The sequence below is a fragment of the Vigna umbellata genome, chromosome 2 (assembly GCF_029865625.1).
Source record: "Vigna umbellata cultivar VRB3 chromosome 2, Vumbellata_1.0, whole genome shotgun sequence".
Lineage (NCBI taxonomy): Eukaryota > Viridiplantae > Streptophyta > Magnoliopsida > Fabales > Fabaceae > Vigna > Vigna umbellata.
In genome coordinates this window covers 22,160,591-22,217,346 of record NC_142166.1, presented here as the reverse complement: position 1 = coordinate 22,217,346, position 56,756 = coordinate 22,160,591, and the positions used below count along the sequence as shown (strand labels likewise).

Here is a 56,756-nt window from a genome sequence, read left to right as displayed (position 1 = left end):
TAAATAGAAAACAAGTAGATATAGAAAACGTAGAAGATGTAAATACAAAAAAAAAGGAACAAGAAAAAGGGAAAAAAAAGGAAGGAAGGAGGAGAGAAAAAAGGAAACATGAGAAATCCTATTGTAACAAATTTACCTTATCCTTATGCATCTATGAAGGATTAAGAAAGGCAACTTACTAAATTTTTGGACATGATCAAAGGGTTGTAAACCAATATACCTTTCATAGAGGCAATGAAGCATATGCCTACCTATGCCAAATAAACGAAAGATCTGCTTACAAAGAATAGGGGAATCTTGGAAGAAGAGATTGTTGAACGTGAAGTTGGCTTCAACACCATTATTCAGAAGTCCCTACCTCAAAAGTCTAGTTATTTAGGTAGTTTTACACTATTCGTAGCTATTGGAAACTTGATAGTAGGTAAGGCACTACTTGATCTGAAAGGTATTATCAATTTGATGCCTTTGTATGTGTTAAGAAGAATATGAGATATTGAGGTTCAACCCATCAGAATGACACTCCAATTACATGATAGATTTCTCAAATATCCATATGGAATTGTAGAAGACCTGCTAGTAAAGGTAGACAACTTCTTCTTCCCAATAGACTTAATGATTATAGATATGGAAGGAGATGCTAATGTGTCTCTCATCCTACGAAGACATTTCCTGAAGACAACCAAAGTCATCATAGATAATGAAAACGGCAAATTAAAAGTGTGAGTAAGAGATGATGAGGTCAATTTTAATGTGTTTGAAGCTATGAAGCATCTTAATGACGAGAAGGTTTCATGATGGATGTACTAGATGAGGTATGTTGGGAGATCAAACCAAAGGTTGCAATGACTGGCCCCCTAGAGAAGGCTATGACAAACCAATTTAAAGGGTATACTACCAAAGAGGAGGGGGCTATTAAAAAATGTTTAGAAGATATGGACCAAGCTAGAGAAATTTCCTTGTTGAAGCTCCAAAACTGGTGCAAAATTTTAGAAACAAAGCAGTTGAAGCAATTCCTATCACACCTCAAACATGTTTTTCTTGAAGAAGGTAGTGGTAAACATGTGATCCTTAGCACTTCACTCACAATTGATTAAGAATCAAGGTTAGTGGAGGTTTTAATAGCCAACAAGAATGCAATAGAATGATCCATGTCAGATTTATAAGGTATTAATCCATCTTACTACATGCATAAAATCCTGATGAAGGATAAGTACAAACTTGTAACTCAACCTCAAAGGCATTTTAACCCCACTATGAAAAAAAAATTGAAAAAGGAAGCGACAAAGCTTCTTGAAACTAGTATGATATATCTCATATCAGGCAGTGCTTAAGTTAGCCTTGTACAAGTGATGCCTAAAACGGGACGGGTGATTGTGATTCAAAATGAAAACTATGAGCACATTCCTTATAAGAGAGTGACAAGGTGAAAGATATGCATAAACTACAAAAGATTGAACCAAGCCACCATAAAAGATAAATTCTCAATTCCTTTTATGGATTAAATGCTTGAAATAGTTGTTGGACAAGCAAACTATTTCTCTTAAATGGATACTTATGCTAAATCAAATAGCAATTGATCCAAGGGGCCAAGAGAAAACAAGTTTCACTTGTCCATTTGGGATCTTTGCTTACAAAAAGATCTCATTAGGCCTTTGCATTGCTTTAATAACTTTCTAGAGGTGTATGTTCTCCATCTATTCAAATTTGATTGAAAAGCGCATAGAGGTATTCATTGATGATTAGTCTGGTTTTGGTATATCATTTGACACTTGCCTTGAGAACCTCAGCATAATGCTTAAAAGATGTGTATAAATTTGATTTTAAATTGAGGAAATTTTCAATTCATGATCAAAGAAGGGATTGTCCTTGGTCAAAAAATTTTAGAAAAAGGAATAGAGATTGATCTAGCGGTGAAGCTTAGAGTAAAACTTCTACCTCCTACTAATGTCAAAATAATAAGTTTATTGGGCCATGTTGGATTTTATAGGAGGTTCATTAAAGACTTTTCTAAAATCATCAAACCTCTAAGCAACGTACTAATCAAGGATGCCAAAATTGTTTTTTAGTATAACTTTGTAAAAGTTTTACTACACTAAAACAATAGTTGAGCTAAGTGTCAATGGTCACGGCACCATATTAGAGCCCTATTTTAAAATGATGTGTGATTCAGGTGACTATGTTGTAGGAGTTGTTTTAGGATAAAGGAAAAACAAACAAATCCATGTCATCCATTATGCCAGCAAAGTGCGGAATGAAGCACAAATTAATTATGCCATAATAGAGAATGAGCTTCTAGCCATATTTTATGGATTGGAGAAATTTTAAGCCTACCTCATATTGCATTCACTCATCATAATGGAATGAAACAATTGCTAACCAATGTTTCTTCCAAACAGGTTGATCAAGTGGATATTGTTTTTGCAAGAGTTTGAATTGATGATTAAGGATAAGAAAGGCAACGAAAATTGTTTAGCTGATCAATTATCCACACTCACCAATTCAAAGGTCACGAGGAAGAAGAGATTATGAAGAGCTTTCCAGATGAGAAACTACTCTCAATAAAAGATAGGTCCTAGTTCACTAGTATGGCCAATTTCAAGGCAACTAGAGAAATTCCATAGTAGTATAATTGCACCAAAAAAAAATTGTTCAAAAATGCCAAACAATTTGTTTGGGATGATCCTTATCTTTTTAAGATAGGTGCTGATGGATTGGTGATAAGATGTTTATTTGGTGATAAAATATAGCATGTGCCATGAAACTGTCATAATTCACCATACAATAGATAAAATCTTGCAATTTGAATTTTATTGGCCCACTATTTTCAAGGATGCTCATAAACATTACAAGAACTGTGATAAATGCAAAAGAACTAGAGGAATCACAAGAAAGGGTGAGAAAGGATGAGAAAATACCTCTCTTGAAAATCACAAGAGATGCCACACCACCATTGAACAACCATAAGGGATGAAAAAACCTTCCTTGAAACCACAAGGAATGAAATCACACCTCTCTTGAAAATCACAAAAGATTAAAACACCTCCCTTGAACAACTACTAAAAACATCTTCGTTAAAAAACAAAAACACAAGAAATGAGAAACACCTCTCTTGAAAACCACAAGAGATGAAAACACACTTCCCTTGAATAACCATAAGGGATACACCTTCAATAAAAAACCATAAGGAGTGAAAAACATTTCTCTTAAGATGAAGAACACTTCCCTTAACAAACCTGAAGGGATGAACCAAGCTTCAAAACCCTAATAGTAATACTAGCAACTTATCACTCAATAGCTCTCTTGATGAAACTTAAAAGTCATTCTTTCCAAGCTGGTTAACCAAAGCTTGTCCTACAGCTAATTTTCGATATCTAACTTCTGTGTTATATAAAAACATAAAGTTATATTCAATTTATAGAAGGAAAATGTGTTTTGGCCCAATTCAAAATTAAGTCAACATAATCGATTATCACTTACAATAATTGATTATTCGTGACAATTTTAGGATAAAAAACAATATTTATGAGTGATATCGATTATTGGCAGGAATTATTAATTATTCTATTGTGATAATGTTTTTTACGATAATATCAAGAGTTAGGTATTAATGAGGTAGGTACGTTGTTGATGTCTTTCACTCATTATTTAAACTCTCTCTTATACTTATTTAATACAAAAGTCTTATTTCTAATACTCACACAATTTTCTATAAGACTTCATGATACTTTTAGCATTCTTCAAAATTTAATCTTTTTTCTTCATATTTTAACTACAATGGATTTTCTTTATTAATCAATCATAATTAAGTAATATTTTATAATTTATAATTTATTTTTGAATTATTCAATAATTTTCTAAATTATTTAAAAAAACGTATTTAAGTGGTCGAATATTTTTTTAAATTGAGTCATTGAATTTGTCTTTGTTTTTTTTTTCTTAAGTTTCCATAGTTTTTTTTTTCAACGTTAGTTACTAAAATGTACAGAATGAAAACATAAATAAAAATTAAAGGGCCAATTTATAAAAAAGTTTAAAAGCCTAATTAAAGAATTATGAGGACAGCAAATTAATACATTCTTTATATTTTGAATCTTAATAGAAATTAAAAGGTTTAATATTTCGGTATGTCCTTTTTTTTTTCTAGAATCTCAAATAGGTCTCATTCTTATTCGGTGTCTCAATTGGATATCCTTATTTTTGCAAAATTGAAACAAAAAGAGGTTTGCCGTCAAATTGGACAAACATTGTCTAAGAGGCCCTTAAGTAACATGCTGATAGTATTTTCACTGGAACATTTTCGCGAAACTTTGCTTGCCTGCGCGACAATGTCCTGCAACTAAGGTTGAGCTTCTTTCCTCAAATTATAGGGTATGAGGTATGAAGAGATAAAACATTGATACTTTATCATAGAAGAAATAACAATAAAAATAAAGACCCAATTGAGACAACAAATAATTAGAGAACCTATTTGAGAAATAAAAAAAAAAAGGACGTACCGAAACATTAAATTTAATTAAAAAGCTTTTACACCTACACATTACGAAACCTTTTGGTAAACATTTGGTAAACTAGTTCTCATTTATTTCAAAGAGAAATGTATCCTTAGAAGTGGGGATCTATTTTTCTACCAAAATATAATTTTTAAAATTAATTTATAATTTTTATGTATGAAGAGAATATGACGATTTCATGATATAAACAATTAAGTTAATACATTTTTTCTGGCTTTTGCACCAAAGTAGGCAAATATGTCTTCTTTATTACCAAAATAGGCAAAATTTGACCGAAAGTGAAGTCGTGGGGGGCCAAAACGACTTCAAAAGAAGAAGTCGTGCCCCCCTGCACGACTTCAAACTGTTCATAGGTACAGTGTTGAAGTCGTGCACCCCAAAAACGACTTCTGGGTCCTGTAATCGATTACATTGATTTGGTAATCGATTACAGAGTGTTGAAATGGTGACCAGGCAGAAAACGTACTGGTAATCGATTACGACATTTCGGTAATCGATTACCAGCTTGATTGTGTAGCAAGAAGCACTCTGCGCTCTGAGCGAGCAGTGGACGCTCGTCAAGCGAGCAGAAGAGGACGCTCGTCCAGCAAAGACGCGCAGTGGACGCTCGTCTTGCAAGCAGAAGTGGACGCTCGTCCAGTGAAGACGCACGAGAGGACGCTCGTCCAGCAAGAAGAGAACGCTCGTCCTGTGGACGCAAGAGAGGACGCTCGTCCAGCTAAAAGAGGGGCGCCGGGCGCCAGTTTTTGCGAGAAGCTCATGCCCGGGCGTCGTGTAGGGTGGTCACGATTTCAACACTCTGTAATCGATTACCGTTACGTTGTAATCGATTACCGTCGTCAGAAGTCGTTTTTGGGGTGCACGACTTTAACACTGTTTATATCAACAGTGTGAAGTCGTGCAGGGGGGACACGACTTCTTCAATTGAAGTCGTTTGGGCCCCCCACGACTTCCCCATTTTCGTAATATGGTTTGAATTTGTCCATTTTGGTAATATTAGAGGCATATTTGCCTACTTTGGTGCAAAAGCCCATTTTCTCTAATTATTGTATTTCCTGTATTTAAATTTAAATATATGAAGTTAATTTATCATGTTAGTTCTATTGCAACATGACTTCTTTTAAATATAAATATTTTATCTTTTCATATTTGAAGATTGATATTTAGTTTAAAAGTCGTGTAATGGATCTAATTTAATCCAAACATGCAATAGACATAATGAGGGTAACCCTTTAACTTAGTTGTTGAACCTAAAAATCTTTAAACACTATTATTTTATGGTAATTGTAGTTTTGGATCTACTAATAAGTGTTAGATCTAGCTCCTATATAATTACATACTATAATTAACCCCAATATTATTCTTTAATTGAGGTACAAACTCATGTACATGATAAGTTGTTAGTCCTAATAAGTTATGATTAATTATTTATATATATTACAACACAAAATTGGGGTTGGAGTCAACACACCTTCCCTCAAAAGTCAACAAACTACCGTATATCTATTTAGTCCCAAAAGTAAATCGATTCAGTTCAAAACTTGGTTTAATTCCAATCTTTCTCGTTTCTCAGCCTCACACCACAACCTTCTCTCTATTTCTCACCACACCAGATTATTTCTCCCCTCCGCATGAACCCGCCGGAGATTCCTGCCGGCGGAACCCCGCCGTCCAAGAAAGAGGTTCAGCTCCAGGGGCCTCGCCCGCCGCCTCTCAAAGTCAGGAAAGAATCGCACAAGATCAAGAAGCCGCCACCGCACCCCGCCGTCCACCACCACTCCCACGCGCCGCCGGAGCAGAATCAGCCCCAACGGGAACCAGTGATAATCTACTCGGTCTCCCCAAGGGTCATCCATGTCAAACCCGGCGACTTCATGGACGTCGTGCAGCGCCTTACAGGAGCCGCCTCCGGCGAGGACCCACCGGTCAGAGCGGGGGACGTGTCGCCGGCGGCGAGGCTGGCATCGATTGAGAAAACGAGTCCATCGGAGAGGGAGAAGGTTTTGCACAGCGGAAATGATGACTTGATGTGGATGTTAGATGAGGGAGTAGAGGTGCGTCAGTTTCCAGGGATATTGTCGCCGGAGCCGGGTACCTTGCCACCGATTCCGGCTGTGTTTTCCCCGGCGAGAGAGGCGCTAACGGCGTCGTATTGGAACGAGTTTTCCCCATCTTATTGGTCGCCGGCGAGCAGCTTTTTAGCGAGTCCGTCGGGGTTTCTTCCCATGGCCGTGGCGTCGCCGCAACCGTCGCCGAACCTGTTCAGCCTTTTCGACTAAAAATAGGTTTTGTTTTTTCACTTGGTTTTGGTGATTATTGAGAATTTTGACAGTAGTGGTGGTTCTTCTTCTACCTAGCGCCACTGTTTTTGTACAACTTGTAGAAAAAGAAGACTAAGACTTTTCCATTTGCCAGCTTGGTTTTCTACTTCCACACAATTAATAATTATTATCATCATTATTTTTAACACTCAGCTGCTTTCTTCGTTAACCTCTTTCTAATTTTGTAATTTAACATTTGAACCCAACAGGTGCTATTTCACAATTTCTAGTAATATATATATTTTGACTGTTGTCATAGTTATTGTTTTTCATTCAAGAAAATATATAATTCGTGTTTGTTTTATTGAAATATATGAATGCTACAAAATGTCAGAAAAACTATCTAAGTGTTCTTTTCATTCTGATTCATCATTGCCTTGGAACAGACTTGGATCTATGTTGAATAGCTTACAGTGAAAAAGATAGTTGATAAAAGTAAAATTAATTTAGAGATGTTGTACAAAAGGTGAATTTAATTTTTTTAATACATTTTTTACGAGAAAATGTATTAATTGATTTGTAATGTTAGTATGATTGGAGTAAGGTTTATTTAGGAAAATTAAGAAAATTGGTCTTTGAATATGTACTTGTTTGAGCATTTTCAGATTATACACTATTGAATTATGATTATACAATTGTTGGAAGCATGCCAAATAAGTAAATAGAAGGATTTATTGGCCACGTAATGCAGACAAAACATAACTAATAAAATAGATATAAATAAGAAGAATCTTGAATCAAATATAGCTCAAGCACCATGGTTCCATTTTTTTCTTCACCACCTTTCACTCTACGCATGGCTTTGAAGTCTTCTTGCTATCATTTATCTTCTTTTAATTAATAAGGATATCTTTAGCCAAGAACTAAAATTTTATTCCTTGAATTGCTGAAATTTATTTAGGATATCAACTGTTTGAATAAATGGTTTTTCTACACTAAATTAATTAGTGATTCAACTTTTGATTATGTAATTAGAAAATAAAATTATCAGGTAATTATTTCATGTAACATATTTCATTATTGCACCTTTCTTCAAGTTATTGTGACATATTTTGAAGCATTGGCCATATCACTTTCAAATTGCAAGAGTCAAAATCAAAGGATTTAGTATCAAAATTGGGAAATAATATAGGAGACCAAAAGACAACACAAAAAAAAATAGAGATAAAGAGAAAAATCCCACAACATTTTGGAAATTTGAAACATATTTATGAGATTTTATAATATCGTATATATGTGACTATGTGTATCAAAGTTTATGAAATGAATAGATTTCTGTCCAAATTTTGACAAAGATTCTAATTCAATTTTTTTTCTTCTTGAGATTATTCCATCTATTTCAAATGCCGTATAACATATAAGGAGATGATATCATGATAAAAGTAAAAGTGAATGTGAAAATCAAACTCTGGTCAATTGAATGAATATGATAACATGATACAGTATATCTATATTTATTGAAGGGATTATATGCATACTATCTAGAAAACTGATATAAAAAAAATCATGACATTTGACAAATATAGTTGCTAATAAACAAGTTGCAATAATTTATGTGCAACTTGTGATTTTGTGTACTTAAATAGTAGAATTAAAGACGAACACAACAAATTATAGAGTGAATAGATAGTTGGATCTTTCCTACATGCTAAGATTTAATTCCTAATTATGTGTAACAAAAATATTTTTTTAAAATAGATAAAAAAATATTTGTGTGATCTTTAATTATATTTCGAAAGAGATTAATACAATGAAAACTATTGAATTTAAAAATGAAACTAAAACTAACGTGTACTAGTATACATGTAAAAATAAATTATATCAATAAAGGCAAATTATCATATGATGTTTTTATACCAAAATAATAAGTAAAAAATTATTATTATACATAATTATCAAATAAAATATAATTTTAATTGAAATAACAAAAACTATTATTCAAATGAACCCCCTAAAGAATGTTGAAGCCTAAATTTTGAAACCCGAACATGTTCAAATTATTTTAAATTAAACCAAGTTAATCCGCTGAAACATGTTTTAAAAACATTTACTATCCAATGCTCAATCTTGTAGCACATTTGTGCAAATAATCTTTGTCATCACATTTAATAATATTTTTTTTATTAAATGTGCTTAAATTTTAAAATATTATGTACGAAAAATTTATGTTTTGTTTGCATCTAAGTTGATGTAGAAAGAAACACGACCGAAATCCATGAGTTAGTATTAATTTATTGGTTTAATACCTATTTTGATTCTTCAATTTGTTAAATTTGTTCAAAATGATTCTATATTTTTTTCAAATATTCACAGTTGTTCTATATTTTTGTAAAAACGGTTCAAGTTGGTCCTTTTTGCTTACGGCGTTAAAAACACTAATAGTGTAATTGCCTCCTAACCAAAACTGAATGACTTGTCCAGTTACTGATTGTGTGGCATGCCGAGGTCAATTGACTAGGCAACGTATAAGGAAAGGGTTAAGGTTCGTGCAAAGCGCCACCATATGGCCACCAAGTCGCCATTAGCGTCACCACAGGTTCATCTTCTCGAGCAATCAAACCTCCATAGCCACCATGCCATCAACTTCCATGCGCAAACATCGCACCATCTTCGTTCCGAATTGCAGAACCACCATTGACCTTCACTACGTACCTTCAACAGCCATGGCGACTCGCACAGAATCAGAATCGCATCAAACCCTAAATCATGCATCGCCTCCACCGCAACCATGATCCTTCAATCGCGACGATGCCTGTAGAAAAATTCTAAACTAGAATCGCGATTCACCCCTTCGATCTCTAATCGTGAGTTCCTTCTCTCTCGTTTCAAAAACCTACATCAGAAATCAGAAAACCCAGAAACCAAATCGCCTAATTCGAACCTCCATGGCCAACATCCGAAAACCCTAATCTAAATAGCGTCGCAACAGCAAGTTCATCTCCTCTATCACCTTCGCACACTGCAAGCAATTCTCCCCCATCTTTGTCTTCTCCATGAACTCAAAGAACTCAGATCGCGTTCTCACGAACCACCATGGCCAATAAACATCTCCTTCTTCGAAACATCATCTTCTTCATCGCAGAAGAAACACGAACATCATCTCCATCAATCTCCAAACCTCCAAACAGAGAAGGAAACAAACATAGAAATCTTCTCTAATCACACCACTGCGTGCTCCTTCGTGCAATGGAAAAACCAACAGCCCCCGTAGATGAGGGCCGAAAACCTTGATTCGAGAAGGAGATAGTGTTTCTCGTGAATCCTAGTTTGTGTGGGAAGGGGACTACCACGTGGTAGTCCCTCATTGGTTGAGTTTGTCACACAATTACTAAATGGACAAGTCATTTAGTTTGGGCTAGGGGACAATTACACCATTAGCATTTTTAACCCCTTAAGCAAAAAGGACCAACTTGAACCGTTTTTACAAAATATGGGACAACTGAGAACATTTGAAAATAGATGGGACCATTTTTAACAAACCTAACAAACCGAGGGACCAAAATAGGTATTAAGTATGGTGTGCAGATTGCATATTAATTAAAGATAAAAATTTATTGTTCGTATAATGTCTAATAGTTTCATATTATTTAGGAGTCGAGGTCAAAATTTCTTCTTTAATCTTCTGAGATACCTTTTAAGAAAAAAATTGTGACGAAGCATAGGCTCTAATGCAATATCTTGGATGAGGGGTGATTAACCCTAACTACTCGAAGGACTTGGAATTGGAATATTTGCACCTACCTTGGGATCGATAACGAGGTTTTAGGACAAACCATTAATTCCTTAAACCTTCCATTGAGGATCAACAGTCATTTTCCTTAGACCTGGACTAAGGGGTTTATGTTTCTATCACACCCAATAGTCTCACATAGCTTAGGAGTTGATGTCTAAAGTAGTTTAAATACTTTTTTCTCCCTCTGAGACACCTTTTAAGGACAAAACTATGATGAAGCACAAACTCTAAAGCAAACAATAACTTGAATGAGGGGTGATTGACCTTAATGATGTGACGCGGCTGACTTGGGATCGAAACATTAGCGCTCACTGTGGGGGTCAATAATGAGGTTCTAAGACGCACACTTAAGCTCTCCATTGAGGATGAACAATCATTCATACTCTTTCCTCCTTTTGAGACATCTTTTAAAGACAAAACCATAACGAAGTTCTAGGTTTCAAAACAGACAATACCTCGGATTCAAACAATCATTCATAATATTTCCACTCTTTGAGACATCTTTTAAGGACAAAACTATAACGGGCTCTAGGCTCTAAAGCGGACAATATCTCAAATATGATTATTGACCCTAAGGGTGTCAATCAATGAACTTGGAATGAGAATATTGACGTCCACTACGATGCCGATAAAGAGGTTCTAAGATGAACTATTGGTCCCTTAAACCCTCCATTGGGGATGAAGAGTCCTTAGACTTCAATTAAGAACTTATGTTCTTACCATACCTAATAATCCCACATCGCTTAGGAGTCAAGATCAAATATAGTTTAAATATACATTTCGTTTTTTACCTTTCAAAACACTTTTTTAGAAGAAAACTGTGACAGAGTACACATTCAAAAATAAAATAAAGAATGATTCACCTTAATATACTTAGAATTAAAATACTTACAAATTGTAAAATTGAGTTAAATTTACACTTTACATCTCAATATATAAAAATGGTGAGAAAATAATTGAGTTATTATATTTACATTCATTTTTTGGAGCTGAGACATAATTTGAGCTAAAATTACTTTGACAAAGTCTAATTCCACAATTGTTGTTGACTTAAAGGCAATTAATTTGTCATTATATATAAAAACAGTTTCTCTTCCTGTGGTTATTATGCATGGATATACATGTTGGTTCTGTTCAATTTTCGCTTATAAGCACGTTTAAAACGAAGAGATTATTGATTATGGGTTGGGTCATAATCGATATTTCCATATATATTTTTTATTTGAAGAGAATTTGTCATGGTGTATACACATATTATTTATACGAATTCATTAAAAGATGGACAAAATGTTATACAGATTTATTTTCACTTCTATTCAATTGTGTTTTCGGCATTATAATATTAAAATGGTATTTCAATATGTTAAAATGGAAAATATAAACTTAATATTTTACCACTAACAGATGCCAATTAGAAAATGTAGACTTAATACTTTACTGTAAGAAGTTAAAGTTAAAATTAGGAATTATGTTTTTGAATTAATACTTTTTCATTTTATATTTAAATTTATTTCAACTTTAATTAATATTTTAAAAAAATACTTTACATAAGTTGTTTGATAAAATTGTGAATACTGATAGATTTAGGGTTTATAAACATATATATCCGACTCATAATGGAACAAATAGTTTAACCCAATTGGGTGTCAATTGTTTAAATGATACTTAATATTTAATTATATCGCATTCTAAACACACTAATAATTTGGTATTTTTAAAACATATTATTTATATTATTTTTTTGAATTATATTACATTAATTAAATTAATCATTAATTTTCATTTTTCTTCTATTTTTTTTTCTTAATTCACAAAATGTCGTTCTTCACTTTATTTCTTTTTCTTTTATTCATTTTTAACTCTTTTATTATTCATTCCCTAATCCGAATATAGACTTAGACATATAATTAGATCACAACTTTAATTAATTATTTAATCATCTATTACTATTATAAAAAAATCGTTGTATTTACTTTTTCTAAATTATAATGTTACGAGGTTGTATTTCTTGTTTTATTGTTTTCATTTTAATTAAAAAAATCTTTCTAGATTCTGGTGATGCAAGGAATTTATGTTTCTGATACCTATTTATTTATAATTAAAATTGATTCAAAGCCTAATTTTGGAAAAAGGTTAAGTGTTGTTGTCCTGTCACAATTTTACTTTCAGGTTAACCTGAGAAACTTCCATTTATATCTTAGCATATATTGTTTATTTTTTGTTGCTATATATTCCTTCGTTTAAATATATTTTAATAAATAATATTTTTAAAATAAGTAATTATGGTTTCAAATTTCAAATTGTTTTTAAAATAAATATTCATATTTTAAATTTAATTAAATATTTGTGGACAAATCCATAAATTCTTTCATCAAATATAAAATTATTTTGAAATATAATTTTTTTTAATTCGCAGCTTATTTTCTGAGAGGTTTTTGGTAAAATGAATTAGAAAGAAATTTATCTACGGATTTAAAATTTACAGCAAATTACTTGCAAATTTGGAATTCGTAGTAAACTTGCATGCGAATTGAAATTAGCAACAGCAAAAAAAATCAGATTTTTTTCACGAAAATTTTTACGAATTTTCAACTCATATAGAAGTGATTATTCGTGAGAAAATTATGTGTAAATTAAAATAAATAAAAAATTATAAGATTTCTTCCAAATGTTTATACAAATATTAAAACAAATCCACAAAACGTGAAATTTCTACTTGAGAAAGAAATTATAGTCGTGAGTTATTTACAATTTTAAGAGGTAGCAGTTCAAAAGGAATTGCAAGGGATTCTAAATGAACTTTAGACTGTATAAAACGGAGTTTTGTATAATTTAAATGATTCTTCGTATAAGCGTTAGAGCCAAACAAAAGGAGCTTATCCTCCGAAATGGAATTTTACACGTGAAAGATCTTCTTCATTTTAATGTATCGCTTATATCTCATACTTGCTTTTCAATTCAAATTCCTTCAAGGCTGCTTTAAAATAATTTCATTATTCATCGCAGAACTTTATTCCCTTACAATTAAGTAAAAAAATAAATTGGTAAGCAATCATCACTGTTTTAAAATTAAATAAACTAGTAATTAAACTAGTGGATATGTTGTTAATTTATGGCTTATTACTGCGAACTTTATCCGAACTAATGATTATCAAATGTATATTATTTTGAAAGGTATATAAGGTATTATATACTAAAATACAAAATTGATAAGACACTTATAAATTGTTTGTTTGAGAGGATTTAATTATTTTTAAATATATTTATGTTATTTTTAATTATTTTTGTTCTAATACTCTAACCTCACCTATAAGTTAGGTTAAGAATGGTTTAACATTTTTTCGATAAAAGTGTGACATAATATCTTACGAATAAATTAGGTTTTAGTTTCCTTTCGACCCTTCAAACCGCAACCTATTTGAACCGTTCACACAACTTTAATTTCGGTTTACATACTTAAAAAGTTATTTTCATTTGTTCAAATAAAAGTGTTAACATGTTTGACTTCAAAATCGTATCTAACAAATATTAAATCATCTAGAATGCAAAAAATTATCATAGGTATATTAAATAAATTCTTATAATAAGATCAATTATGTATATTAAAACCATTTTTTTTATATATTTCATGGTGACTTTGAATGATGGAACACGGATTGAAACACGTGTTAAGATGGAAAATTGAAATCCACGTGAGAGCCACTAATAGAAAGAAGCTGAACTGGCGTTTGCCTCACATGTCTAGAATAATATTAAAAGCAAATAACAATAAGCTTTTCAAAAATCCACATCCAGTGACACAGATACAGTAAGCTTTGGTAGGGCTGATTTTAAGAGAAATTTGTTTTTCCAAAAGTCATATCCAAGAAAGGTTTTATATAAAATCATTTTATTAATTATAAAATAATCCAGACACCTGTTTAAAATAATTTTATAACGCTGTGTGGATTGTCAAAATTTGAATCCAGATGAGTTGATAATAAAACTTTAACTGAAATTTAATATTTTTACTGAGATAAACATCTTGATAAAAACTTACGAGTAAAATAAAAAGAAGAAATAAAATAAACTTAAATATAAACTGATGAGTTTATACAAACTATTTTTCCTTGGTATTTTTGTTTTTTTAATAAGTGATTATGAAAAAATTGTCCATATTCTTTATGCTATTTTCAAAGTCAAATCACAGACCTAATGTGATTTAATGGAAAACGTCTAATAGGGAAACGTATAAGACACATTAATTGGTGTATAAGAGGTATTTAAAACCACGTAAAAACAACTTCAGTACCATTAACACTAGGTAATGCATCTAACCAGATTTAAGCACCTAAAACAATTATCTTAAATTAATAGAGACAAACTCCTATTTTAAGTGTTAGTGTATTTGATTTAATATTTAAAAGTCTCGTGTCCAAATTTAGAAAACATAAGTTATATCAAATACTTTCAATTTATATATAAATCATGAATTCACATCCTATGAGAAAACAAACATATACTAAATCAATTCCCGAAAACACAAAAGATCAACAATTATTCCTGAACATCCTATTTCACATGTAGCGGAGAGAGTTAACCACATGCCAAAACATTTGACAAATTAGTAATCCAACCAACAAACATATACACTTTAACCCACACTTTACCACAAATGAGAAACAATTGATCTATTATCTCGTGCTGATGGGAACAAAGACCACAAAGTAAATCCTAGAAAACTTTGGCTATCATGGGTGGCGTTTTACAAAAAATTTTATATGTAGTTGATGAAAGCTTTTTACAAATAAAGCTGAAAGTTACTTGAAAACATCCTACAAACAAAGTTTTTTACAAATTCCTAGAAAACTAGACAAGTGATTGAATTAAATGCGTTTTATATCATACACCCCTATATACAGACATGTGAAAATATGCTCAATCTGACCTGGTACGAGATTTCATAGAGTTGACTCGGCAGATTAAGAAGCCACAAAATGTTTCTGTTCAGGGGATTGATTGGGCCGAATATGCCCACTGACAGACTTTGGTTTGAAAACACCCCACAAATAATACTTGTCACAAATTCCTGGAAAATTAGATAAGTGATTGAATTAAATACCTAACAGCAGATTTTCTAAATTTATAATAAAAGCCTAAGGTTTAGAACATACTCCGATCACTTGGAGGTAATAAATGTGAAGAAAAAATGAGGAGCTCTATGTTGTTAATGACCGCCTTGAGAGCAAATTCTTGTTCAATTACTTGATTCATCACACCATCAAAAATCGACTCATCCCTAATTGATGTTAGAGAATATACAAAACAAGGTTTACATAGAAAATTACAAGACCAGTCAGTATGAAGAATATATTCCATTGATAAAGCATACCTTTCATAATGTGGAAAGAAATAGAGACCGATACTATCACCGTTAGGAGGAGACGTATCAAAACGTTTGGGCCAAATACCACACCTCGATGACATCTCCACATCAAGCAGTGTAGGAAGCTGTGTCACTGCCAAATGCACTTTTGAGCAAGCTGCGCTTGACGCATAAGCAACAAGACCAAAATTATTTGCGTTCTTCAATATAAATTGTCCCCTATACATGAAAAAATGTATGTAAAGATAAGGTGCATAAATAACCCTCTAAGGGAATTATAACAAATTACTTGAACTTCACTTCAATGATTAACAGCACAAAAGCAGCCTCAAGACAGAAAAATAAAGCAAAAATCTCACGTCCAAACTGGATCACTAAGTGGGTGAGCACGGCTAGGCTTGTCAAATTCTGGATAACTATGGTGTTGAGTCGTTAAGGCTTCAGAGTAAACATATTGCTCATGTTCCGATGCTTTCTTGTCAGTTGAAATATTTATAGGACCTTTAGGTGATTCAGGTTCCTCATAATAGATGCCATTGTCTTCAAGGACCGGTTGTTTCTTCTCACTGTCATTTTTCCTAGTGCATTTATGAAAACCGTCAGATGATCTGACAGATTTTGGTTTTCTAACTGCAAAACTCTCCTTTTGCATTTTTATCCTTCTATATTTAGCTTCAGCAACATGAATTACACGCGTGCTTCTTCTTAATTCTTCAGATCCACATCTTTTGGGATTACGTGGTGCACAGTCCTCACATTTCCAGATAATTGTTCCATCATCTTCTGTATAGAACTCATCTAAACAATATCTGCAAATATATAAACTATTGTTCCATCATCTGTAGAACTTATTTAAACAATATCTGCAAACATATAAACTATTTGTTAAGCACATTTACATATATCAAGCTAGAAAAAGAAGTACACAACACCTTAGGTTCCGGTTTTACACTTTCACTTCTCCACTTGAAACACATGTATGAATTGTGGATATACTAGTATTTGGACCCGGGCAATATTATTTTTAAGACAATTGAATTTTGTTTTCCATAACAATTAGAAGTAAATCAAGAAGTTTAAAATAAATATTACACTTTAAATAATGATAATAATAAATATGATTTAAAATAAGAGACATTAACATAAGAATATTCACGTTCAATGCAACCATCTCTAACATCGACAATTTGACAACACTAATGATAGTAATCATTGTTTTGTTGAATTTGCAGATTCAATTTTTTGAACATCTATGCATGTACATGTGAACATCCATATACAGTTCTGTTTTGAATTTCAATGTGGAGAAGTCCATTCTCATATGCACATATACAAAACATACAACCTTATTACATTTAAAATGGTATTGAAAAAACAAAAGATCACAATGTTTGACAAAGACTCACAACCGTGTATGATTAATTTGTATACCACTTATTAAAGATTTTCAAATATTACTTTGTAAACCACATTTGTAGTTGTAGTTTCCATCTTCATCCAGAATTAGTATTTTCATTCCTTTCTTTTTAAAAAACCAAGAATAAATAGAGGAGAACTAAAAGTATGATAGAACAGAGGAAGAAATGAAAAAGGAAGAGATAGATTGAGAGAAGTAACTAAATGAGAAAAAAATAGATATTATACTTTAAATATGTATATGTTACTTACAATAATGTGGCCATTACTAATAAGAGTTCTTTCTTCTGGTATTGTAGAAGCTATTGTAGAAACTAAGCTTTTACCTGACATGCTTCTACTGGTATTGGCCAGCTTAGGTTCCAGTTTTACACTTTCACTTCTCCACTTGAAACACAAGTATGTATGAATTGTGGATAGATTCGGATCACATCAATATATAAACTGGTGCAGTGTAACATAGAATCCAAATAAGACGAATATTAAGCTCCTTAATAAATTTACTAATTAACTTTACACGTAGTTTATTCTATAGAGTTGCCTCTAGAACATCAGAGATTTAGTGAAATATTAGCTAGTTAGTCATTTGAATTTACAAATGCAGCAACAATTTCTCTAAATAAATTACTTTCCTTCATAAAGTAATAAAATAATAAATCTGAAAGTGGTAAGTGACCTTCAAAGAAGAAGAGATTGGAGGCTATATGCACACGGGCTTGCTATCACATAAAGCTTTCAGTGACTTTCACCGTAAGAGTTCAAATGTTGAGGTTCCCATTTTTAATACTAAAAGAAACAGCAATATTTGAATTCATACAGCGAAGGTAGCTACTTAAAAATAGAAAATATGAATCATAATCAATGAAGCCCATAAAGTGATAACCTATAATTCGGAACTTATAGCTTCTAAATTATTCAATAAAAGACCAAGCAAATTGATATTGTTGGTACATGGTAGATTAATCAGGGCTAATACATTACTGTTGAGAAATTCCTACCGCAATTTTTATAATTTGGAAGATTTTTTCATTAATGTATAACAACTTGTAAGACAAAAGTACATAATATACATGCTCCATCTTGAGGAAATCTTAGAACATATAATGTATGTGTACATTCAGTTAGTTCATTAGTTATACTTGTTTCCTCTTATTTAATTCCAAATTACAATTTTCATAATGTGAGTCTCACTATTTTTTCCTTATTCCTAAATTTTTGTTGGGTTAAACATTGAAAATTATGCAGTATCGGTGACTTCCTATTTTTTCAATGTATAAAAGTAAAAATTAGAAGGGACAAATAAATCAAATTCAAATTCTGTTCCAGCATACCATAAATACCATACAATGCGAAAAACTCATACCGTATTAGTGAAGTTGTAGGAAAACCCTAGAAAGGGGGGTTGAATAGTATTTTCATAACTCTTTTTCGTGGCTATAAGGTTGATCATGATGTACGTTAAACTTGTGAGCTAGTTGTGTTCTATCTATAAATGTTATTCTGTTAAGTTCGTTTATAGGACCAACTCACTCATTTCCCAAGAGATTTGTTTGTAATAATTGACAACAGTAATTTTTACCATTATCTGTGGTGCATTTTTATACCAAATCAATTCTCTTTGAGCTTGAAGCTTCTTTAATCCTCTCTTTTCTCTGACTTTCGTGAATAAGTTTAGTCTAGGTTACACTTAATGGTTTTCATCATTAATTCTCTCATTTTGTAGGCAAATTGTGTGCATTGGAAGAGCATCAAAACCATCAAGGAGTTGGAACCCAGGAAAAGCAGCAAAAGCATCAAACTAGAAGGCACATGAAGGCAAGCTCCTCGCCTGGGTGCCCCCTCAGGGGCACTAAGCGCCATTTGTTGCGCAAATTCGCCTGGGCGCCCCATATAGGGCGCTGAGCGCCATCCAGTTCTGCTGAGCTTGTGCCGAGCGCCCTCCTGTCTGGGCACTAAGCACGACACTTGCTGATGTGGCACCCTAGACCTATTTAAGGCTACCATGCAATGAAGATACTAACTTCTTGGCGGCTAAAGCACGACAACGCCATTTTGGACCTCTTGGAGCAAGTTTGGGTGTGTGGGAGCTCTCCATTCCTCTTCCTTGGGTCTTCATCTCTTCCATTTTCTTCCGTTGTAAGCTCAAGCTCTCCATGACAATGCAGAGCTAACTTCATTTTGTTGGGGAATGATGTAACTATTAAACTCTTATGTAAATGAACTTGTTTTTAATGAGTATAAGCTTCTTTCATTGATTGTTAGTGTTTATTTCCTTTTCTTAAAGCTTGTTATGATTTGATCAACCATAGCATGATTCTTTGGTTTGCTTAATGTTGGAAAATAAAACTGGACTAAACACCTAAAGGGAATTGTATCTAGGAATAGAACTTGAACCTTTGGTTGTCTTAAATCTCATTTCTTAAAGCGGATGAACTTGTTCGGTTTTCCAAGGGATTGGAGTTTAATGAGTAAGTCTAGCCTCTCTCTACCAAGGGATTGGGTTTGAGTAACTTAGTAGGTTGACATGAGCAATTTAATGCAGAAGACATGATGTGCATTTGTATGAGTGTGTAGTAGGTAAAATCATACCCCAACATTACCAATCCATATCATCTCGAATCATTCCATTTCCTAGTGTTTTAACCACAAAAGTTCAATTTACAACTTATGCATAATGTTTATTTTAATTGCACTTAAATCTCACTCAATGGAATCATTCGTTAGTCTAAATTAGTTAAGTAATTATACGATTGTTTAGTGTCACACGAGTATTTGGTCTTACCGGTTTATTACTTGATACGATTCAGTACGCTTGTCGGGGTCTTAACAATAATCCTTCAGGATGTTAACGCTCATTGAAGACTTGTTGTTGACTTGTGTGTTCAGAGATCACTTCCATTAAGAGTCAATCATTTACTAAATAAACTGTAACAAACAATTTTTATATTGGTTCACTCATTAGAGTTATGTCCAATTCTCCTCTAAGTTAGAGGGTTCCATTAAATATTTAATGAAGTATATTTGAATATTCTAACCACTCCTGATATCCCTAGTCAAACTGAGTAATCACTATTACTCTGACTAGTTGAGTTTCGCTCACTCTTGGTTGCACAGTATTCTTCATCACTCTTGGTATCCCTAGACGCTTCTGGTGTCTCCTTGACACACCGTCTAGTTTAGTTTAGCCCACTCTTGGTTGTCTCTGTCCAATAGTAACCACTCATTACTATGACTTCGACTAAGTTTCACCCACTCCTGGTTGGGCAATATTATTCACCACTCCTGGTATCCCTAGACGCTCCTGGTATCCCTAAACGCTCCCGGTATCCCTCTAATACACAGTCTAATTGAGTTTCACCCACTCTTGGTTGTCCCTGTCCAACAATAACTCCCAATTATTGTGACCTCAACTGAGTTTCACCCACTCCTGGTATCCCTGGTAAGCAAATAACCTCCATTTACCCTAGAACAGTTGAGTATTCGCACTACTCCTAGTACTAGAAAATTTTGGTATCCTCTGATACGCTGCCTAGATTTCCTTAACTCTCTTGAGTTAAGTTACAAGTGTTTTGATTCTCTTCAGAATTGCAATCAATTGATTGCTTACAAGCCGTTTAGACTATTACTCTCACAGAGAGGATATATTTTTAAATACAATAAAGTCTATAATACTATTACAAGTCGTTGTGGAGAGCTTGGCAGTTGACTTTCGTGACATGTACTCCTTTTGATCTCAACAATCTTGCTATTGTCCAGCTTCTTTGATGAATGTTGGGGTTTTTGACGTGAGTTTTATGCTCTTCCTTTGAGTTAAGAAGTTGAACCTCAAAAACCTTTAGCATACCCAACCTCTTCTCAAGAACCTCAGCTCATCATCTCTCTCTGAAAACTTCCCCCTACTCTCTACCTTCAACCATGGCAGCAGCTTTACTAAACAACCTTTCTCTTACTGAAGTCATGGAAGTTATGAAGAGGACAAGCAGCATCCGTCTATTTGATGATGAAACTCTTCTCTTGGAAGACCTTGGCAGAGATTCAAGCACAAGAAATTGAATTATCAAGAGTTAGATGGCATGGAGCAGAAAACTACTTCTCATTGGACGAGCCCATTCTTCTAGAACTAGTAAGAGAGTTCTGAAAGAACGCTCAAGTTGAGCCTGACTGCATACTGTCAACGGTTGCTGGAAAAACGATTGTTGTTGATGTAGAAACCATAGTCGAAGCAGTCAACTGCTCTCGTTTCAATGACTACTTCATGGAGGATTGGGACAAGATCTATGCCATCGGGAAGGGGGAGAAGGTTCTCTACGGAAAGAACTTTGAAAAGAGATTCATGTGAAATGACATTGTCATTGAACAATAAGTGAGCCAGCAAAGGCTCTCCTCCACATCTATAGGAGAACCTTCCTGCATTCTAATTCCATCGGCGAGCTGACCTAAGTTGGAAACGTTTGCCTTCTTCAACCTGTTGGCCAACACCGACTTCCATCTTCCTCATCTCATCTTTCTTCATCTATCACGAACAATGGTTAACTATGAAGCCAAACAGGAAGGACGTTACTGCTCACGCCTTATCTTCGGGATAATTACTAAGCAAGGAGTCATCAATCATATATCGACTCCAACTTTCCCAACCCCAACTCTGGATGTCATTCTCTTGAATGGTGCTACGAGAGGAGAGAGACTCCTCATCAAAGAAAGAGAAAACCCTAGGAAACGTTGCAGAAGGATAGAAGAAACGTATGGAAAGGAAAAAGTTGAAGGGCAACAAAGACGCAAATATTGTTCCAAGTCTGCCAGCTGTACTAGAAGATACTTCTGCTAAAGGAACAGTTAATAAAGTTAGGCGATTAATTGTCAAAAATAATGAGCGTCTAACCATCAGAATTGAGAGATTACTGGAAGAGCATAGAAGGGGGAAGTTCATGTTCAAAACCTTCTAAACTCCATGCAGTATAACCCTTCCAAACCCTAAGATAGAATCTAGATTTTTTTTTGTCGTTTCCTTTGTTCTGCTTGTTTCTTTCACTAGTTTATCTTTTCCATATTTGTCTTTTCAATTGTGATGTTTATCTCTTGATTGCTTAATTTAACAAGCTTACTTCTATTCAATTTTTGTCTTTTGTAATTATAACAATAGCTAGAACATACATAACAACAAAATATTAGAAGACAAAAATCTTAAATAAGCCTAAAGGTTGTCAAAAGTTTGAGTTAACTTGATGAGCCCATAACCACGAAGACTGTTTTTGGACAAAGGCCCACACATGGGACGGCACTTGGAGTGGAAATATTATATGACTGTGTTGACCTTCTAGATGGCTTGGGGCATCCTTGGAGAGCAAGGAGCTGCCTAGCTCATGCTAGGTTGACCTAGCTTCTAGAAACCTATGTTTTTTTTCTTAGAGGTCCCTACCATGCCTATATAATAAGGTCACAACTACTTGTAAAGGGTTGAATACTTTGAGTAATGATTATATTCAGCCAAGTGTGTCTTTCTTTTCTAGAGTGTACTTCTCCCTTATGTTATCTTGAACTTGGTTCAAGTGATGACAACCACCACATATCTTAGGTTGATCCATCCCCAAGTGGTGTGCCTCCTTCCCCTTCTTCTTCTTCTCTCTTTCTCTTCATCTTTTGTTTCTTTTTCAAGTTCTTATGCTCTTGTTCCTTGTATGTTCATGCCATTTATCTTGTTTTTATTCTCTTATATTGGTTCTTGTTTAATTGAACCCTCTTCTTCCTCTTCTGCTCTTGTGAAGTGAACCTTCACATTTAGATAACCTCAAAGATTATCTTCATGTTCAGTGAGGATCTTTCTTATAGTTTTCATAACCACAAACACCTTGTAATCAAAAATTAAAATGAACCCTTATCATAACTCCTACAAGATTACGATTGATATAGCTGATACAAAAAACGACCAAGATAGAACAAACAAGTTAACTTCCCGTCAAATTCCTTTTTAAGTAAGCTACAATAAACTTTTTTGAACTAATAAAATTTCATAAACTAGTCAAAAGCAAGCCAAACTGTATCTTTAATTAGTCCTATCCTTATCATAAGGAAATGTAACCGTGTCTGTTTTGATAAAGAGATTTAATAAAAGTACCTGGAATTTTAGGCAAAAATCAGGGGAATATTTTGTCTTGGTACTTGAAATCAGTTGAGGAAAATACAAATCTTAAGGGATAGATAATGTAGGTTAAGATCCAAGGATAACAGAGCAACTAACTATGCTTATAAAAGGTACCTCTCTCATTATGGGAAGTCTCACTCAATTCTGAATGCTCTAACTAGAAATTCTAAAAATCAAACCAGAGTACTTTTCATTAGAACAAAATCAATATAGTTTTTTTGTCATTCATTATGACAATATTTTATTAAGACTCAAACTACTAAAGAAATTAACTCTTTTATAAATATATATGTAATTAAGTCATCTATGTAAGTTTAAAATTTAAACAGTACATAGTTCACTATTGTGATTTGTTATTTTTATTTATTGTGAAGTTTAAATATTGAGTTATTGTTTTCTAAAATGTATTGCTGTGTATATATGTCAATACCATTAATATTAGGTAAGCTCTTAAAAATTTACAAATCAAATCTACGAAAAATGTCATGAGTTTATGTAGAATCTCAGACTTCACAACCTTGCCAAAATTGTATCAATTTTAAAAGTCATTAATACATATATATCTACTCATTTTACAAAACGTAGACATTACTTTTGGCTTAACAAATCATGCAGATATCAAATCCAGTAACACAAAAATAATCCCAATTAATTATCCAAAGACTAAGTCACAAGACACATACCTATGCTGAAAACAAGCTTTACATCGGACGCAATATACGTGGCACTTCGGATTTCCTTTATCACCACATATTAGACAGCTATTTGTCTGTCAAATCCATTGAGACAATTGTGGACACGCATTTTAATATTAGGCCACGAAACAAACTATAAGTAGAAATGTTTTAGACAAAGGAAAAATATTGCTATCAATAATCATAGATAAATTGGTTGAGTATTGAGATAAAAGACATATTAAAACTGCGCATCAAACTACAAAAAGGGTCCTGTCAACATTTTCTATTAAGAACACACAAACTCATCAAAACAATCACAAGGTCAAGTATCCATTACTCCTTACATATCCACTGTTGAAATAAATTAAGAAAATTGGGGCAACACAAATCAGAAAAATGAAAAATTAGTTATTCCTTAGCATATCTCCTACATGAACACGTTAAGCAATGCAGCATTTTCTAGTTCAACATAAGAAACTCAAATATGGGTCAATTACCAGCTGCAACAAATTTCTATGAAGTCACGACTTATAACTCAAAATTCCAAAGGATTTTGAAAGCAAGATGCAAGCTTTCGGAAGTCAAAATTATATTAACTTCAGAATATTTGTATCTAATTTTATGCTCAAAGTGTTCACAACAATCTTTAACATCCTTCTAACTTCATACAGAATTACGATATCTAGCACATTTATACGACACTTTTGGGGCATGATAAATGAGGATGCCCCTAAAACGATGTCATAAAAGAAAGAGTATTGCTAGTAGAGACTTGTTCATGCTAAACCCTACGCATGGCAATATATAAGCCATAGAATTCATATATATTTTAACAATTTTGAAGATACTAAAATCTTATTTAACCTAATTTTAACAATTGCAAAAACATTTGATTATAGAGTGCATCTAATATTAACACAACACACTACTCCAAAAGTAGGTTAAATGATCTTTTCGGTCCTTGTAAGTCTATATTTTTCAAGTTACACATTCAATATTGACAAATAAATAAATAAAAAGTCACTGAAAATAACTTTCATATGTCAAGGACATTTGAATGAAGGATGAACATGGGATATGAAAGTTACTTTTAGGAACTTTATATTAATTTATTAAAATTCTAAGACAAAATTGAAACCTTAACATATTTTCAAAGACCAAAATGATCACTTTACGCTAAAAATAATTAGTTATTAAATGGATCAAGTCTAATGGATTGTCCAAGATCCAGTCATATTAAATAAACTGTGACATAAATTGAATAAGACATCTTAACCTGGCTCCTTTATATATAGCCTACATGCAGTGAAACTTCAATCAAATCTACCAAATCAGCACCCAAGATGTTTCCAAGTTGTTTAATGTTTGTTTGCTACCAGACAATTCAAACTTGCCAACTTTATGTTGAACCTGTGCGTGTGTGTGTGTGTGTTAATTTTTAGGGGAGATGGATTAAATTGTAGGAAAGGATTATAAGAAGTGTTAGCTTGTGTAATTGAAGCATCACCAAGGCTAGTGTGGCAAGGTTTAGGGAAAGAACTAAAAGCTAAAATTGCCATAACATCTATAGATCTAGAAGACTTCTCTGGCTCAAGAAATTAACTTAGAGCAGGATAGATAAAATTGAAAATTTTATCAGTGTTTAAAAATTGAGATAATAATAAAGAGTGAAGCCTGATTTAAGAAGCTTGGAAGTATGTTTTTATTGCTGAAACGTTTAGAGAAACTATTTAGATAAATCTTTCTACAAAAGCATATCGTATAGGAAATAAGAAAAAAATAAAAATTATATATTTAAAATTAGTTTATAGATAAACTAAAGCAATCTTTTTTCAAAATAAAGATGATATATATATATATATAAGAAGTGTATTCTTAATTCATTTATTTATGCTCTTCTCAAGCATGTATCTTTAGAAAAGTGTTCCACAAACAAATCCTACTGTTAATAATATCAGATCAGGTAAAGTAAAAAAGAAAGGGTGAGCAACAAAGAGTGTGAGCGACCGAGAATCGGAAGTGGTATAACTGTGATTCGATTTTTCGAAATCTAGAAAAAGAAAAAAAAAAATATTTTCAAGAGTGAGAGCAATGTGCATGTGGGCATACTTTTTGTCTTTTAGAATTAGAATAAAAGAACAATATTGAATCGCTAAACTTTGACTACGACGGTAACGTCAAAATTCTCAGAAACTCCACTGCCAAAATTGACTGAACTAGTTTCGATCTTTCAGAAGCTATTCTTGACGAGTAAAGTACTGTGTATAAAAAGTTACGAAATTGGTTGGAAAAAGAAGTTCACATTGCATCGTGAAATTCAAGGGTTAGAGAAAGGGGGAAAACAATGAAAAGATGTGTACCTTTTCTCGATGATGAATCATCTTCACAAATCGCTTTCCCTGAACCGATGAACAATTATCGCCAAACGCTCAAGTTAAACTGTTCTATCATATGTCTCTCTTCTGTTTTCTTTTTCACCCTAGGTCTTTCTATTTTCTCTTCAGTCTTTTTCTTCACATAACATCATTTACTATTTTCTTTTTAATTTTGTTAAAATTTACTTATTTATTTATAGTAAATTAAAATGAAAAATCATAATGAGATATTAATTTTCCCTTATTTCGTGCCATTTTTTAAGACACGGATTTTACTAGTAGAGTCCGCAAAAAAACAACTTAATTGTTTTTCTTTTTCTTGTATACATGAAAAGTTAAATTGTAATAAATGTTTTTTTTTTCATGTATGTACAGTATTCTTTTTACTTTATAATTTATATTTATTAAGTATTCTGATTTGTTTATCTAAACATTTAGTCTACTCGAATGGATATTTTCATCATAGGGGCAATAAAGCCATGTCTTTTTTGGGTAGGATATTTTGTTTTTTTTTTGGTCAAAAAGCCATGTCTATTTCCGAAGAGGTTTTACTAGAATAATTTTCTTTTTAAAAATAATAATACTTGAAACATCCTTCTCTTGAAATTGGCATGAAATAACTGAACAACCATATCTCTTTCTCAATTTTTATTCTACTTTACGATTCACATATTTAATATTTTGGTTTAAATTTTGGTGATTACCATTTCAAGAGAATGAACTACCATGTTTCAAAGTTATTAATATATCACAAGGAAAAAATAATAATAGCATATCCTTTAAAAGGTTATGCAAGTTTTATAAGTTAGACTTAAATCTCTATTACTTTAATATGTTGTTAAAATCATAAAAATATATCTTAGTTTTAGTTTGAACTTTTCATGTTATTTATTATCTCTTCCTTGTTGTTTCTTTGAGTTCCATGTCTTTTATTATTAAAGTCATGTGTAAAAATTTGAAAATAAGTACAAAAATAAAATAGAGAGAACTTTTCCACTTACCCGATTAAAAATTATGTAATAGATATTTTAGAAGTCATTAGTGTTTCTAATATGTTATTAAAAATTCATTTTATTAAAAAAATACCTAATTTTAAGCATATCATCTTGAAAGATTCATAAAAGAATATAAAATAAGGTTGATATCAAAATATTTTAATCAAAAATTCAACATAAATTATTTCATAAATTGCCTCAATAATAAGTTCTCTATTTGAGTGTTCTTAATTTTAACTTATATTCATAAGTTAGTATATACAAAATAGATGTTAAAACAACCTTTATAAATAATGACCCAAAAGAAGAAATTTATACGACTCGAACTAAAAGAATATGTAATTTATAATAAAAGAACAAAAGAACGTAAACTTTTAAAACTTTTTAATGAGCTAAAATAGGCATAAAAACAATGACATCAAAACCTTACTAAATTTTTGTGATGGTTTTTTTTGCTAATGACTTTGATAAAGGTGTGTACAATAAATTTGAAAACCGTCATTGACATATGAGTAATGTAATGATATAGTTTAAAGAACAAAATTATTTAAGATTTTTAAAAGTGAGAAAAATAGGTGAAAAGATATATATTAGCAAAGAATAATATGTCTATAATATTTAAGATTGATAATGTAATAAAAATTTATTTCTGTTTGGAAGTGAAGTTAAGAGGCTGAAAATTTTTTTTAACAAACATTCGATTTGGAATGCTCTATATGCGTCAATGCATTGCAATGCGATAATAATGATATTTAAAAACAAAACAAATAAGAGAGAAAACATACATATACAATATATATATATATATATATATATATATATATATATATATATATATATATATATATATATATATATATATATGTGTGTGTGTGTGTGTGTGTGTGTTTTTCCGTGGTGGGGTTGAGTCACTGAACACCTTCACAATTTGTCTTCTTGTCATCGAGTCTCGTTCCAAACTCCGTTGTCTTGATCTTCCAAGGGAACCTGTCAAAGATCCTCTGATGTCAAAGTCAGTATGTGAACTGTTCGCCAATTCAACAGAATAGTAATAAATACACAGTAAATGCAACGTACCTACCACTTACCTATGACCTATATTTATAGTTTTCGTCATGGACTTGGGATTAGTGAAAAGTTAATCACAGCCCAATTTTAACCCAATTTTAGCCCAATGGTCTTAATGACTCAGATAACCTATCGGCCGGTCTTAGCAGACCGTTCGGTTAGGTTGATCATACGTTGCCTTCCTTGGATCATCCGGTCCGTATGGTACATAAGCCCCCCAAGCCATAGTGAACGTAGTGGACGTTGGGTTTAAGGCCGACTACTATTTTGGTTACGGGTGTGGGAGCTTCTTTTGCTCTCCGTTCATCCTCGGCAGTGGATTTGGGTTGGAGGGCGTGCAGTTTGACACTATTGAAATCCTGCCGCCCACCAACTTTTGAAAATGGGTTTGGGTGGGAAAACAAGTGTCGTGCGCGCGATGGTAGGAGTTCAGGCGTCTCCGCATCCGGACCGTTAATCATGGTCATTTTTTACGGTGAAGATGCATTGACGGTTATCAAAAATTTTCCTATAAATAAGAGGGTGGGGACACTGTCATTTTTACTTTCTCACTTCTTTTACTTCCAGCTTCAGATTATTCTTTTTCCTTCAGGTAATAAATGGCGATCGTCCATTTTGAGTCTTCTTTGGAGTCGTCGGGCAAAAGTGGTGATGGGTCGACGGGCGGTGATGGCGAGCGTGGTTCTTCTCCGAGCTCGGTGTCGTCCTCCTATTTGGAAGAGTCTGATCGGTCACTAGGGTTAAGCTCTCTTGTACATAATGAGGATCAGTCTTTGGAGCCTAACTCCCCCACTTATATTGATAAGAGGATTATCTTCGGGATACCCATCCATCTTCTCAAGGGTGGCATTCCCGTAGATGATGTGCCATTGGAGCCGGTCGGTAATGTGACCGCTATTCCGGGGTACGATTGGGCACCGCACGATGCTAGCTTATTTGCATCGGAGTATGGCACTAAGAGGGCGCTAACATGGAGAGTCGACCGGCTCTACATTGTCAGAGACATAGAGGACTCCCGACTGATACGGGCGGGAGTGAGCAGGAGGAACAAGCGGGTTTATCATGGGAAAGGGTCAAGTCCGGATGACTTCTTTTTCATGTACACTAATTTTTTTCGATCAACTCTGCGTCCGGGTAACTTTTACTATGTTCCAAATTGTCATTCTCCGGGAGTTGAACATTGCTCCTGCGCAACTACATCCAAATGCTTGGGCGCCCGTCCAGGCGTTTACCGCGATGTGTTTGGCCCTTGGGATAACCCCGACAATCCCGGTTTTCTTGCATTACTTCGATGTTCGCACACTCCCCAAGGGTGGTTGGGTTTCTTTGACATCCATCAAAGATAGGACCATCTTCCGTCCGTATTCTGACTCGTACAAGAATTTTAAGAATCAATTCTTCAAAATCATTATTTACGAGGTCGGCCGTCATGAGTTTCATGACGCGACGGGAAATCCCTTGTTCCCATTTTATTGGACAAAGAACCCCAAGAAAATAAAGGCCTATCTGATCGGTATAATGAACTCGGTCGACTTGGAAGTCGTGCGAATCGTCAACACTCCCCCCCGCCGTCTCTCTGCCCGCGGCTTAGTCGAATGCCTTCGTCATGAGGATTGTGAACGAATGGCGTTTGGTATGGTATTTTATTTTCGATTTGTCTTTTTTGATAAGTTGATGTTAACTTAGCTGAATTTTTGTGTGCTTGTCAGATATCATGTCTGTTCCACCTCCCTGCAAATCCAACTTCATGGCTTCGGGGAAAGGAGTCAGTGTAAGCTCCTCGAGCGGCCGGGAACGGATCGCCCCGATCGCTCACCGTTCACCCACCGTCCAACGCGTAGCTTCTGCCAGCTGAATACCGGTTGATCCTTCGATCGACGTCAAGACTTCCCCAATTGTTAGCGTTGTGGTTCCTCCAGGCGGCGCTCCTACTGCCGAAAATGATCCCCACGAGAACCCTCCGGTTGTATTCCTGCATCCATCTTCTAAGGCGACCACTACCTATGCCCAGCCCTTTGTTAGGAGGATGAAGGGACACAAAGAGGGAGGAAAATCTGCTTCCAAGAAGGGGCGCAAAGAGAAAGAGGGATCCTCCTCCCGGTCGCTCTCGAATGGGGTATTTGGCCCTGAGTTCAACATAAGTGAAAGAACAAATTTCCATATGAGTTCTACACACCGTTCGGACGACGACCTAGTAACTTTGGAAGTACGACAAAAGTCTTCTGGACGCGTTCAGCAGGGTTAGGACTACCTTCTCCACTTGCTGATATCTTGTTTCAGCCTCTTGGAGGGTCTGACTTGTGAAGTACACGAGCTTAGGTTTGGGTCGTTCTTGAAGTAGCGCAACGCTGATTGCTGATTCTGCGGCGCCCAGATAGATCTGTAAATCTTCTCCAGGTGCTGGACAATTCATCACTGGTGGATTCATCAAGATGGCCTTCACATCCTGAAACACTTCTTCGCACTCAGCGTCCCACATGTTACTCGACCCTTTCCTAATCTTCCTTAACACTGGTCGCACCCGCTCGGCCAGCTTAGGGATGAATCGCGACAGCGCGGTGAGCCGGTCGACCAACCTCTGAACCTCCTTAAGGGTGGTCGGGCTTTGCATCTCTAACACGGCTTCACATTTGTCGAGGTTGACTTCGATTCCTCGGGCGGTAAGCATAAATCCGAGAAATTTTTCGACAGCCACGCCGAACGTGCACTTCGCCGGGTTTAGTCTCATCCCATACCTTCTGATTTGCTTGAAGACTTCTTCTAAGTCTCTGACGTGATGTCGTCCGTCGGGAGAGCGAACAACCATGTCGTCGACATACACATCCATACACCGACCGATCTGCTCAGCGAAGATCCTATCCATTAGACGTTGATACGTGGCTCCGGCATTCTTCAAGCCGAAAGGCATAAACTTCATAACAAAACTTTGTCTTATCAGCGATAAATGTTGTCTTCTCCCGGTCGGGTTCATACATAGGTATCTGATTATACCCAGAGTATGCGTCTAGGAAGCTTAACATCTTGTGGCCCGAGGCCTCGTCTACCAACGCTGATGGGAATCCTTAGGGCAAGCCTTGTTTAGGTTAGTGTAGTCGGTGCACATGCGCCATTTTTCACTGGCCTTCTTTACCATGACCACATTGGCGAGCCAAGTGGTGTACGTCACCTCCTTGACAAATCTTGCCTCCTTCAACTTCCTTACCTCCTCCTCAACAGCTTTCATTTTCTCTTCCCTCATCTGCCGCTTCTTGTACGCTACTGGTCGCGCTTCTCTAAACAGAGCCAATTTGTGTGACATGACCGAAGGATGAAATCCCGGCATGTCGGCGGTCGTCCAGGCGAATAGGTCTCGGTTTCACCATAAGACAGACTGTATCTCTCTCTCCCACCCTGGCTCTAGCCCCCGTGCCATAGTGGTGGTCTGGGAGGCGTCTTTCCCTATCAAGACCGGCTGTGTCTCCCTCAACAGCTCCAGCCGGTCCTCGGTGTTCGTCCGCGAGACAAGGTACGCCATAGCCACTTCAGACCCACTCGTCCTTCTCTTGACCGTGCGGGTATGGAGTTTTAGACCTGCCACGTAACATTCTCTTGTTGTCTTCTGGTCCGCTCGAACCGTGCAAATCGCTCATCTGTCAGAGGGATATTTCAATGTGAGGTGGGGGGTCGACACAATTGCTCCGAAAGCATTCAGACATGGCCGGCCCAGGAGCACATTATAGGAGGTGTTAGCTTCCACCAACAGGTATCTAACCCTCTTCTCTTCACTGTCCCAACCAGTCCTCAGTCGAGTGCGTAAATCAAGATATTCTCTCGTGTCCACCCTCACGCCCGCGAATCCCACGATCTACTCATTGTGTGGGACAATCAGGTCATCTGAGATGTCCATCTCTGTCGTTATTACCATTTGATCATCTTGATTGAGGTCAAGTGCATGAAAGTCTTCATCTGAAAAAGTAATGGGCGACATCGTTCTTCGTGGTTTATCAACCGCTTGCGCGGATCGCAAGGCTCGTACATGATGTTTCCGAGAGGACGACGAAGACCCTCCTCCCGCGAAACCGCCGGATATCGTGTTGATATGCCCTCGCAAAGGACAGTCGTGGCTCCTACTACGGCTCCTGCTTCGTCGTCTCTCAAATTGCGGACGGTCAGTCCGATCACGCTTAGACCTTTCTTGTCTCTTCGGTCTTCTGGGACTAGTCCGTCGAGGACTTGGTCGATCCAAGGGTGCTTGGGGACGGTCGATCTTCACGTACTTCTTCAACTATCCCGCCCGGATTAATTCTTCTATCTTGTCCTTCAAAGTCACACATTCTTCTATGGTGTGGCCCATGTTCTTGTGATACAAACAATGTTTGTTGTCGTTCGCCCCTGGCGGTGTGGGTCGTCTCTTTGGTTCTCAGATCAGATAAGCACTTAAGGCTTCCTGAAAAATTTTCGTCCAAGGGGCGTTCAGTGGGGTGTACTGTTGAAATCGCGGTCCCCTGGGTTCTCTCTGCTTGAACTCCCCTGGCTTGCCGGTTCGACCGTCCAGCCTTCTTTTGTCAATCTTATCCCCCTTGACCTCCTGACCTTCTTTCTTATAAGACTATTTCATCTCTTTTACCCTTATCTCATCGGCTGCCCTCTCTCTCAGTTCCTCCATGGTCGCTTGGACGAAAGGGAGCAAGGTGGATGAGCTCTCGGTCTTTATCGCTAACTGTTTGTTCGTTGCGGCGCTCTCGGCATGAACGAATTTAGCCTTACTTCCTTCAACTTCCTGTTCAGTCGATTTCCACGTTTCATCCGGTGAGCCGCTACGCTCGGTTTTATCTTTCACAATAACCTTCCCGCGCTCCTTACCGTGCTGCTCTCCTGCTCCCGACTCCTTCTCCTGGGCAATTCGAGCCGAGCATTTAACCCTTACGACTATGAGTTCTGCTTCGTGGCGCTGCTGCATCTCCTCCATCTTCTATTGCAACATCCAAATCATCTCAACTGGGTCGTCAACACTCATGTTTCTCGTGGTCACCATTGGATTTATCAAGCAACATCCGAATCATCCGAATCATATATATATATATATATATATATATGATTCGATAAAACATTTGCTAAATATTGAAATTATTGTTTCCATTAACAATGTTAAATCACGATAAAATCTAATAGACTTTCTAATAAAATCCATTTGAAAAAACATGATTTTAATAACGTTAAGAGAAATAGGATTTAAGCCAATTTCAATCAAACAAGTAATGAAAATTCAAATTTTATTAAACCGATTTCAATCAAACGAAAATTCAACTTTTATTATTGGATATTCAATTAATAAGATTCATAACAATAAAACACAAATCACTTAAAAAATTTACTAGCACTCAGATTTAGTTTGGCCGTTTATACAATATGCCAAAATGCTGCACAATGCATACTTGAAAAAAAAAACTTAAATGGTGTTCCCTTTTAGACTATTTGATTTGGGAAGAGTGAATGGATGAATTTAGGAGATTTCGAAGGTCAATTGATTGTTATTTTTTTAAGTGGATTTAAATATGAGTAAGAGTAGATTTGAAAAGTAAAGTTTGTGAAAATTAGTGTAAGATTTAACCAATGTGACCTACCGATAAAAAAATGTTTAATTACTAAAAATTGAAGATTATCAAAATACCCTTATTATAAGAAGAGAAAAAAATAAAACTTAAATTTTAATGTGAAAAAAAATTGTATTATTATTATTATGTTTATTATTTTAATTTTCTACCTTCATAATCAACAACCTATATAAATGAATGACAGCGTTGAAAAATATCCTAATTTATAAAATATGACTTAATTAACAAAAAGTTTGTTTTTATAAAAATTTTACGTTTATATATAAAACAATTAATCTGATAAATGTAGTTACTTTTACAAATTTTTTTAAAAAAGCATATGAATAATGCTTCTTCTTTTTTTCCCAAAATCGAAAACCTTAAAATGAAGGTGTTAATTGTTACATCACGTGTTATTGGGTGAGTGCCTATGAAAGCAACGACAATATGGGGTAAAATGAACATTTGCGCTGTGTATGTTCCAAATCCGCGCATATCATTGAAAAATTTACTATTCTCGCAATTCTTCGTTTTCAATTACTTCTTAATTTTTTAAACCGAACATGAAATCAGCTCACCATCCGTCTTCACTTCACAAATAAACGTTAAGTGTACTTTCCCTAAAAACGAAAACAGCGTTAGTTAAATTTTAAATAATATGAGAAATTTTAAGCTTGAACAAATGAATTTTATATCTATTATAGGTGAGTTCGATTTGAAAAATACACTTTAAGATTCAACAATTATTTAAATATGTAATTTTCAAACTTTGGAAGTTAAAGCCAATATATAGTTATTGTTTTTTTATGTATAAATTATTTTAAGAACACAAGTTGACATTGAAATTTTGGTACAAATATAACAGTCTAAAACAACTAATTTCACATATTACACGTTAAACACGTTTTTTTATTAGTAGATAATTGTCAAATATTAAAATAATCATTAAAAACTATACTGACGAAGTTAAAAAAACATAATTAAAGAAACGAGCTTAAGCTCAAACATTCTATTTTTTTAATGTCAAAGTCAAAACTTTAACTGGACTCGTTAATGAGTTATGTATGCTTAATCATCTAATTCTTTTCACAAACGAAATTCAAACTTGAAGAATAAGGTTTGGCTCTTAACACATCTGTAAAGAAAAGTTAAGATATCATTGTTAATGAAGGGAATAACTGCATAAAGCAAGAAAAACTCGTATTTTGAACAAAAATTCAATTGAGTTTTCTTCTTTTTATTAATCTATACCTATCGTATAAGTTAGCTAATATTCACAAAAATAAATGTTACAATAAGAAAGCTGAGGGTTCTGGTGGCCTGACTCTACAAGCAGACCACTTTAAATCGGTGACATACTAAAACTGCAAATTTACAAACTCGTGGAATATGTCAAGAATGTTTGACATCTATCATGAATTCAGTAATGAGAATACTTGTAGTTGAGCACAACACTGCTCAGATAAACATCTCACTCAAAGCCTCAATTTTTCTGTAGGTTATGCTACGAATCCAAGGCCCTCAAACTCTTGTATGAATCTCCATCTTCATAGCTGCCAAAGTCTTTCATATATTCAAAGGATAAACCATAGAACCTTGAATGCAAAGTAAGCAGTTATTTTATTCTCCACAAAACCATGCCGGTGTTCTAAAGCCTAATTGGGAGTCCAAAGTTGTGGAATGTCTTGATGGTTCCATCACAACCTGCTGCCACAATGGATAGTCCCCATGTTTCTGATACGTATTTTTCATGGGAAGGATCTCTGATACATTGCTTCTGCTGATCAAATTCAACTTCTGCAAGAGGTAAATCCCAACTAGGAAGCTTCTCTTCGGGCCATGTCACAGAACCCCGGCATGTGCCATCTATGGAGAACCAACTTCCAAAAGAAAAACGTTCTGATTCCCTAACACCATGAGCAGCCTCTAGTTGGGGTTGCATTTCTGAAGAATAGTAAGGAAAATCACTGCCAGAACCTCTTTCTTCTGTAGTCATCCTAGACCAAGGTATTGCAATAGTAACCCCTTTAGAGCCAAAGTACTCACAGGAATACTTGTACTTTGTACTTTTGGAAGAACTTTTTCCCAAGTCATTGAAGTTCCACATGTACACTCGAGAGTCCCCTCCTACTGAAATTATATGCTCTCCACCAGAGGTAAATGAACCAGACATCTGACTTCCAGACCTTGGAAGAGCTGCAAATAGTAGTATGATCAACCAACTTAGAATATTCCATGTGAATTAAGTATCAACAATGTAATAATGTAGTTGGTGGAAGCAAGTTTTATATTAACTTCATGAATGAAACAGTGGGCTTTGCAATCATGTAAAAGCCACAAATTAGATTAGGTGAAGTAAAAGATCACATAAGAACACATGCAATCTGTAAATGGAAAATAAAGACTTTCTGTGCTATTTGACTTGCGTATAACTTTATATCAGATACAGAAGGTAGGCATTCAGTTTAAAGATGAAATGTTCAACAATTTCTATGATAATCGCTCCAAGTTTAAAACTTGAAGTATTCAACAGTGTTTTTGACTATTAATGCAACCGGATCAAAATATCTTACTGAAAAATCTTGCAATTGTTTAAAGATATTAATAACTACTTCAACAATCATGTGGTTGACTACTCATTGCTTAGTGCTCTACCTTTATATGTGTGAACAAGTTCAATGCCTTCCAATATCCTAACTTTGGAATCTTCAGATGTAATCATAACTCTCTGATGGTTTTTCTGAGAAAACTGCAATGGAATAAGGGTGTTGAAATGTAAGCAAAGTAAGAGAAAAGTATAAATTTTAGAGGTGACAAATTTGTAAGAAAAAAAGAAAAAAGAAAAAAACCTGAATGCCTGTTATCTTGTTGCCTGATGTTCTCTTCTTTCCATTGACACGCATTTGAGCATCAAGCTGGAAATGTTTGCCTAAACAATTAGAAATCCTATTTAGAGACTTTAATTCTTATGATTTTTGGTGTTTCACCCTGCTAAAGGGAGTTAAAGACTTAATTAACTAGTAATCGGCATGTTAATACCTGAGGCAACATAAAAGCGGCAAGTGCCTGTGAGGGAACCGACTACAAAACCCTGCACAAGTGAATAGTCATAGGTTCAATATCTAATGAAGAAAAGAATCTAGAATTGTGATTAGTAACAAGACATACAAAATCACAGAGATTCGGTCAAGAAATCACAGCATACTTGTCCATCTGGTCGGTAGCTTATAGCACTTATCACATCTCGTATGTCTGCCCAGTCAACAACTCGCTCTTCATGGATACCCCATATTCGGACTTTGCCATCTATGCAACCACTGATGAAGAAATTTTCGTCAACGGGGTTGAATTGAATGCACGTCACTGTTTCCATGACAGAACAACACACAATGGTTATTACACTTGTTTCATTAAGATATCGCAATTTTTCCACATTCTAGAAAATTATGAAAGTAAACAAAGCATACTTACCATAGTCTCTGTGACGGAAAACTCTCCGACATTCATTACAACCGATTTTCCACAAGCGAACAGTTTTATCCGAAGAAGAAGAAAGGAGAGTCTGCAAGAGGAACTCTAGATCAGATTTAACAAAGTTTGCAAATGGAACAAACATAAATTGTCTAAAACTAAAAGGCTTTTGCAAATTAAACTCACATCTGAATTGGACCAAGCCAAATCCAAGACATCGCTGGTATGACCATAAAATTCATGCAATGGCGATTCCTCTACTTTCAAAATCTTGTTAGGAAGAACAACAAAGGATTGGCTAGATTGTTGCTGCTGAGAACCAGAGGAGCCATGTTTCACTTTGCTAACAGCACTGTCTTGTGCATTGAAGCAAATACTTGATGTATTTAGTGATGTTACACGCCATATGCGTATAACACCATCTTCACCTCCACTAGCCAGATATTGACCATTGGGACTAAACTTCATAGTCCAAATCAGGCCTTCGTGAGCTCTAATCTCTTGCCCAATATACAGTGCACTGAACTCCATCCACCTCTTCTTATTGTGCTTTACTTTTATTCTACGAGTTTTATTTGGCCCTGAATTCAATTTCGAACTGACTTTCCCCCAACCTCCTTTTTTGTTGCTTACAAAGTGCTTCCACCAACTTTTCTTCTCTTCCTCTCGAGCCTCAGATTTTCTATGTCTAACCTCTTGATCTGTAAAAGAAACCTCATAAATCTTCCCTTCTAAACTTGCATCCGGTTTATCTATGGGGCCTCCTTTCTGATCTTCAAACAACCCTTGCGCCTCAGAAGTTGTTTCCCTTCCCGACAGAACCAACTCCTCAGAAACTTCATCATAAGGCAAAATACAACTACAACTGGTCCTCTCCAGTCCAAATCTCACTGATGAGCTATCAGAATTCATCATATTATTCTCTTCACAAACCTTGGAAGAATCATCATCCCACCCCATCCCCTGCAAAAACTTTCCCCTCCTTTCCTTCACGCTCACAGGCTCATTCGCCCAAATCTCATAACTCGACTCTTCTTCTGTCAGAGCAGACCCTTGGGTTGGTGAGAAACAATCCACTGAGTCAAAAAACACATCAAAATCTCCCTCATCAGAGACCAGCATAGCGTGCAGTCAAACGCAAATGTCCCACATACGAAGAGAAAATGTCACCTCCAACCCTTCCCCTGCTTCTTCTGCGACACCTTAAATACACCACACCCCCAAAATCAAGGGAACGAGTTTCTCTCGCTGATGGAGAAAAACTAATCTCAATATAAAATCCCACCACCACAAACAGGGACCAAGTACGAGGAACCTCTCAGAAATTCAACAAAACAGCCAATGACAACACTTGTTGGCATGTTGGAAACCCTCTCGAGACCAGGATCCCAATACATAAAATAAAAAAGAAAGTATAGTTTATTCTTCAAACCCCAATAGCACCACAATAGAATAAGTAAATTCAAAAGCAGAACCTAGAAGATACACAAGAAGAAGCCAAAACCGTTTTGAGATGAAACACTACCCTCTTGAATTCAAAACTATCACCGACCCTATTGCAATGTTGGCCACAACACCAAGTCCAAGGTCAAAGAAAAGAAGTCCTCCGAGTGCAGTGAACCAAGCGGATTCAAGACACAGAGAGACTGGCGGAAGAAGAAAAGTGTTGTCACCTAGAAAACAAACCAACCAAGTCACCTCGAGATTGAAGAGTGGAACTGCATGCACGAGCCGCTCACGCGGTAAACAAGATGTTACTGTTCTCCATACTCTGCAACTGCAACAACCACTCCACATTCACCTTCACGCTTTGCTGTAATCCCCCACCTATTATCTCCCTCTGTCGTAACTAACCAAAGAGAGGGTTTCAAGATTATTTTATACTTTAAAATAATGATCAAATAGTGACACAAGTTTAACATTGACTGTGTCATAAAACAAATAACAATAATAAAATAAGAATGGTATTGTTGCAACATTACATTAAAAGTGAAGAGACAAAAAGTACAGAATTTTTAAAAGCATTTCGCTTTCGATGGATAGGACCTGCTACGTGAAAAGAATATGCCTACATCAAGCATAAGTGTTGCTGAACCAGAAACCACAGATCAAAAATTCAGTCCATTCAATTCACCGCAACAGCATCAAAGTCCATGGTCTTCTCAATATGCCAAAAGGTTTTTCATTTTATGAAAATCTTCTTTTTTCTGTAATTGTTTGATGGTAGGGAAGTGAAGGAAATATAGAACAAGAGAGGAGACGCAACAATTTAAAAAGGGGGGTTAGTGATATTTATTAAGACTAAGATTAGTATAGCTAGAAAAATCCATGATTGATGATTCCTAGCATTGTCTTTAAGGCGCATTAATGGCTATAAGAGCTATTGAAGAGATAAAGGGTTGAAAAGAAAAAACACAAGTGAAAATGGTTTGTGAAGTAGTATTAGGCTGAAGTAGTACTGGGTGCTATGTAAGTGGCTTTTACCCTTCATAGAAAAAGCGATGACCCGAAAGTGTTAAGACCTAAGGGTGACATAGGTGCCCACTTGGAGCGCCATAGGGGTTCCTTATTACAGCAAAACATAATAGCACCCCTCTCTTCCTCTGCAATGCAGTTCAGATTTTAATTTCTTGGGCTTCGTGTGATGTTTTTGCTTCCACCATTAATGAGGGGTTGTTGGTATTATGCAACAAAACTAACACTGCACCTTAATACCTTCAACCCAAAAACCTCTCATTTTTTTCATACTTTTTTCTCTTCAAATTGACATCTCATCGCGTTTCCACAAAACATTGCTACTATTCTCATCACTTTCACTACCAGCTAACTAGCTGCCCCTGTAGTTTTAAGCGTCTTCTTCCTATTAAAATCAATTTACTCTATCAGACACCTCAAATTTTAACTATCTCATTCATTCCAAATATTATCTTTTCCATAAAAAATAAAACATCGTTTTAATTCTCAAAACTTAAGCATGTGCATACCGCACTTCAATTCTTATTACAAACATGCAATTCCTTACTTGCCCTCCTATCTCTTCTTTTCCTTTCTCTTAAACTAATACTCGTAAGAAATAATTAGATTAAACAAGAAAAAATAAAGACGTAAAATTACTCTAAGAGGGTGTGTGTTTGTATTTATATTGTATTTTAATTTTTTAGAAAAAAGTAAAACTGATCTCATACTTCCACCTTGCACCAAAAACAAAAAAGAGGATTATTACATATATTATGGTGAAAAATGTTGCATGGTGCATCCTAATTTTTAGTACATGGAAGGAAAATAATAGTAAAATATTACAAACCATACGATGAAATGAAATAAAAAAAAAGAGATCAGGAAGACATGAAATACAATCAACATACAAAATATATTATTAATTTAAATTGTTGTTAATATAATTTTTAAAAAAGTTATATAAATATAATAATGTATAATAAATATAAAATAATAATATTGTCATTATTATTATTATTACTATTATTATTATAATACCTTGGCCTCATGTTAATGACACCGAAAGGACCTTTCTATGTCCAGGGTAATCAGATCTCCGTAAACCAATCCTGATTTTCACCTTTTTCGAAAAAGGGTTTCTGAATTAAAAAAAAAAGATATATATTTGGAACTGAATTTTTCCAGGTTTGGATAGATCTTTTAGCAACAAGGCACTAGAAGAAACTCACATGACTAGGTTGAATTACCCATCATTCATTTAAGAAGCAATGGAAGGAGTTTTTATGAGGGTGTGTAGCCTTTTCAGGGTATAATGTGATGTAAAAAGTATTTGAAGAAATGGCTGAGAGTGTGGCAAAGTAATCTGAATCCCCAGTTAGAGAAGTAATTGGAATCCTTGGAAGTGTGTGGGACAAAACTGAATGGAAATTGTGCAGGACATATATGTGTTGAGAAAATGGGTGAAAAATAAAATGCGTATGATAAGATTGATCATATATAGTATACATCATTATCAGCACTGAGCATCGTTGGAACCTTCCAAAACCTTGTTCGAAAGTCACAACCGAGTCTCTGAGTTAAATTTGAAAAGAGTGATTTAGCATAGGAAGAAAGTTGGTTTTAGTTGAAGAGAGATTTACTTAAGATAATAAGAAAAAAGTGAATAGATGAATTTGTTTAAGAAATAGGCATGGACCATACGGTAGGTGTATGACACTAATAAGTGTGGAGCCACAAGCACTGGAGTGTAGGGTGAGAGGCCCCTTTCAATTCTGATATTTTTGCTTCATTATCTGTTTAATGTTATCCCAAACCGCACAAGCACTAGCTGTAATATAATGGATGTTTCAGAATCATGCACTCGTGTTGCTTCGTGCCAACTTCTTCCAAGTGTGTTACCATGTGCCCGCAATAATTAAAATCAATTAAAATATTAAAAATACAGTGAACTATATTGTAGGAACTCTGACACTTTCTCTATAAAACAACCATATAATGTTCATGACCGAATCCTTCACATGCTCGATCAAGTCCTTTAAACTATGCTTGTGGTTCGTGATTACTTGTATTTTAATATGATTGAAGATAATATTAATCATCAAGACATGTACCATATATTTATTAGAAATACTATTCAGATAGGTTAATTAATTAACATTGACAGTGTTTCTGAGAGACAAACAAAGATGAAGGCTGATGGAAGAATGAAATTGAAATCTAACGTAGCCGCCACTGGGAAATTTCATTTAACTGTTGAGAGTAAAGACAAGAGATGTGTGAGAATTCTCACATGCATGATGGATGCTTTTTATTCTGGAATGACAAGACGAGAAGAGAAGGGCTATCGAGCTTTTTTAAGAGATAAATCTATATATGTAGCATTTGCAGATTAAAGAACATAAAAATCAGAGCACTATAGCAGATTTGATACTACGAGGACACCTTTTTAGTATCATTAAAATGACCTTTGTGGTGTTGGCAGTTTATACATGTAGCATCGTAATTTTTCACGTGAATTTTCTCAAGAAATAATATCAGAGAGAAAATGGAATGATGAATTAGTCCTACTAAGTTTGGTCGCCGATTTCAATCCGAGAACAAGTATTGCATACCATGGAGCAGTGGCATATTTAAATTATTAGGCGTTTTGCAATGCCAATCATGATATTTGATTTCCCCAGTCTCTTGGGTCGTATTCACTTTCTCATTTTGCTTTACAATAATGGTTCAGAAATATCAGAAAGGTGTAAAGAAGGGAAGAAAAAGATGAGGAAGAAAACAAGATAGGTGATTTCATTCCAGAAAATACTGAGTTGCACTTCCAGAGATTTCCTTTCTAAATTTGCTTTTATCCCACAAAACAATAAAGTGAAGCAAACGGAGGGAGACATGGCGAAAATAGGCACAGAAGGAGCAACAGGGTATGTGAAATCGACACAAAAAAAAAATAAAAAAATAAAGCTTTTTTCTTTCTGAAAAGCCATAGGAGGAAACTTCATACGTGCACACAAAAAATTCATTCATTGATTCTGATGATGGAGGGCAGAGACAGAGAAAGAGAAAATTAATTAAGAAGATGAAACAGTACAAGTTATTGAGGTTGAAGAGTGAAGTGAACACTAACCTCTAGGGACCCAGCATGGTTTGGCTCTCCAAAACCTTTGAACTCAGATTGCAATCAAAGACACAGAGGGCAAAGCAGTGTCATAATTGATGTCTTTTTATCTATAGTAGCTATGTACTGTCGTCTATATATATATATACACACATAATTCTTGTTCTCCTGAAGAACCAAACCCACTTTGCTTTTATCCTCTCCCACAACTTCACTTTTTATATAGATGGAGGATTCATCGTATGAGTTTTAAACATGGTTTCAAAGCATATTAATTGCTGCTATTTATGAGATCAGATTGTATTTTCAAACGAGTGTGATCATAATTTATGACTTTACCACTCCTTGCATTATTTTGGTCTAATTTATAAACACATTTCACTTATTTATGTCCGTTGAGAGACAAAAAAAAGTATAAACTGTAAAATATGATTATAGAATAAAAACGTAACAAAACTTTATTTTATTTAATATTCGATATACTAAAATAACATTATTACGACAAGTGAAGCTTTTGTGTTAACAATATGAATAACAGTAATTAAAATAGTGAAAATAATAAAGAATTTGCTTTGTGATATTATTTATAATTTAGTTACCTCAAATGAAAATAAGAAAAATGCTAATAATATTATCGTTATTTTTAAAAAGGTTGAATTATAAAATCAGTTTATTCAAAGAAAACATGTTTAAAATAAAATAAAATTGAATATATTTTATGGTAAGTAATGCAAATAATGGGAGGAAATAATCGAGTTTCACTGTAACACTGAAATTATTAGGAAAACGTGGAAGTGTGGAAGCCACGGAGGCAGGTAGGGTTGTAGGCCTTTAGCATCCCTAGTTGTTAGGGACAAATCTCTCTTCAATCTTCTCTCGATTTCTTCTCATTTTAAACCAAAAAGTTATCATACTTATCCCTTTTACAATTAAAGCCCACATTTTGTTTTTTCAATTCTAAGTCTTTGACTCTCTTTTTTTCCTTCAAATGCTCAAACCCCATATTTTTTATTTCCTTTCATTTTTAATATCTTTTACTTCTTAACTTATTTAGTGTTTAATCACTACATTAAATATAATTTTACTTTCTAAATTTTAATATAATTTAATTCTTAAATTTTAAGAATAAATAGATGTAATACTTTTATTCAACCGTATGAAATTTTTTAACTTGTTAAAATATATTTAATATTTTACTTTAACGTTAGTTTAAAACATGTAAAAAAATTAATGTTTTTGAATTAAAAATATTTTTAAAGTATGAAATAAAAATATATTAAAATTTAAAATATAGATGAATTTCAATTTTGTGTCTAAATTTAAAAATTAAAAAAATATTTAACCTTTTAACATATATATTTTAAAGCTGAAAAATACCACAAGATGAAACTGAAGTTTTTCCCGATGTGATTCATTTGAAAAATAAGTTCTTATATTGAATTTCATAAAGTTGTTAGTCAGTTACTACTTTACTTTGGTTGAATGGTTGATGTAGGTCTTAATGTCTAAAAGTTACGAGCTTCCTTTGTTTTGAAGCTAATTAACAAAATTAAGTTAAGTTGTTAAATATAATCAGGAATGAATGTTCATAATTTGAATGGAAAAGCACATTAGAATATAGAAAGTGGAGAAGATGGATGAATTCAGAATGATTTGAATAAACTGCAGTTAGTGCTTGCATAATTCCTTTTTGTCTCCTTCATCCTCACACTGCATATGATGATACATAGAATGTTTTCAATATTTTATAGTCTGGGTGACAATGGTGCTTACCTTTTTCTTGTTCTTAATTCAAAGAAGGAATTGGTGGAGTAAAAAGTGGAGTAAGTAAGAACAAAAATGAAGATTTGAAAAACATGCAGACAAATTCAAAGGGCCCAGACAGCAGGGCTAAAAAGTTCATGTTTCATCGTAGTTTTCATGGATCAAAGATACAAGGAATTCTTGCTGGCTTAACAAATCTATGAGGTTTTCTACGATTTTATTATTGCTGTTACAACACCTTTTCACATGCCAATCACCTTTTCTTTTCTTACGTGTCTCACTTCATAACATACATTTTCTTTTAAAAAATTATATTTTTCTCTTAAAAGATATGACTTTGTATATTTTAATACAATAGTTTGTTTCCCTGTCATTATTGGTTTCCACGTGATTAACAATTAATTTTAAATACTTGTAATCAATTTCAACTTTGAAAGGAAAGGGAAATAACATCAAAGTGTTTCAAACTTTTCCACTTTTTAAAATATTGAAATCAACAACAGGATGCTCCAAACAGTTGATTGTAACACTAAGCTATAAAACAAATGCAAAAGCACACTTATTTGTTCTCCATCATTAACCTAATTAAAATAATTTTGTTGGATAATTAGAGTTATCCGTTTTTAAAATTTGTGATGTTCTTATTGTTTAATTAGATCCAAAAGAATCTCATCATAATCAATACGTTCTATCTTAATTAATCAATTATGCAAAATCACAGAGCTTCGAAAGAAAATAAATAATCAGCTTATTATTAACGGTATATACGAGAAAATGCAATATCTAAGAGAGAAAGTGTGGTATAAAACAATAAAAAAAAGGTGTGATTTAAATATTAATTAGGAAGGAAGAAAAGTGTACATATTTTATAGCACAGAATCCGAAGCATTAACTTGGGTGAGATCCGTGGATTATGTTTTGTTGATTGAGCAAAAAGGTGGAAATGATACTGGTTGGGTGGAACAGTATCGATTATTCTAGTGTTATTTTTCTACCTGCGAATTTTCCAATGAATATTGAATTGCTCCACACTGGCATTTCGTCTTTCTCGTGTAGATAGCTACGATGGGTCAATTTATATATATGATTTGAGACTATCTTCAAGATACGAAGATCCTCTTCTGCTTAATTCGTTGCCTAATCTACTACCTTACAATGAAAAAACCACGTGAAGACGGATTTCCCCTACCAAATCACTGATATTTATCGACAAAACTCTTCATAATTGCGCTTTTCCCAAGATGATCGGAAGATCACTGCAATCTCTTTTACAACTTTTTAAAATCATTCTGAACCCATTTCTAACAAAACCTGCACACATGCACGTCAAACACGAGCTTTGTGGTCCATAAATTATAGTGTCATGTTGAAATTGTTCTTTAATACAGAAGAAGAAGAAGAAGAAGAAGAAGATAGCATTTTTTATTAGGTTTTATGATATGAGGAGGAAGTGAAATATCTGGAAGAAAAAGAGGGTGGTGTCGAGAAATAATTGTGTATGGTTTGGTTTGTTGTGTTAGATGAGAAAAGAAAAACAGAAAAAAGCAGATGAGTTAGAGAAAATTGCATTGCATGTGGGCAATAGAAGGAAGGAGATCGCGGATGGTGGTGGAAAGACGTAGGTGTAGCGGCTAGGTATGAAAAGTAAATGGTTAAGATGAAATGTAATGTGAGGTTTGTTTGGATGGTGATGTGATGTGATGTGATGTGGTTGAAAAGAAAAGCAGAAAAGTAGAATACCTGAGACAGTGATGTGTGTAAGAATATGAGACCGTATAAGTGTGGATGAAGAAGGTCAATGACCCTACATTCTGCACTGTCCATAGAATTGGGTCCTTGTCGCTTCTCTCAGGAACATAAATTATATTTTTATTTGGAAGAGCGTTGCATCACAGTATCTTTGCCACAACACCCCAATCAATGCTTCTTTTTATAATGGCCTGCCTTGCCTTCTCGATTCCACTCTTTCATCTTTCCTTTCCTCCTCACCTTTTCTCTATTTTTCTTTCTTTCTTTCTTTTGCTTCGGCTTTCACTTTCCCTCACCTATGCATAAGTCCTCCACTTCAACCTTCGTTTCATTGCTTCAGTTAAAACTAAATATATAAAGAAAATGGAATGGAGGAATTCAACCAAATTCTTCATTTTTCACTCGTTTCATGCTTCCTCTATGGATTTCCTTTTCTTTTTCTTTTTTAATATAAATGTCTAAATGAAATAAAAAATATTATTTAGTTTAATGTTATTTACATCTGTTTACAATATGTACAACATGGCTACACGAAAATTTTAGAGAATCCGAAATTTAGAAAATTGAATCCAGACCTGTAGTTTTTACACAAGTTTAAATTTCTTTCTTAAGAATGAAGATTTGCATTAAAATGTGTTTCTACTTAATGGAACCGGGGAAAGCTCCTGCTACTTCTCCGATCGGTCCTTTTCCCTTCACTCTCCTCGCACCTCTTCGTCACATAAATGGGTTGACCTGAAACAAAAGCTCCGACACTCAAGTCAGAATGGGCTTTTGCAAGTCTATATTATTATCACAGAACCGAGAGTTTACCTTCTCCTTTGACTGCTATTTATATGATTTCAGAGAATATTACCTATTAATTTACCTCTTAATGGCTTTCAATGCACACTTTGAATACTCGACAATGACCGTTACCTCATTAACTACACATTCATGAGAATTCAACTGCTGTCTCCAATCCACAGTTTTATACATCTGCCCGATCGGAAACGTTGTGCTAAAGAATTCTTAATGGTTTAAAATTATGGTTGGAACTGGAGCAACGAGGGGCGGCAGAGTTCCTGGAGGAATTGGCGGCAGTAGCCGCAGGGGGCGGCGGAGACGGCGAAGGAGGTCAGGTTGGCCTCCACATTCAGAGAAAGGTTGCTGACGAGGAACTGCTCCGCCTATAGATGCCAGCCACCTGAATGCCTCAGTTTGCCACTTCATAACAAAGTTAACGGAGTTAACTGCATTTAACGGAGATCCTATTATTGAATCACATTTACCAAATTAGAGACCTAATTAATCACTTTCAAAAGTAGAGGACCCAACTGAAATGAACTCCCAAATATAGGGACCTCCAAACCTATTAAACCTTTTTTATCATAATAAAATAAAAATATATTTAATATTTTTTTATTCACTTTCTCGCTTTCGAAACATTATCGCTTTTTATTCTCTTTCTCTTTCATTCTTTCCTTTTTCACTTCTTCTTTAATCAAAACAAAGCTCAGATCTTATTAGAAGATAATCGATATGTTTAATTTAAAAGGCAGAAAAGTAATTGTAAGAGTAGTTTAGAAGGTAAAAAAAGTTTAGGCCTTTTTTATTGCATTTTATAAAAAAAAATGAACTTTATGTCAGGGTGCTAATAGAAATGTGAAAAACTCTTTGTCTTAATACTCTTGATTTCTTCCTTTCTTTTTTTCTTATTCTTCTTCGTCCTTTTAACTAAACCAAAATCAAATCCTCTTGAGGATCTTGAAATCGAGAAAAAAAATTGAGAAAAACAAAGGAATCGAAAAAAAGTAGAAAAATCGAAGGAAATAAAGAAATTGAAAGAAATGGTGAAATTGAAAAAAAAATAATAAATCGATGATTATATAGAATATTAAGACAATGTCAATGAATGAGTTAGCCGATGATAAGAAGGGGAAAAATTCAAAATGTATAGATGAAAAAGACACTCATAAAATAAAATCGAAAGAAAAAAGACGATCAAACCGGACGTTAAGTAAAAGTAATTGGTGTAAATGTGGACTTAATAAGTATAACTGATGCAACGTGAATGATTTTTAGATAATCATTCCAATTATTATTTAATTTAACTTTTTTATTTTATTTTGACTTAATTGTCAAACAAGAGAGGGAAATGTAAATAAATTATTTGTGTCCAAAGAAGGGTGATAAATTGTATTTACAAGTAAAATACTCTAAGAACGCCCCCAAACAGGAATAATGGCAATTTTATTGCTAATTGTTGCAATTTGGGTAGCCACTTTAGTTTATCTCTTTTATCGATTCTTGTTTTATTTTTTGTAATTTAGTTAATTGCATTTACTTTCTTGCATCTCTACCTTGTTAGTTCCTTTATTTTTGGCGCCACTTTATGTTTTGTGCAATTTTACTTTATTGCAATATTTGTCTTTCAAACAATATTACTTTAGTTCACCTTCTTCTTCGTCATTATCGAAAGCAAGTTTAAAATTTCAACATTATTTAAGACTTTCTAAAAGTTCATTTATTAGAATGAAATGCATAACTTCTTACTTAAAATTCACACAAGACAATTTAGTGGATTAAATATATTTGTAAAATTGATTCAAAATATAAATGGTTTACAAATAAACTTTGTTGAATCATGAATTAAAATACTAAAAACGATTTTGTTTCGATAGGGATTAGTTCAGGACCGAGAGACTAACCTTTTCGACCTGTCCTCCTTACTTCTAAATGTTTGGATCGTCTGAACCGCTCACTGTCAGTCTGGATCGCTCGATTGTCGCCTGCTCCGCTCGGTTGTATTCTAGACCAGTGGGGGGAGGTACATGCAAAAGGCACTACGACGCTCAAGTTAGGAGCGATTTAATGAATTGTTTATCACAGTTGAATATCTGAGTCTCGTAAAGTATGTATTGAACGTACTTGGCTTTTGGCCCTGTCATTATATTTATAAGTGTTTCATGGACCAAATAAAAACAAACTTACCTAGAGATTCGGTTAGTTACTCATAAACGACTTTATCAATATCTCTAATAAGTTATATTTGGTTATTTTAACCGTTTGCTAGACTTTTGGCCCAATAATGATTTAAATAGTAATAACTTAAAAGTCGGCCCAATTATGGCCCAACATTGATGTAATGATGGACCAAACGACCTTGAGTGGATGGACCGAACAATGCTAAGTGTTAACCATTCGGTCCATACTGTATACCATACATATGCCCCCAAGTCCGAGTTAAGCGTTTCGGCTTTAGCCATGATTAACTATAGGACTTATATGAGTTTGAGGGAGGCTGCTTTCAGTCGTTGCTTCACCTATGACTGAACGGTGAACTTTATGAGTTCCTCTTTGAACTTTTTACTAGGCCGAGCGGCTGAGGCCGTGTGGTCAAATACCTGTGAGGCCGAGTGGCCGAATACCTGTGAGGTCGGATGACCGAAGTGTAGATGATTAAACTCATTTTATAAGGCTAATGGCGAAGCAAGGGAAAATGTTCGGTTGAACATTCGGATGAGAGTGATTGTTCCACAGTTCTTAGCGTCCAACCTAGGAGTTCATTGGGGAACATCCTAGTGAGAGGACTTTACCTCTCGACTTTGACCTGGGAGTTCCTAGAGAACTTCCTAGTTGGCGAGGGGGATTTACCCCTCGGTTTTTGTACTCCTCTTGGCTAAGTGGTTTGCAAGATCCTATTACCTGCATTGAAAAAATATAACTCAAATTTTAACTTGTTAGAAAAAGAATGCAAATGACTAACACATTTTATAAGGATGGACGACCAAGTCGGTGAGACTGTTCCGTTGAATATACCCAGACGACACTTTACAAAAAACGTTTGTTATCGCTCGGTCTTTGACCTAGGAGTTCGGGGAGAACTTTCTGGTGAGAGGGCTTTACCTCTCGGCTCTGACATAGGAGTTCCTAGAGAACTTCCTAGTGAACGAGAGTGACCGTCCATCAGAAACTGCCTTTACCACTCGGTTTTACGACTAGGAGTTACGAAGAACTTCCTAGTGGACGAGAGTGACTGTCCATCAGGGACTACCTTCATCGCTCGGTTTTACGACTTAGGAGTTATAGAGAACTTCCTAGTGGATGAGAGTGACCGTCCATCGGGGATTGCCTTCACCACTCGATTTTACGACTTAGGAGTTACGAAGAACTTCCTAGTGGACGAGAGTGATCGTCCATCGGGGACTGCCTTCACCGCTCGGTTTTACGACCTAGGAGTTACGGAGAACTTCCTAGTGGACGAGAGTGACCGTCCATCGGGGATTGCCTTCACCGCTTGATTTTACGACCTAGGAGTTACGGAGAACTTCCTTGTGGACGAGAGTGATCATCCATCGGGGACTGCCTTCACCGCTCGTTTTTACGACCTAGGAGTTACGGAGAACTTCCTAGTGGACGAGAGTGACCGTCCATCGGGGACTGCCTTCACCGCTCGGTTTTACGACCTAGAAGTTACGTAGAACATCCTAGTAGACGAGAGTGACCATGCATTTGGGACTGCCTTCACTGCTCGGTTTTATACTAGGGGTTCCTGGAGAACATTCCCTAGACTAGGGGTTCCTGAGAATGTCCCTCGGTTTTTTCGGATGGTAAGCTCTCGTTTGATCAAGAGGCTTGTACGCCGGGTCTTATCACCTATGAGGCCGAATGGCCGAATACCTGTGAATACTTGTCAGGACAAATGGCCGAGCACCTATGACAACGAATGCTCGAATATCTGTGAGGCCGAATGACCAAATGCTTTGTAAGGCTAAATGGCCAAATGACTGTGAGGCCGAATGGTTGAATACCTGTGAATAATTGTGAGGTCGAATGGTCAAACACTTGTAAGGCCGAGTGGTTGAATACCAGTATGGCCGAAGGGCCGAGCAGTTGAGGCCGAAGGGATCGAGCGCCTTTGAGGCCGAATGGCCGAATTCTCTATCGCTTGGTTAAACAAAAACTATTCGACTTTATTTACTTTAACAAAGGAATTTAAACAACAAAAGTCTATGTCTTAAGAAATTGAAATAAAACGTGATAGTAATGTTAAATTTTGAGATGAATCATTTTTCAAGTGTTGGGAAGGACTTTTTCCTTCGATGGCTTGAGATGATAAGCTCCTCTAGTAAGGTGTCGAGGTTATCATGCAGTTGTTTCTTCTTCTCTGCTCTCTTTAGGGGAAATGAAAGGTGTGACTTTTAAGCTAGCGATATAGCATTCTCAAGCTGTTCGTTGATCCACCCGCACAGTACATACGGTTCCTCTGTCCGATGGAAACTTCATAGTCAAATGAGGAATGGAGACCACAACTCCAAAGGTGTTCAAACATGGTCGTCCCAATAAGGCATTATATGGAGTATATGCTTCTACTAATAAGGATCTTATTCTGAGCTCTTTTGCATCTTCGTCTGTTCCAATCCGAGTCCTCAAATCTAAATATCCTCGAGTATTGACTCTTTCTCCTGAAAAATCCACAATTTGTTCATTAAATGGGGATATCAAATCTTTGGACAAATCCATTTTCAGGAATGTTTTCCAATACAGGATATTGACCGAGCTGCCTTGGTCAACCAAGACCTTGTTGATACTGTATCGAGTTATCTCGGCTGTGATGACCATGGGATCATCCTAATCAGGGTCATGAACATGAAAGTCGACATCGGTAAAGGTAATGGATGGCCAGGATTGAGGCTTTCTCTTTACCGTGTGAACAGTTTTCAAGTTCCTTAATTGCCTTCTACGGGCCGAAGACGAGGATCCTCCTCTAGCAAAGCCTCCAGATATAGTATTGATATGCCCACTAACTGAGCGGTCATGTTCATGACTCCGATTTCGGCTGCGGTAGTGTCTTTGATACGACCGTTCGGGGCTTCTATGCTGGGATTTTTCTCTAAGGGCTTCTTGTTCGATCTCTCTCTCTTTTTCTACATACTTTTGGAGGTGACCCGCTCGAACAAGTCTTTCTATTTCATCCTGCAATTCATCACATTCTTCGATGGTATGACCACGATTAAGATGAAACCGACAGGTTTTTCTTTCATAAGCATTTTTGGGCATATGCTTTTTTTGAACTATAAGAAGTTCGGTATCAAGGGATTCCTCAAGAACTTTTGTCCTGGGTGCATTAAGGATGGTATAATGATCATACCTGAGCGCTCGGATGGAATCCCTCTGAGGAGGACCTCCATTTTTGTTGTTATTGTTGAACGATCGTTTTCCTTCCTTTTTGTTCCCGTTCGCAGAAGTTTCTTGTTGTTGCTTTTTTCTCGTGCATCTTATATCTTCAATTCGAATAAACTCAGCCACCCTTTCTTGGAGCTCGTCAATAGTTTTAGGGAGTCTCGCGTACAAATTTTCTGAGAAGTATCCCGCTCTCAAACACAAAGGTAAATTTCTAATGATAAAAATATGGTTAATATCTTTGACCTGCATAGTGGTTTCGTTATACCTTTTCATAAAGGCTCTCAAAGATTCACCCTTCTCCTGCTTGGTATTTACCAGTTTTGCAGGTGTTCGTTCTTGTATTCGACTAGATGCATACTTTCTCTCAAAAAGGGATTGCATAGTGGCAAAACAATACACTATATTCAGAGGAAGGGTGTTATACCATGACAATGCCTCTTCCTTGAGAGATAATGAAAATGCTCTACACATAACTAGATTACTGATCGTGTAAAATGCCATTGCATTTACAAATGTCCTGATATGATCATCCGGATCTGTTGAGCCATCATACTTATCCACTACGGGAGGAGTTTTTTCTGGCATAAGAGTTTGCATGATTGCCACTATGAATGACAATAGATCGATCGGTCTTATGGTTTGCAAAGATGTCGGTTCTTGGTCGTTTCGATTTTTGTTTGGGTTACCATTCGTGTTACCGTTCGGGTTTCCGTTCGTGTAGCCGTTCGAATTGGTATGGTGGGATTGCTCTTTGTTGTGGAGAGTTTCATTATTATTTTCGCCATTATGGCCCCGTTGGGCCGACAACGCTGAGTGCGGATCGGACTGTTCTTGACGAGGCCGTTCGGCTCTTAGTATCACAATCTCCTTTTCGTGTTTCAGCTACATCTCCTGCTGAGGTCGGGCCTACACTTGCATTTGTGCTCGCAAGGCTCGTGTTTGTGTTTGCATTTGGGCTTGCAATTGTGTTATCAGATCTCTAGTGGTCTGCTGCTCCTCCATGCTTCTCGTGGTCACCATTGGGTTTCTTCAACTACTCTCGACCCCACGGTGGGCGCCAAAATGTTTTTGTAGGGATTAGTTCAGGACCGAGAGACTAACCTTTTCGACATATCCTCCTTACTTCTGAACGCTTGGATCGTCTGAACCACTCGCTGTTAGTCTGGATTGCTCAGTTGTCGCTTGCTCCGCTCGGTTGTATTCTAGACCAGTGGGGGGAGGTACTTGCAAAAGGCATTCCGACACTCAAGTTAGGAGCGGTTTAATGAACTATTTATCACAGTTGAATATTTGAGTCTCGTAGAGTATGTATTGAACGTACCTGCCTTTTGGCCCTGGCATTGTATTTATAAGTGTTTCATGGACCAAATAAAAACAAACTTACCTGGAGATTCAGTTAGTTACTCATAAACGACTTTATCAATATCTCTAATAAGATATCTTTGGTTATTTTAACCGTTTGTTGGACTTTTGGCCCAATAATGATTTAAACAATAATAACTTAAAAGCCGACCCAATTATGGCCCAATATTGATGTAGCAGATGGACCGAACGATCTTGAGTGGATGGACCGAACGGTGCTGAGTGTTAACTGTTCGGTCCATACTGTATACCATACATATATTTGTTTGTTAGTTCCATTAGAAGAATCCACATTGAGTTTATTTGGTTCACTTAAAAGTACTTGAACATGCATTGAGCCAAATTCTCAAGAAAGAATTTGACATGCTTAGTGGAACACTTGTGTATTTAGGTATTTAGTATTTACAGAAATGACTTAATTCTAAACTAGTATAAATTTGAAAAGTGTGAACAATGCGTATTGGTTAGAATTTTTTTTGGTATAGGTGATCTTTTTTTTGCATTATATATTGCCTATTTGGTTTTATTTGCTACTAAATATTGATTCTGAGAAATTTTTTTAAGTCATTTTGTTAATTTGTATCCATTTTTTATTCTGATTCATTTCTATGTGCATTTTTTCTTTAGTTTGTTGGCCTCTTATAAGGAGGTTTCTTTCACTACTGAATATGATTTATTATGTATTATGATTTATGTTCTATGTTATGACTAATGTTGTGGCTAATTTTTCTAGCTTTGTTTCTTTTGTTATATGTATTGCTAATTTCATTTTATGTGACATTCAATGTGGATTATGAGACATTGCTTTATATTTTGAATTTGTGTTAATTATTTAATCTTCATTCTAATTTACTTTTATGTGTATTGTTTTCTTCCAAATTTTCATTATCTTGATTGATTTCACTTACATTGGTGGTTAAGAAGCTATTGACATCATATCATTGTGTCAGGTGTAAACTGTTAAAAAGTGAACTTTAAGTCTAACTCTACCCCACAAAACCAGCTTGTAAAGTGAGGTTTGCACCAATTTATTTACTATAAATCGGTCTTATGGGTGGTCCGATAGTGACCAGATAGCAGGTGATATAATATGTTCACACAAATCTCGCTAGGATAGGCTCTAACCTAGCTTTGATACCATGTTAAGAAATGAACTTTAAACCTAACTCAACCCTACAAAACCGACTTGTAAGTTGATATTTGCACCCGTTTACATACTATAAATTGACCTTATTTCTAGTCGAGATGGGACTTCGAACATAAACTTAATGTCAGTTACAACAAAGAAACTTCCTTTTTATAAAAAAAAATACAATTATTTAGCCATTTTTATTTTGTTTATTATAGTTTTCGTGAAATTATTTTTCTTCTTATTTTGTTTTTGTTTCATTGTGTGAACATTACTTGCATTGTTTAATGTCAAATTTCTAAATTAATCTTCTTTCTTTATTAATTTTAGGGCTAATTGATTATGTGTTGACATATTTATGAAGTTTTCAACACTAAAAAAAATATATAACTTATATTTAAAGTCAATTTTAATGAATTTTATTTCCAATCATTTCATAAATTGCTTAGGTGGATGTTGTGCCATGTTCTTTAGTCTTTATGCCTTTTCCAATTAGGTTTTTTTCACCATTGAATATGTTTTTTGTAGTCTTTGTTCCGACAAATCTTCTTCTTTATGTTGTATGTTATGCCTACTTTTGATTTTGTTTTCACATGCATTGGTGGCTAATGATATGTTCGCACCATTTTATTGCATAATATATGTTGGGTACAAACAAAGTCCTACATCGGATAAAATATGAAATACACATGCGTTTATATACTAGTGTGGAGATCTATGGATATATGTGTATATTGAACCTACACAACATCTGGTATCAGAGCCCATGGTTTAGGTCTGATGTTGGGTACAAACAAAGTCCCACAACGGATAAAATATGAAACACACATGAGTTTATATACACATAAGATACATCCCTTAATAAGAGGCCTTTTGGAGTGGGCTTAGCCCAAAGCGGTCAATATCTTACCAGTATGGAGATTTATAGATATATGTGTATATTGAACCTACACAACATCAATACAAACTTTATGTCATTGATATACATTGACTTTTTTTAATGTTAATCTTCTTATTATGTTAATATTTTATTACTTTTAGGGTCATTCCTTTTGTGTCGATATATTTATATAATTATGAAGTTGTCAACACAAAAGAGAATGTAGTAGTATACATTTCGGTATGTGTTTTGTCTGTTTGTATAGTCATATTGTTTAATGTCAATTTTTTGAACTAATCTTATTTCTTTATCATTTTTTGGGCTCATTTCAGTATGTGTTCGGCTTGATTTAGAGGTATTGATTTTTTTTTTTCAAGTCATTGTGTTCATTTGTATCTAATTTGCATTCTGATTTATTTGTATATGTATTGTATTTTCCCCAATTTAAAAAATCAATGGTATACATTGCCTATTATTTTTTATTGTCC

General features: G+C 34.9%; 3 protein-coding genes across 8 annotated transcripts; 1 reads left to right on the top strand and 2 right to left on the bottom strand.

Annotated features, from left to right (window-relative positions):
* Positions 1-5,964: 5,964 nt before the first annotated feature.
* LOC124826608 (protein MKS1-like) lies at positions 5,965-7,104 on the top strand. Its single transcript, XM_047299473.2, has one exon. It carries the CDS (start codon positions 6,143-6,145, stop codon positions 6,788-6,790), a length of 648 nt encoding a protein of 215 aa, XP_047155429.1. The 5' UTR covers positions 5,965-6,142; the 3' UTR covers positions 6,791-7,104.
* Positions 7,105-15,083: 7,979 nt separating this feature from the next.
* On the bottom strand, positions 15,084-26,679 carry LOC124826606 (PHD finger-containing protein 1-like). 6 transcript variants are annotated; one of them, XM_047299468.2, is made up of 6 exons: positions 26,523-26,679; positions 24,169-24,254; positions 16,290-16,739; positions 15,937-16,149; positions 15,719-15,843; positions 15,084-15,633 (listed from the first exon to the last, which is right to left on the bottom strand). In XM_047299468.2, exons 1-6 carry the CDS (start codon positions 26,541-26,543, stop codon positions 15,527-15,529), a joined length of 1,002 nt encoding a protein of 333 aa, XP_047155424.1. In that variant the 5' UTR covers positions 26,544-26,679; the 3' UTR covers positions 15,084-15,526. The 6 variants fall into 6 exon arrangements, with proteins under 6 accessions (XP_047155424.1, XP_087962546.1, XP_047155428.1 ...); XM_088106420.1 differs by adding an exon at positions 17,673-17,790 and having other exon boundaries at positions 15,719-16,149; positions 16,290-16,793; positions 26,523-26,576; XM_047299472.2 differs by adding an exon at positions 17,673-17,790 and having other exon boundaries at positions 15,719-16,149; positions 26,523-26,576.
* Positions 26,680-35,311: 8,632 nt separating this feature from the next.
* LOC124826605 (uncharacterized) lies at positions 35,312-43,381 on the bottom strand. Its single transcript, XM_047299465.2, has 8 exons — positions 43,226-43,381; positions 37,831-39,493; positions 37,645-37,735; positions 37,379-37,536; positions 37,213-37,264; positions 37,023-37,102; positions 36,829-36,922; positions 35,312-36,369 (listed from the first exon to the last, which is right to left on the bottom strand). Exons 2-8 carry the CDS (start codon positions 38,764-38,766, stop codon positions 35,822-35,824), a joined length of 1,959 nt encoding a protein of 652 aa, XP_047155421.1. The 5' UTR covers positions 38,767-39,493; positions 43,226-43,381; the 3' UTR covers positions 35,312-35,821.
* Between the last annotated feature and the right edge of the window lie 13,375 nt (positions 43,382-56,756).

Coding starts and splice junctions, on each gene's coding strand:
- LOC124826605 (XM_047299465.2), bottom strand. CDS start 38,766: ATGCTGGTCTCTGATGAGGGAGATTTTGATGTGTTTTTTGACTCAGTG. Junction 37,265..37,378: donor GCTACCGACCAGATGGACAA/GTATGCTGTGAT, acceptor TCACTTGTGCAG/GGTTTTGTAGTCGGTTCCCT. Junction 36,923..37,022: donor ACAAGATAACAGGCATTCAG/GTTTTTTTCTTT, acceptor ATTCCATTGCAG/TTTTCTCAGAAAAACCATCA.
- LOC124826606 (XM_047299467.2), bottom strand. CDS start 26,543: ATGATTCATCATCGAGAAAAG. Junction 16,740..24,168: donor AAAGCTTGTTTTCAGCATAG/GTATGTGTCTTG, acceptor ATATATTTGCAG/ATATTGTTTAGATGAGTTCT. Junction 16,150..16,289: donor CTTAGTGATCCAGTTTGGAC/GTGAGATTTTTG, acceptor TTTCATGTATAG/GGGACAATTTATATTGAAGA.
- LOC124826608 (XM_047299473.2), top strand. CDS start 6,143: ATGAACCCGCCGGAGATTCCTGCCGGCGGAACCCCGCCGTCCAAGAAA.